We start from the raw sequence: 72,089 nt of genomic DNA on the forward strand, positions 1-72,089 counted from the left end.
TCCAGATAGGGTTGCGAATGATAGCATGCCCACACCTGGACAGATTTCTAGACGCTAGCTTGTGCCGCATCTGGACGGGACTGTGAATGTTGGCTTGCCCACACCCAGATAGAATTCTAAACATTGGCCCGCACCGCATCCAGATAGAGTTGTGGAGGTCAACTGGTGCCACACTGGGACAGAACTGCAAAGGCTAGCATGCCAAAGGTCAGGTAACCCACTAACCAATATAAGCTCAAACTCTGCATACTTATCTCACTCAAACTCACACAACCATCTCTCGCACAACAAGCTGCACGCACTTCACAACACTGCTACAACACATAAGCCGGACCAACAGCACACGCGGACTGACACCGATCCGATACCCGCCCCAAAGCTCAGCACCCGGTGTATACTGAGTTGAAGTGGCCAACAGAACACCACTCCTCTCACTATCCTACTCCCTCCTTCACCTTACTAACCCACCCCACCCCATCATTTACAGATCCGCCAGAGTGCCTGGGGACCAGGTGACGGTGCGCGGTACAAATACCTTTAACATCTAACATTTATTCTGGGGGAGTTTGCTACATCCCAGGGGGTGCACTTTTCATGTGTGCAGTTGGAATTTGCTGTGGTACTGCCCATGGAGCGCCTTTCTTCGGTGCTGCCGTCCATGCCGGACATCCGATGAGGTTTGCACATTTCCTGGGTGTGGTTGTAGATTGCACTGCTGTGACTGTGTTGCACCTTTCCTGAATGTGTGCCAAGTTCGCAGTACTGCTGCCTGCGCTGTGCTTTTCTTGCATGCTGAAATAGATTGCCTTGCTGCTGTCCATGCTGTTTCTGTACAGGGTGCAGGTGAAGTTTGCACTACTCCTGTCCATGCTGTGTGTGTTTGGTGTTTGCACTAGTGTTGTGCTGTGACAGGATGCGCACATTCTGATGCCCTTTGTGGATTTGGATGGACTTATTTTTGGCACAATTGATGCACTGGCGTAACGGGGGCTTCGCAGCCTGTGTGATGCGGAGGGGCCCACCCACTGGACCATGTCTTAGGGGAGGCCTCAGAAGCTGCTGAAAGAAATAATTTCTTTCAGAAGTCACGACTTCAGAAAGAAATGATTTCTTTCAGAACGAAAGAAATGTTTCGTTGCGCAGCAGTATTCATTCAGCAGCGCTCCCCAAACATTTCTTTGTGATGCAGGCGTTCCAGCGCCTACTCCTCTGCACCAGCCGGGAACAAGGAAGGAGGGTCTCAGGGAGCTGGATGCCTGCCTGGAGAGGTGTCTCTCTCCGCCAGGAAACAGCAGGTAAGAAATAAAGAATCTTTTTTTAAGTGTATGTGCGTGCGTGCCTGTGTGCGTGCGAGCGAGGGTGTTTTGTTCATGTGATGGATGTGTGTATGTTTGTATGCATGCATGTCAAGGTGAATTATGCAATGTATCTGACTTAGTGAGTGGATTCTGTTTGGTGGCTGTGTGTGCACGTGTGAATAAATGAGTGTTTGGTGTATGGGTGCCGGTGCAAATGGAGGAAATGGGAGACTGAATGTTGTGTGAATGGGTGTCCATGTGTGGTGTGTGCAGTACTGTACATTGACACAAATTACTGGGGGAACTGCCCTCGCTTCACATAAGGGGTGGAGATCAGGTGGGGGATGCAAATTGTCATTGGTGTGGGTGGGAATGAAGGGCGGGGCTAGGTGTTCAGCAATGTGGTTGCCCTGAATATAGGCTGCTGGCCTCTGTGCATGAAAACAAAGTGCATTTTGGGAACCTAAGAATGACCACCAATTTATCAAGCATGTCTGTGATAGTAATTAAAACGTGCATTACTTTTGAGCATGCAATAAGCACTTACTGTAATGCACATTTTATCAGTCACAATAGTCACCATGACAGTTAAAGTAAAGGACGACTTTCAGATGCAGTTTGTGAAGGCGATATCGCTGCATGCATTGTGACTCCAACTTAGGGGGAGGGGAGTTTGGGCCTCGGGTCTACATGGAACGGCACTAAGGCAAGAGAATCTGTGCCGGGGCACAGCTCAGTCTTGTTTCTGGTCCAATTAATTCCTTGCGTGTGTGAGTGAGTTTTTGCTGCGACGGCCGCTGAGGAGCTGATTTTGGCAGGTGGGGGGGATGGGCGGAATTTGATGGCACGGAGAGGGATTGGTGGGTTGCAGGGGGTTTGTGCATTTTAGGCTTCCATCCATGATAAAGCAAGCATGATACATTATCTGCCGTTGCTGTTTGGACTCTTGTTCAAAGGAGGATTGCCTAGCATTTCAGTGCTGGACTGCTCAAGTGCGCGGGACAAAGACTGATATGCAAATGGTTATTCCTCCTTTCTGAAAGGTACAGTAAGCTAAAATGTGGCTGCAGACTCTCGAGTGGGCACCTTCCCATAGAACAGGTCATAAGGCCATGTTCGTTCTCGCAAAGGGGCACCCGTACCTCTTTTTTATTACCTGACTAGACTGGCATTTGGGTTCAGCTAGTCTAGCCATTTCTTACTGTGGTGTGACATTTGTTACTTGGCATGTATAATAAAGCAAGCATGATAAGTGTTATTACTTGGCTAGCAGGGGATGACTGGCCTTTAGCGAACTCTGGAGATTTCCCGGTAGGCCTCTGCACCCTGGGCCACTTTTGTTTGATAACCTATTTTATTTCCAAATGTTCTCATAGGAAAAAGGTTGTGCTTGCTGAAAATATGTAATATGGGGCCACTTTGTAAATTATTTCAAGGGCCTCTTTTGGTTCTCAGCCATTTGAGTGCAGTCAGTCCAGCAATTTCTTACTGTGGAATTACATTTTTAATGGGCAGCCGTCCATTATATATGTGATAAGCATAATATGTTATTACTTGATAAGTCTTATTACGTGGGTAGACCGGAATTGTATGCAGCTAGTTTGGACATGTTTTTTTATTGTGAGATTTGTGACATGGCATTTTGATTAAATTGATTGATTGATTGATTGATTAAAACCAATTTCAAATTGTCTGGCTTTTTAACCAATTGTTCACACAAGGTGTGCAATATAAATGCACCATTTTAACCTATTATTCAAAAATATTTCTTGGGCAGGGAACCCGCCTCACCCCGTACCACTCTTGGTTGGTTTAGGCCAGTGGTCGAAGTGTATGAAAAGAAGTAGTCCTACTACTAGTCCACAAACCCCATTGCCACCCCCTCTCCCACACACAATACAAACCCCAAAACCTATGCACTTGCTGTTTAAGGCACGTCCAGTGCAGTGCACTCAAAGTGTAAGATTCAACTTCTTCCTACACTTTTATTTTAAAACGAAACCGTTCCAGAACGGTTTCTTTTTAAAATAAAATTATAGCAACAGTAAAACTTATTTAAGGAGCACCGCTCCCGACCGCTCCCGCCCGCTTCGGCCAATGGTTTAGGCTCCTTCTCTATGCTCTCACATTCGGGCATTTTTGTGGGAAACGTTTACACCCCTCCAATTAACTTAATCACCAGCTGCCAATGGTTGAGTGGCTGGTGGGTGAATCGGTATGAATATGTTTGTGCAAAGCTGGGTCCCAGGCAAGGAGCACTGGAGCATGGATGTCTTCTTACATGTTTCACTGGTATTTTTGGGCAAAGCCAACTTGGTGGATGTTATTACATGGAGGCGATTTGGGGGTTTATGATACAAAAAGGCAGGCAGACTGGACACTTTATTTCTTTGGCATGGCATTTTTTACTCACATAAGGGGCAAACCCAAGATGATGTGTGGGGGCACTTTTGCAGTCAGTAATTAAATATTGTATTACTGTGGCATTGCATGTGTTATTGGTGTTAAAGGCAGCGTCAGCATGATGAGTGTTCTTACATGCAATTTCTGCAGAAGCAATAACATGTTTTCTTCTTGTGGCAGGAGCAGGGGCTTCTAAAAGATCTGGGGTAGAGCCCGTGGCAAGCTTAGATGTCACGTAACTATATCATATGAACGCACGTGCCACATTGCGCTTTCGGAGGTTAATATTGCATACTGTACTGTTTATACCCATTTGGAAGTACTGCTAACACGTGGCTGTACTGGCACTCCAAAGTGTGAACATGTATCCAGTAGTGCTAGGTCATACTTTATGAGGCTATGTAAGACAAGGAAAAACCTCTGGACAGGACAGCCAAAACCTTTTTGTGGATTGTGAAATTTTATTTAAGCAGCAGCTGGAGAGCTACTTGTTTGCCACATTAGCCATACAGGTGCTTGTTGCTGGTTGTTGGGCTGACAAACTGCCTGGGAGTAGCTAGTGGGCTTAAAAAGTGGTGGGACATAATTCAATTATACAATTAAGTGAGTGTGCACAGCAAGTGAGCCTGAACTTGACCAGGAAGGCAAGGAGGGGGGAGAATTCTCTCCCCTTCAGAAGGGCTTTGATAAAACCCTGTCTAAATCACACATATTTCAGCATGATTTTTCCAAAATAACCAGAAATGTACAGATGTTTCATAGTGATCTAAGGTGCAACCAAATAGTGTACCACTAATAAGCCTGCGGCCAGTGGCAAGCAGCCCCAAAATTAAGGACATACCCACCAAATCACAAATACAACACAAAAATGCTTAAGGGTTGATGTGACGATGATCATGCATTATGGACCACATATTGAGCACACACAGTACATGGAAGTGAAACACATAATTCTGAATGTTTAAGTCTTTGTGAAAAAAGGATATGGTCATTATCAAAATCTCAGAAATTGGTACAAACATACTGAAATGTGTATGTTACAGACAGATCTGCACAGCAGCCACTCAACCTGCCGAGCTACCCCATTAGTTTCTCTCTCCTGAGCTCCATAACATATATGCAGGCTTGGAAGTGATCATTTGAACTCCTTTGGTCCCAGAGAGGGAGAAAGGAGGAGTTAGAGGGAGTTGCCCGGTGCAGTTTGTTAAAACAAACAAAGAAGGCCTAACTGAAGGCACATGTTAGGTCAATGTCAGTCTTTTGCATGAAGCGTAAGTGATGAGTCGAGTAAAGAAATTCGTTCAGATTCACAAATATGATGAATCCTCTGGGATGTTATTCAACAAATAAAGAAATCCTGTGAGCCTCAGACTGAGGCTTGAAAATACTTGCATACCTCACTTTCACATTATATATAATATCTACATAATTGGTTATTTATAACGCGCTTAATACCCAGAGGTTTCTAAGCGCGGATCCGGGGATAGAGTCTGTGTTGCTGCGTCGTCTTGCTTCCAAGGCGAGCACGTTGCCCCTGAGCTATCCTCCCGAGGCGATAAGCTTCTTTTCACTGCGGTGCCTCAATCTAAAGGTAATTTAAGGTGTCCCTCTTCACTTTCTTTATAACACAGTTCAGTTGAACACAGACAAAAAAAGAAGCGTGAAAGTGCACCCTCCCAAACACAAATCCAACCCTTGCGTGATGACCGCAAGTTTACATGGCCCACATGCGAGGGTCTAGTCGGGCAGCAGTGCCTGTGGCTGCCACCACCTACTCTGTTATACCTCTCCCAAGCCAAGTGCTGCAGAACCATGTACTGCTGCTGCCCGGTGGGGTGGAGGGTGGAGGGTGGGACACAAGCAGCATCGCGGCAGCACAGTGGTTTGGTGGTGAAGGCCACGGCCAGGCTACAATGAGCACCGGCCCCCACGCTAGCAGGCAGGCCCTGGCACACACCCACCCTGTGCAAAAGGAGAAAAGGACACCTTTGCACACCTAAAGGTATCTAGACTTTTGTGTGAGTTATTTTTTATGTTTCTGTAACATTATCTAAAGTCAAGGTGCGGGGGAGAAAAATAGCAACCCTGGCATATGGGTTGAAGGAAATATGAGAACAGAGTAAGTTCCCTATTAGGGAACTCCCGTCCCCTGCACACTATCTGGGGCTTATGGAGCCAAAGTATTCAAAGAGTATCTAATATAGGTATTTGGTATAGATTTTGGTTAGACTTAAACCTAGCGTTGATTGAAGCAAGTGTTTTTTTGGCTAACATAGTTAAAACATAGAGACAGTTGTAGAATAGATATTCACTTAAGTACAAAAGACAACTTGTGACTTGATCTTTAGTTCAGGATTTATTGGTCCAAACAGGATTGCCCAACGCGTTTCGAGAGTTATTCTCTTCTTCAGGGGCTATATGCAATTCAAAACTTTAAATCTATTAAAAAAAGTTAAACAATGTTCTAGATTAGTTGAATAATTGATAATAATAATTTACATTCAATTGCAATATTCATTTTTACAAGAAGATATTCATTAGATAATAGAAAACCTCGTTATTTACAATTCCAGTATAAGCATTGATTATCGTGTAACAGTGATCCCACTGTCGCATATGTTCACAATTTTGGCAATTACACCATACAAAACCAAAAGAGGTATCCATAATTCTTGTGGAAAAAACTTAGTTCATTGAAACCAATTGGTTTTTTAGCTAATATTAAAGTAACAGAAAGAAAAAGCACTAGTTAATCGCCATTTTCAGAAAGAAGGACATAGAGTAATTCCTAATTACATATTTTATTATTTCAGCACGAGATCTCAAGGTGGTAAGAAATAGTGGTTGGCTTACCCTGTTTTTATGTTTTAAACATTAGGATAAGAAGAATGATCCATGATTATGGGTCTTTAAAATATTTCACATCGACAGTTTCAACAGGAGTCAATACGGTGTTTAAGCCTGTGTAAAATAAAGTGATGGACCAGTCTAAGTATATTGGTATATTGATATGATTAAAGACACGAACAATCTAAACTGAGATGTTCACTAATGGGGATACATAATAGACTTACTTAATGGAGTTCAATCTCTAGAGATGTGGGAAAGATGGTCGTGCTCGAAGTCTGTAGGCATACTGCTACGTTACCGTAGCATCCACGGATTCTCCATTAGGAGGAGAGAAATGCCGGTGTGGCTTTTTTCTTTAATCTGGGGAATCGAAGAAACCCAGTTTAGGATCTAAACAGATTCTCTTAAGGTAAAGAAAGTTCTGGCTGAGGGCCGTTGTCAGCGTACTTACAGGTTTCTGACTGTATGACTCGACTGGAAACAAGTACCGTCCGGCTCCGTACGCTGGGGAATACAGAGTGTGAGACTAGGTTACAAGATGGCTGTATTTGTGGATAATGTAAACGTGACGTCATCACGCGGCGTGCGTGCACGACGTCACAAATGTAAACAAGGAGACGGGTGGGTGACGTTGAGAAAGGATTCAATCGAAACAACATACTAGATTAATGTCTTAGTGCCGTGGTGTAATTTGTAGATGCGATCGGATACGACCCTATGGTGTATATCAATATAAGGGGTCTATAGTAGATGAACATTAAAAACAATGGTAAAAAATAAAGGTACACCCACCCTGTGCACCCACGCAGGCAGCACAATGAAGGGGTACTTACTAGTTACGCCTGGCACTTAAAAAAGCTCCTGAAATAAATAAATTAATGAATATCTCTATAGGACTTTCTTTCTCCGACTAAATAAAAATTGTGAGGGTCTGCGGGGTCACGCAAATGTGAGTTCTAAACTGAAATAGTGTCATCATTTTAATTTTCAGAATACAAAACAACACTGAGATGGCACCATGCCAAAACCACGAGAGCACACGCCTGGAACCAGGTTTAATCCCGATACCGCGTACTTCTGATTTGTTGTCATATCCCGTGTCCACAGACCATCCATTCCGGAGGAACAATTTATAATATAGATAAAAGTATTGCCATTACCTATGAAAATCATACTATTTTAGAGGAAGTCTGAATTTCCTCCGATTTATTTCTGGCTAAATGGAAATCACATTGCAAAAGCATAACAATGTAAACGAGTTGTACATACATCTATGTTGGCATGCGTACCTCTTTGGAATAGGCCCAGGCTGGCATGGGAGTGTGCCTCAAGGCAAGCTGCTCTGGTTTCTGGCTTTGTTTCAGTGACGGTGTTGCAGCATTAAAAAGACGGATGGGAAAGGCAGGACATCTTTACCAGCCGTCTTTTCAATGGTGATGCTAGGCACTTCCTGTCCCGCTCCCAAGCCAGCCAATGCACAGGTTTGAGGGGCGGGATATGAAATGAGGCGGCCAACTCTGGCTAAGGCTGGGGGGGAAATAAACTGAACAACTTTTCTTTTGTTGCTAGTTGTCGCTGGCTCAGGTAAAAGTAGCGCAAATGGAGCCCAAATAAAAGCAGAGGCCGCCCAAATAAAAGTTGTAACACATGTTGCAGGTGTTGCACCTGCAGAACCGCTAGTGATTGGCGTAGCCAGGATTGTGTAACAAGTGGGTCTGGAGCCAACATAGAAGGGCCCACACTAAAGGAGCGCACAGAAGGAAGGGGGCTTGTTCTGCCCCCGGCCAAATGCGCAGGAGTGACCGAGTGTAGTGAGGGAGGGCAAACTAATCAAGGGGTAGATTTGGGTGGTTCCTCCCCTGCAAATCCTTTTTAAATAGTAGGTTAAAGTGGTGCATTTTACAGTACACTGTCTGTGATAAATTAGGTAAAAAGCCACACGGTTTTACAATCGGTTTTGTAGGGTAAGATATGAAAAACAAAAAAATCCATAAGATGCCAAGTCACCAGCAATGCACAGCAGCATTTTCCAGCACATGTTCATATTGCCTTCGCCCACTACATGCCAGTACTCTGCAAGTGTACAAAACATGTTCATACTGATTGTGCCCACACATGTCCATTTTGGCGCTTATATATATGAGTGTATTGCCACATAAGGAAATACCCCTGTTTGCTTTGTCCATAGTTCCAGTAATGATACTGTAACAAAATATGTTCATGCTGGCTCTGCCAATATATGCCAGTATCCCCACGTAAGAACACACTCCTGTTGGCTTTGCCTTAATGGCATTATGTAAAGCCATTCAACAGTAAGAAAACAAATCCTTGCTGACTACACAAATGCTCCCCTCCCCATGTAAGAACTCTCATGTTGTATTTGCTCCCTAACTGCAGTAACAAAAGGTCATGCCACAGTAAAAAACATTGCCTTGCAGGCCGCACAAATGCCCCCATACCAATGTAAAAACACTTATGTTGCCTTTAGCCCAACATCAGTCATAAAATGCAATGCCACAGTAGGAAAACATGTCAGTGCTGGCTAGCCGGGAAGGTATTATAGCGAGCTGAGCACTCGCTGTTGCGATCTGAGAGTTATTCGGAGGTTCAAATCCCAGCAAGGCCTACTCAGCCTTTCATCCTTACAAGGTTGATAAATGAGTACCAATTTCGCTTGGGTGATCATTGTATGTAACTATGTTCTCTGTACAGCGCTTCGCAAAAGCGCTATATAAATAACATATGCTTACACAAATCCCCCCATATGAGAACACTCATGTTGAACTCATCATGTTGTATTTATCCTGTAACACCAGTAAACAAATGTCATGCCACAGTAAGAAAACATTGCCTTGCCGGCTTCACAAATGCGCCCCACCCCTTGCCTTTGACCTTAACACCAGTAAAGAAAACTTGCCAGGCCATGATAAGGAAACATGTCCTCTCCCATGTAAGGACACTGATCATGTGGTCTTTGCCCTTAATGCGAGTACAGATTTCCATCCCGCAGTAGGACCCAGCCAGTCAGCCCAACTGCCATATCCTCCCCCACTCCAGCCCCACCATCACATAATAACACTCAAGGTGGCTTTGCTTTGCCCAGAAACGATAGTAAAACATGCCATGATCCTGACAAAAAAATGTTATGCCCCAATGGCCCTCCCCAGGCCGCAGTCCCCCACAGCGCGCACAAACACACACAAAGACACACACACACATATACCCCAGTCAAGCAACCATGCAGCATATATGTCATTCACATGAGCACCCAGAACATTTACACTGCACTCTCATTCACACGCACAGTTGCACTCATGTACAACATTCGCACTGCATTCACTCATATGCGTGCACTTACAGGCACCCTCTTGCATACAGTCACCTACTTACACACTGCTTCACATGCATGCATGTATACATTCATACATGCATGCATACAATCCTCAGATACACACAAACAAAAACATGTCTAGTTCATGCTAAGAATTGGCAGCATGGGCTATGTGAAATATGAGCCCAGCAGTTAAGCCTTTAGCTCCAACATGTGGGGTCTACTGATATCCACAGGGCAGGCTTTTACCCACTGCCTCTGCGTTTGCTGCTGCCAGCAGTCACGTTAATGACTGTTCTCTCACCTCGGAGAGTGGTGTATTTGCTTACTTTTAAAGTTTTAAAGTAAGTTAATGCACCTCTATCCGGGGTTAGAAATGTGACCCGGATGGAGCTAGCCATTTGGTTGAAGTCCCTGAGCTTCTATTCGGGGGTACAATGAAAAGACCTGGCGCTATAGCCACCCACCCCAGGCCCTGCCAAGCGATGCCCCTGGGCATGAGAGTTTTACTGACATTAAGGGCCAAGTCGACAAGAGAATGTTCGTACATGGAGATCCTGGCAGAGCCAGCATGAACATGTTTTCTTATGGTGTCATTACTGTGCATATTACAGCCCACACACAGAGCTGGCTGGTACATTTGGGTGTCAGGACCCAGGAGCCAGACACAGCCCCTTTTTTTCTACGTTAAGTGAAAGATTTAAGGTTTGATTCTACAGCTTTCACTTGGTGCAATGCGCAGCATTTGCTTGCAGCAACACCATCATCATGCACATTGCACATGCACGGTGGTCCAGGCATGCCCAGAGAGTGGCGCGGCCCGTGCTTTGTTTCCAAGCTTGGAGGCGGGGCCCCTCAGCATGGCTCGCAGGGGAGCCCCCCACATTTTGTATTACGCCACTGAAGTGATGATATGCGCCTCTCATGCTTTCGACATGTATGTATGCTGGGCTGCCCTTGAGGATGGGCCAGAACTGATATGCAAATAGTTAGGGGTCAGTGAGCTAAAATGTGGTTGTAGACCCTCCTGAGTGGAAGAAAGTCCATAGAGCAGGTTACTTGAACCATCTCTGTTCTCAGTAGAGGGGCTTCCACACTGTCATTGAACATGCATGTATGTATGTAGACATAATGTATGAAAGGGGGCTGACCAACACATCTATGAGCTGATGTTCAGCCTCCTGTGAAACGTGCAGTCCACCTTTCAGATTAAGGGGACCTGTGCATTCCTGCAATGAGTGCAAATAAAAAAGTGCAGCCTCTGTCTCGGGACGATAGCTCAGGGGCAACATACTCTCCTTGGAAGCAAAACGACACAGAGCAACACAGGTTCGATTGCTTAGAAACCTCTGGGTATTAAGGGCGTTATAAATAACCAATCATATCATATCTGCACATTTTTAATGTGCACTCCTTTCTGTGTATCTGCGCACATGAAATGACAGACAGGCGTGAAAGGGCAGACAGGGACAGCGGGGTCAGGATCAGGCAGCATGGGACGGCGGAAGGGAACTCTGTTCAGCCTGGGTTGAGGGTGACCTATTTATTCAATATCACTTCCTTAATTGTGCCCATGCACGGTGCACTCATGTTTAATTTTCTGTGGCCTTATATAGAAAACAGTAAATGTCTTGGATCCTATTTTTCTCATGAGTAACACTCGTGAAAGGTTAATAGGAAGTGACTGACAGTAATTGGTGTCTTCGTCCCTGTATCTCAAGTATGACTCATTTCAAACTTGTGTAATAACCCCTAGACATCTGAGCAGCAAGCTGTAGACAGAATCGGGAAGCATGTTGTTTTCATAGACGAGACACACTACTTTATATGCAAATTGTACAGACCTGAAACGTGCACAACATGTACCCTTCCTCAACTCTAAATGTAAACATAGCTACTGCACAGCTTCCTGAGTTACTAAACATGGAATCATTAATTTTCTCCTTAAAAATAAAGCCGCCATTTTCGATGATGTTTTTGTCTAATTAATGTAGTTATTGCTCAACGCTTGCTTTGGAATTTGGTGAGGCAGAGAGCTCCCCTTAGTCACTAGGATGTCTGTTCATTAGTCACGGCACAGCTTCCTTCCGTAGGATTGAGCGCTTTTGAAAATGTTAGAAAAAAGCCCCGGAGACGTCCGCCAAAGTCATCCAAATTAAGCCAGCCCTGATATGTGGTCATGCCAGAGCCCAGGAATGTGTTGTGAGGAGCGGCAGCTGCTTACCGGGAAGACACTGATTCGCAGCCAGGAGGCGGCCATCTTGGATTATTCAGTGCAAGAGTTGTGAACTCCCACCACATTCGCATCCTCTGGTTCCTGATCTCCCAATTTACAGTAAAGACCACTTGTCAGTCAGACTCAACAAAGACGCTTTCTCTTTCCTGAGCCAATGAGACGGAATGATGCCAAAACTAATGAGATAGAACTCATAGCGGCTTTGCGATGCAAACCTTACCAACTAGCCCCTGCAAGAATTGAAAATATTGACAAAGCAAAAAGTGCACCATGATAGAAAACCAGTCCATATATTCATTTTCTTAGATTGCAAAGGTGGGAAGTGAAACTGAAGTTACAAAATATTATCCGGGCAGGATATCAAGATTAGGGTACACAAGTGGTAGCAGGGGAGATGGGGGGTTAGGGCTATGTGTAGGGGAACACGTTTTTTAAGGCTCTTTCTAAGAGTATTGATTCAGGATGCAGTGCGTATGTGGAGAGGTAGGGGGTTCCATGCCCTTGGTTCCCAGTGGGTACGTGCTTATTTTTTGTGTGCATTTGAGTTTGCAGAGTGATATATGATATATTATGGCATTTATAATGCGCCTACACACAAGTGTTTGTGTGGACTTTGTGGGAGATGCTGGCTTGCTTCTCTGGTGTTTGTGTGGATTATGAGTGCCCGCAGGCTTTTGGCGCCTTATAAATAAATAAATAAATACGAGTTTGAGTTTGTCGTGAAGGTAAGAAAGGGTTTTGTCGTGGATGGTTTTAAAAACAATCCAGAGTCCTTTGAAGGCAATAGTCTGCCATACGGGGAGCACGTGGAGCTGGTCGAGAGCTGGGGTGATGTGTGAATGTTTGGGTAGGTGGAGGATGAGCCTGGCTGCTGCGTTTGTATGGCTTGCAGGGGGGGGGGTGGTGCTGGGGATTCGAGTAAGGAGAGCATTGCCACAGTCCAGCTTGGAGAGAAGCAGTGCTTGGACTGCAGTGCAAAGTCGCCAAGAAGAAGGATGTGTCCGATGTTTTGTAGGAGGTGGACTTTGTAGGTTGCATCTTTTGGTGACAGCAGCCATGTGGTGTGTGAAGGAAAGGTGGGGGTCGGTGGTGAAGCCAATTTTATAGGTGTTGTGAGGGATATGTATGGTTTGTCCTTGGTGTGTTCTTGATATAGGGGTGAGTTTGGATTTGTGTCTACGAGGGCAGATGAGGAGTTAGTACTTCTTGGAAGGGTTGAGCTTGAGGTAATGGGTGGCCATCCAGGTGGTGATGGTGGAGAGACCGTGTTTGAGGGTGTGAAATTATATGAGGGATGCGATTTGGAAGTATATTTCCGTGTCATCTGCATATTGGTGGAAATTGATGTTTTGTTTGTTAAGGGTCTGTCCAAGAGATCCAACATAGAGTTTGAAGAGGAGTAGACATAGTGAGGAGCCCTGCGGCATGCTATACTTGACCGGGGTGGGGTCAGCTCAACAAAGGGGCATGGAGATAAAGTGTGTTCTATCAGTAAGGAAGGAGTTAAACCTGTTGAGGACAATGCCAGAGAGTTTGATCCAATGGTCTAGGATGTCGAGTAGAATGGTGTGGATGATGGTGTTGAAGGCTGCAGAGAAGTCAAGGAGCGTGCTGTGTGCCCTTTGTCTGTGATGTTGTGGAGGTCATCGAGAATGTGAAGTGTAGCGGTCTTGGTGCTGTGTCGAAGTCGAAAGCCAGATTGGAAAGGGTTGAGTCGGTTGTTTGTGGAGATGTTTGGTAGTGACAAAGCATTCCGTGATTCTGGGAGGTATAGCAGGATAGTGATGGGGCAGTACGTTTCAGGGAACATTAGTGAGATTTGTCCAGTTTTGAGTGCAGAGGGCATAGTGCCAAGTGCGAGACAGGAGTTGTTGATGTTGATCCAGTGGGGAGCAAGGAAGGTTATGCTACTGGACGTGGCTTCAGGTGGGAATGCATCATACAGGAAGTGTGTTGCTTTGGTTTTGGCATTAAGGGTGATGAGGTTGTCTGTGTCCGTGGGGTGGACGGTGTCCCATATGATGGTCTGTTTGGGAGTGGGGTGGAAGTGGGATATCAGAGGGGAGGGCTTGCCTGATGTGTATTTCGGAATTGAAGTAGTCCATGAGGGAGTTACATGCTGCAGTGGATGGGGGTGTGGAAGCTGTGGGTGATGGCTTGGAGAAAGAGTTGACAATGTAGAATAGCTTCTGTGTGTGATTGGTGCTTGAATGGAAGTCTTGGAGGTAATGGGTGGCTTTGACATTGCCTATGGCTGTTTTGTCTTTGTTGCAGCAGTGTTCGAGTGATGTGCTGGTGGCGAAGCCTGGGTTCATTTGCCAGGCTCTCTGTAGACGTCTACCTTTCCGGCTTGATAGGGAGAAGGGAACTATTGAACCTTGGTTGAGGGTGGTGGCTGCGGGTAACGCACACGGGGTCTCTGGAGAGAGAAGAAAATAAATAATATTAGTCCACTATCAGCTAAAATGAGTGCTGTCACTAAAAGGAAGCACACAAGTGTCGCTACAAGGGGGTACTGTCCCCAGGTTAACGGTGTTGTGCCGCGTATCTAATAGAAAAGGAGAGAATGCTATCCCTCCGCTAAACTATCAATAGTATATGCTGTTAAAAAGCACCAAATAGCCCACAGATTGGACCAATATGGTCAGCAGTAGCAATATCAAGACATTTCAGGGGGAGATTTCATAACAATCCTTTATTGACCCACAATGCAGTGTGTTATTATATGATTTGATATGATATGGCTTTTATAACGCGCCGATACACAAGTGTTTCAAGGCGTGACTAGGCAAGGGAGGGGGACAACGGGAAGACAGAGACAACAATCTTACTAGGCCAAGTGACATTGAATTTGCGCAAGTGCAAGGAAGAGGGGTGGGGAAAAGTGCAAGGGGATGGGGGGTATTGCAGAACATGGAATCAAGCAATAACGAGAAGTGCGGCCAACGGGTGGCAAGTGCAAGGGTAAGTGCAGACAGCAGGTGTCCAAAGTGCTGGAAGGGTGACTGTAGGGTTACAGAGAAAGTGTGGGCTAGGTGCATCTACAAAGCCAACGATCAATTGTACACCACCCAATGCACATACCCAAAAAGGGTTAGAACGCTCTTTGAAAATGGTGTCCCGGAGACCACCAGGGGGCGCAGAAGGCAATGGCTGCCTGAAGCACAGCTCTCCACCTCTAGGAGATATCAGGGATGATACAGAGCAGACCCGGGAATAAAAATTACAAAGAAATACCTAGAATGAGAAGGAGACATCAACGCGAAAAAGATACTGGCGAGTAAATATAGAGAAAGAAGCTGTGAGGCGAGAAATCATAAGGCTGCCCCTCCCCCACTGGTGAGGACCCAAAAAATGGCAGGCGCGTGAAGCGGACAGCCCGGCCCGCAACGAGACAGAAAAGCAATGGGACACACAGCTGGGAGAGACCCCACAACAGGAGCAACTCAAGTGAACTAGCCCCTGCCGCAAAGCAACACATTTGAAGCATCCCGGGAATCATGCCAGGGGCCACCACCAGGCATAACAGGCGGCCACGGAGAGCACTGCTGGTGCAACGAAACAAGGCACAAAAGAAGCAGAGCCCCCTGCAGAGGTCCCTGTGTCGGTGGCTGGTGGCCTGAGGTCGAAGCGGCACCTGGAGAGTACTGTGTGGAACAGGAGCGGAGATGGAGTTGGGCTCGATCGAGGAAAAGGAGTGCCCCATCGCGCCCAGCAACAGTAATACGCGGCGAGCCGGAGGAGTTCCCCGCCACGGTGAAGCAGCCGGAGAGAAGACCCAAGTGGGAATCCAGCAGAGGGACGAAGGACGCAGCACAGCAGTGAAACCTCAAGAACCGCGGTGAGTGTGAGCAGCGGCTCCTTGTCACCCACTTCCCTGCAGACCTACCGAGGGGACGTGGGGGTGCACCGGCAAAGGGCCCCCAGAGAAGTTAGAAGTGGCGGGGAGCCCGACAAGGACACTTAGAACAGTGTGGGGATCACACGTGGGCATAATAACGACGGGCTCACACCAGGCCCTTGAAAGGAAAGACCCAAAATAGCCCCAAAAGCAGAAAGCAAGCCAGGGGAAAAGGGGCCAACGAGGGGGCGATGGAAGGGAGGCTGAACCATGCAGCGACCTAAAGGGGAAATTGGAGACAGGAACCCTGCAGGAACCTCCGCCAAGGCTGCACCAATTTGTATGAATGCTAGAGTCCTCCCAGGAGAGAGAGTCCCAAAAAAGGACCAGGAAGAGGCAGCACCCGGTTAACAAGCAAAAATCGCAACTGAAGCCAGAAGCGGCACAGAAACACATCATAAAACTTGCGAGTGGAACAGTACAGGCCCCCAGGGAGACATTCAATTTGGGATTAACTTGCAAACTGCACACGCTCATTGAAGGAGGGATCGAAAGGTTGCAGCAATACAGAAGAGCAGCTAAGAGTGATCTGCAGACCCCAGCAAGAGCACCAGACACAATGGCTACAGTGGCCACCAAAGACGATACCGCAGGAATCGTGGAGGAGATCAAAGCACTGCGATCAGACATCCAGACCTCCATTGCGGAAATACGAGGAAAAGTGGACATTATAGAGGGCATGGTTGAAAACCTCGAGCATAATCAAACCAACGTGGACTTAATAGAGATTAACTTAAATTCCAGGATGACGGACATTGAACTAAAGAAGGAAGAACTGGCACTCAAGGTTGGTGACATGGAAAACAGAGAAAGGAGACTCAACCTGAGGATCCTCGGATTAAAGGAGAACGGTGGAGAAACCCCCCAGCAGGTGGAACAAACAGTCCAAGAAATAATAAATCAATTGTTTTTAAGAGGAAGGGAGGAAATAAGTAACTATTGAAAGAGCTCACAGAGGGGGCAGGATTTGGTAAGGGCCTCCGCTTAGTGGTAGTCAAGTTCCTAAGATACAAAGACAAAATACAGAAATACTCACTAGGGCGAAGCAGAAACAAGACATCGCCTTCCGTGGCTCACAAATAAAAAATGTCCAAGATTTGTCAAGCTTCACGCTCAGGAGAAGAAGAGCATGCAGGCCCCTGACTACGTGGCTCACAGGGCAATCGATTCGATACAGATGGGGATATCCATTTGACCTGACTTTCGAACACAAAGGCGAAGACACAGGATCACCACACCCACCGGAGGAGGCAATGCAGCTATTGGAAAGCCTGGAAAATCTGAATGGTGCAAGGGGGCCCGCAGGTCCCACAGGTGCCCAGTCATCACAGAGGAGTGAAAGGGCAGAAATGCCACAGAGACAGAGGAGGGGCAAGGGGGGAGAAAGTACTTTAAACCGAGCCCGATCTCACCAGCGAAACCCCTGTGAGCAGTTACGTGAAAGTGAGCTCAAGTGCACCATAACACAAAGACCTGCAAAACTCTCTACAGCTTAACACCCGGCGACACACAAGAATAAGGTAAAAATAAAATAGAAATAATATGGAAGGGTCAGAATTGACTTTCACTGAGGTCAGAGTTGAAAACCTTGGTGGCCCTAAATTCTAGGTGGGCGTCTCCGAATCGAGGACCCGATCCATCCGGTATGGCCATGGTTCATTTGACAAGTTTGTCTAGTTTTACGGTTAAGGTGGCAGGGGGGAGGTATGAGGAGGAAACAGATGCAGGGAACCAAGTTACGGACCCGGACCCCTACATGAGGGTGGTGGGTCACACCCAGGGGTTAATAACGGTTAAGGCAGCAGGAGGGGAGGAAGGGGAAAGCAGACGGTCCAGTAAAATCTACATGGAAGCAGGGGAACCTGGAAAACATCAGCAGGAACCAAACAGTGGCAAGCTTTACCACCCAACTGAATGGGATCCAACATAGTGGGAACGGTCTGCGCTAATGCCCGTCCAGGGAGCGCTACCTTAAGGGTGGGTGCACTGAACATGAAGGGGCTTAACTCTCCAACCAAGAGATCCCTACTCGTGAGAGAGTTTGAATGGGCGGCCCTGGATGTCCTATTCATACAGGAGACCAGACTCAAGGTGGGAGAGGAACGAACATTGAGGGGAATAACGGTAGGACAAACATACTAGGTCTTAGGGAAAAGCAAGAAGGGTGGAGTGGGAATCCTCCTCAGTAAGAAACTCAGACTCGAGAACCCTACGATCAAACCCTCACTTGAGGGCAGATGCCTCATAATCTGGGGCAAATAGGGAGCCGCCCAAATAGTCCTGGTAGGGGTATACACACCCAGTCAAGGGCAGGGCCCATTCAATGAAGGTGCGTTAACATCCCTTAAGATGAGCGGGTACAATCTGGTCATGGTGGGGGCGACTTTAATACATAGGCGGACCCCCAGGTGGACAAGCAACAGACCAGGATAAGGAACAAGAGTGCCATGAGAGAGGAGCCTGCTAGGTTTGCATCCACAATAGAGGTGGAGGGGTTGGTCGATGTCTGGAGGTCCTGCAATCCGGGGAAAAGAGGATACACATTTAAATCAGAGGTGCACAACACCTTCACCAGAATCGATTATCTATGGATTGACAAAGAAAACCAGTCCAGGGTCCAAGACAGTACTGTACGACCGGTAGCTTGGTCGGACCACGATATGGTAATAACATCACTAGAATTGGAGGGAGTGGGCTGTAGAGACACAAGATTTAGATTTCTGCACAAGAGCTTAATAAAGCGATAGACGAATACTTCCAAATCAATAGTAATGGAGAGGTAAACACAAACATGGTATGGGAAGCGGCCAAGGCAGTGTGGAGGGGCACCTCATAAGAGAAGGGGCGCAGCGGAAGAGGGAGCGTAAGTTTGTGGAAGACAAGCTGAGAGGTGAGATTGTGGAACTAGAGGGAAGACTACATGCACAGAGATCATATCGGGATGACCACCTGCTAACCCTTAAAAAAAAACGGGAAGAGCTGAAGGCGCTAGGAAAGGATGAGGTAAGGTTCCTGAAACAGACCTTCTATGAAAAGGGTGACAAGGCTGACAGAATGTTAGCTACAAGACTGCGGGCCCAAAGAACAGAGAGGTGGGTTGAAGTGCTCCACTCAAAGGGAGGGGGGGGCCCAGGTGCGAGTTCCGAGGGATATTGCAGGCCAAATCGCTGACTTTCATGAAAATCTCTATACGGCAGAAGAGGGCAAGAGAGAGAGAGAGAGATGAAAGAATACATAGAGGCAGCATGTCTTACCCACCTCCAAGAATCCGAGCGTTTTGGAGTCAAACATAACATCGAAAGAAGTCGTAGCAGCTATCAAAAGACTCCCGCCTGGAGGGGCACCGGGTGAAGATGGATTCACTATGGGATTCTACAAACAGTTCGCAGACACTCTCGCCCCACACATGTCCGCAATGTTTTACCACATAAGAGAATTGGGATATGCCCCGCCTTCCTTTTCAACAGCGCACATAGTAGTCATCCCAAAGTCATACAGACTGATATCACTCCTGAATGCAGGGTACGACGTCCTTTCGCTGCGGGATGTTTTTTTGCTGTAAAAACCCAGAAAACAACCATCCCGTGATGAAATGACATGGAACCGAATGTGGATGCTAAGGTATACACCAGAGTGATAGCAACGCGCATGAAAGATATCATGCCCCGCCTGGTCCACCCTGATCAGGTGGGCTTCATAAAGGGCAGGCAGGGGGCGGACGCAATGTGGAAAACCTTAGACATAAAGGAGCACACAGGATTGGTCGAAAGGAACCAAGCCCTCCTAAGCATCGACTCCGAAAAAGCCTTTGACCGGGTGGAATGAGGGTTCCTGTGGGCTCCGTTATGCAACATGGGATTCGGGAGAACACTAATAAGAGCGATCCAAGCCCTATTTAGGAACCCAAAAGGAAGGGTGGTCGTTAATAACACACTGTCGAGAGAATTTGCCCTCTAGCGAGGGACTAGTCAGAGTTTCCCCCTCTCACCTCTTCTATATGCCCTTTCCATGGAACCGCTGGGTAACAACAATAGACAAGAGAAAACAATTCAGGGGTGACCAGCGGAGATAATGAATACAAAGTAGCGATGTTTGCAGATGATATCCTACTCTATTTGGCAAACCCACAGAGTGATGTCCCTAAAGTCCTCCACACAATCAAAGACTTTGGGAGATGGTCAGGCCTGAAAGTCAACCCAGACAAATCCACTCTCTTCCTCGACAAGAATCTGGATCACCAAGGGAGTGATACCACAACCATGGGAGGCATACCAATCTCCAGCCAAAGTTTACGATACCTGGAAATTAATATCACAAGGACCACTGAAAACCTCTACGACGCCAACCTCCCCCCACCCCCTGTAAATTGACATATCCAAAGACTTAGAGAGATGGGCTAAACTAACAATATCCTGGCTTGGCCGACTAAACGGCGTGAAAATGGCAGTGCTCCCTAAAATACTGTATCAATATCAAATGCTCCCCATCACAATACCGGAATCCCACTTCACCGATCTGAAAAGAACGTTCCTCAGATTCCTGTGACAAGGGAAAAAACAGAGGATCTCATACGCCGCATTAACCCAGCCAATAGAAAAGGGAGGTACAGGGCTCCCTGAGATGTACACATATTACCCAGTAGCCCAATTCAGAGCCATAATCCCCCACTTGCGAGAGGACAAGCAGAAGCAATGGGTTGCCATTGAAAATCACAGAATGAGACCGGTCTCCTTAGGAGAATGGCTATGGTCCCCGAAGAACTCCTTCCCGAAAAGTGTTATCGATCACTTTGCGATGGGCTCTCTCCTGCGGCTATGGTGGCGGAAAGGGGAAATGAAGGGTCGCACAACATGGCCTTCACCCATGAGCTGCATATGGGCCCCACCGATACGCTACGAGATCACAGAAACGCTCACGTTCCAGGAGTGGTAGGAATCAGGGCTTGAAAGGGTGCGACAACTAATAAAACCCAACGGGTGTATATCAATCCAGGACCTGGAGACCGGCCTACAGATGAAACCGTTGGACGTGCTCAAGTTCCTCCAATTAAAGGGGACACTAACTGCGATGAAATGGAAGGATAAGCTTAGAAGAGACCTCACTCCCCTGGAAAAGATTCTGAGTGAATCATCCCACACCAGAGGACTCATTTCGAAACTATACATAGCGCTCAACAAGGCAAAGGAGATCAAAACAGAAAGCCTCTGAAAAAGATGGCAGAAAGACATCGGCCCGATGACAGACAATTCATGGTCAGTGTTGTGCAGGACGGCTCATGGGACCTCGATCTCAGCCCAATATAAGCTCCACGGTATAAAATTATTACAAAGGTGGCAGTTTGACCCGAAGAGACTCTCGAAAATGTTTGCTCAAACAAGTCCCATGTGCTGAAGGGGATGTGGCGGACTATTGGCACATGTGGTGAACCTGCCCTAAATCGCAAGCATATTGGAAGGAGGTCCTGGCATGGATCAGAAAGATCGAGGGGATCCCCATAGGCCTAGACCCCAAGCTAGTTCTGTTTAGGCTGGAACAACATGAAGAGCGATGGAAGAAGGTGCCGCACATGACTCATTTTCTGTTACTCGCAGCGAGGGCGTGCATCACGATCAGTTGGAAACTTCCAGCCCTCCCGAACGAGGCGACCTGGCAAGTAGTAGGGCTGTACACTATGGGCCTCATTACACGGACGGCGGTGGACCAAGGTGCTATGCCGGAAAAATACCGGCACCGCCTTGGTGGAAAGGGGAATTACCGCCCTATTCCAAGGTTGGTGGGGCGGTAATTCCCCCTTCCCCCATTGCCCTTCCCCATTCCCATTTTTGCCCCATAGGGCATAATGGGAATGGGGAAGGTGCTAATTACGGTACCGCAAATTGCGGTACCGTAATTAGCACCCTGGTCCCTTTGCGGGATGGTTTTTAACGCCTGCTAAAAAGCAGGCGTTACAGTACCAATCCGCAAAGGGACCTCTTAGTAAGGCGGTAAGGGTTAACGGTCACCGGTACCATTACCGGTGACCGTTAACCCTTACCGCCTTCCGTGTAATGAGGCCCAATGTCCCCAATGCACAGGTCAAATGTTGCTGGATGCAAAAGACTAATGTTACACCTATAACTGGGCTGACAATGTAATGTGAACCATAAAACATTATATAATACACCCTACTCCAACCCGTACTTTATATTCTGTACTGAAGACAATACACCCTGCACAACATACTCTACACTGTGCTCTAACCCATATAGCTCACTACACAATATACTGCATCTCATAACATGTAGTGTGTTTTCAAACCAGTACTTATTATGCACCATGTAAAGTCTCTCAATTGTGTAGAAATCTAGATTTATTCACAACCTTTACACCCTCTGTCACAGCATTTTGTAACTTCATACAACACTCAGTTGCTTTCCAGCTAGCTTCTCGCTCCATAAACCCAAAAGCACTCCAGACACGTTATTCTAAAGCATACATTATGTTTCAAGCCATGCCAAGGATTCCCAAAGTGTCCTCCCATTGGACGGATTGTTCGGCTCATCGGAACACTGGCGTCATTCCTGTCTGCAAAGAGGGAGCGCTACACCATAGTGCTCGCGCAAGACATGAAGGCATTTCGCTGACACTTGTTTCGCGCTTTCTCCAGCTCTTCATCAAGGTTCATCAAGGTTTTGGCAACTGGAAGGTAGATAGGTGACAGCAGCGGCGATGCTGTGCTCGGCTGTGCTTGGCTGTGCTCGGCTGTGCTTGTGTTTTTGTTGGGGGCATACTAAAATTCTGTATGATCTGAAAGTGCCTAGAGTGCCACTCAGAAAACTATGATCTTAATTATTGACAACATATAACAAGGATGTTCCAACTCTCATTGGCCATCCCACCCCAGACAGTTTCCTAGTGCCACATCGAAGGAAGCTCGGCTTTCTATTTAACTCTTAAATTTCTCTCATCTCATGATATAGGAGTTGCAAATAATTCTGGGTGCTAAAAGAGAGGCTGTTCTCACATTTTAGAATTGGAGGTATCAATTTTGTCACTTTCTTGGCCATTTCTGGTTCGTAAATCATACCAAAAAGGGTTTTACTTCAGCATTGAGAGGACATACTTAATGATCAAAACAACAGCGGCTGGTGAATGTGACCGAACATAGTGAGGGAGCCCCAAATCAACTAAGGGGGTTTCAGGTGGGCTTTCTCCCCCCAATAAAACCATTTGAATAGTGGGCTAAAACAGTCTATGCACTTCATTTCGCCCGCGACACCAACATCAACGTCGGAAGTGGAAAAGAAGTGCATACACGGTACGAAATATTGAACACTGAGTCCCGCCGCGCTTCCCATTGACTAAGAACGAAGAAAACCTGTGTCCTGTGAGCAGGTCACTTGGCCAAGAATTCAAATCAAACTTGAACGGAGAAGAAGGATCGCCATTGGAGACGAGCAGGACCAGACAGGAAATGCTTGTCACATCTAGTGGAGTACTAACAACTCTACCATTTGATGCCTAACCAAATCAAGGCGGGAAAGACCTGTAGGTGAAGTTGGATATATCCAAAACGTCTGGATTGCCCTCACAGATTAAACAATGGAGGTGGTGTGGCTCACCCTACCATACGAAACAGGATATAGAGAGATTCCTGTTTCTTCTGTCCTGAAGAAGGCTTGCTTAATTGTGGGACTTGATTGGAATAGTCCTTTGACAACTGAAACAGATGAATGTTGTCATCAGTTCATCTGACGGATCAACACGTAACAAGATAACGTAGAGGAGAGTCTAGAGGGAAATTAATTCAGTTAAAAAGCAAAGATTTAAATTTCTTCCTAAAATGTTCTGTCGATTGAGGCCCCTCAATACTGAAGGGAGTCCATTCCAGGCCCTAGGAGCTGCATTCAAAAATGCTCCTCTACTGACTGTAGTGGTGTTACATTTGGGTAATGTCAACTGATCGGTATTATTGGATCTAAGAGATCTTACATTAACTTTCTCTTTAATCAGCACCTGTAAATATGCAGGCATCTTGCCCAATTGACATTCGTTGACAATTAGTAACAGACCATAAAGTAGTCTGGACTCAACAGGTAACCAATGTAAGTCACGTCGAGCCTCCGAGATATGGTCTCTCCATGCTGTACCCGTAACTACTCTAACTGTGCTGTTTTGTATAACCTGAAAACGCTTACACTCACCTTTATTGATGCCAAACAGTAGGCTGCAACAATAATCTCCTTTCGCGCCCACTATCCCACTCGCAATAGTCTCTTCATTAGGTTGAGTGATAAAGGAACGGAGATGAGTCAGGAACTTAATGTAATAGGCAAAAGATGACACAAGGCTACTGACATGAGCCTTCATGCTGAGTTGTTGATCAAGAACAACACCCTTCTGCGATCTTAGTCTTGACCTTCTGCGATCTTAGTGTCCTCTAAGCTAAAGTTCTCATAGACCGGTCCCAGTTTCTAATCATGTTCTGGGTGCCCACCACCAGAAGCTCAGTTTTCTCCCTGTTTAAAGTGAGATTATTCAGAGCCATTCAATTTTCAATGATGTGATATACTTTATTGAGATAGAGTTCATCGTTAACATGATTACCTGTGAGAGGGATGACACACTGAGTATCATCAGTGTAGTTTGTGAAGGCTATACCATTCTGCTTAAGGAGTGTAAAAAAAGGAACTGTAAACATATTATAACTACACAGTGATATACACGCTCCTTGTGGTACACCATATTCTAGGATTGCAGGGGGACCCTCCCCCTCCCCACAGTAGACCTTACACTCCTGATTACTCAGGAAGGAGGAGAGCCACGGTGCTGCCTCGTTCGAGAAGTTGGCAACCTCCCTCAACCTGCGGATCAGAATGGAATATATTAGAAATAAATAAAATAAATAAAAGCATGACTTTTATCCAGGCATGAAATAACCTCAGCCTCGATGGCCAAGTCAAAATCAGAAGTGGAAACGACGGCCTTAATCCAGTTAAGAAGCAGAAGACAGGATATACTTATTTTGAAACCTCTGTCTGTGTCTGGAAGAGCCTTGCAAAACCGGACGGGCAAGCAAAAAGTGTGCTGCACGGGTAATTCTTGACGATCGTGTATTACTCTTTGCAATTAACCCTTCAGCATCACTTCTTCACAGGTGTCCCATATTAGGAGGTAGACACTTATTTAGATGTGGGAACGTCCAAAGTTTTGGGCAAACTGAGACTTCTGAGAAAATTCCTCGACATTCGCTATAGTGTAATTCCCCAAAACAGGCGAGGAATGATTATCCTTGAATAAAACACGTTGAAAATGCTCCTGAGTAGAGCCGTCTGCCTGCAGCGCCACCATGGAAGACCTGGAGGTGTTGGACTATATTCTTGCGTCTTGGTTGGGCTTGGCACCTGTTCTCTGGCAATGGTGGCCACCAGAGGGTGACCAATGGCAAATGGTGTGAGTACCTGCGCATGGCAGTGGCTGGCATATTCCCAACCAATTCCTAAACACAAGCCACCACTATTGGCTTTGTCAATGCTTGTCTTTCACTGTATTTCAGGGCATGGAACAGATGCAAGGACATACATACTGTTTATGAAATAAGTGGCTGAAGAGACACCTTGTTTAAGACATTTTTATTTACAGAGGATCTTATTTAGAGTTATTAAGCCATTAGTTCACAGAAGACTGCTAAGAAATAACATTGGCAGGCCTTATACGGCACAATGTTTGAAGTTGCTGTGTGATAGAGCTATCAAAGAGATACCAAGAGGGTGTGTTTTGGGTGGGGAATGGCAGGTAGTTGATGGGAATGGTCATTAGGGAATAACATGGACGTGGTCGGTCATTTGGAGGGTAAAAAGACAAACAACGGCCACAAGTTGTGTTTCTCTCCTCACATTTCATATTTCTACTAACTGTACTTCAATGAAATAGTTTCTGTGCATAACACAGCACCTAAGAGCCAAACCTAACACTAGGGTACACCCAAAAAGTGAGGAAATGGATCAAAATGTGTTTGTACCAAAAAGGAAAAATCCCCAGCTGAAACTCATATGTAAATTATCTTTCAAGTTATTGTAAAATAGCACAGCAGTCAGTAATCAGTTAGTTTCCATGGATTTAGAGAAAAACAATATGATACATTTTTCATGTAAATCACAAATACATATTGTGTATTTGTATATGATGTGCATTCTTGAATCAAATCGATTTATTCTGCTAGCACAGGTTTTGCATGGACCATGCACATTCAATTCTTATCAACATAAACCCACTTATGTCAGTTTCAGCCTAGTCGACACATGTTTCGACATCTTGTGAGCTGGACAGACCCACCTGTCCCTTCACTTGTCTTCTTCAGGACTGGGTAGTTCAACTGATCTTCACCAAAACATGTGTATAATTATTCCATATACAGAGAAAATAGAGAATCCAATCTTTAAATAATACACACAACAGCGCGTCATAACTCATTCCTAGCCTGCAATGTAGTCAAAAGCCTTATGCATAATATATGATTCGCCTGTGTACAATTTCGCAGTAAAATGTCTTTAAGATAGATATGGATAATATAACTCATCAAAATCAACACTGACTAAATATATTTTGAATTTTTTATTCTAACAGTGATTGTCACAGAAAAAAAAGTCCAATTAAAAGGCCATAATTTAATGGATTTCAAATCTCAAACTTGTTAAAGGTATTACATGATTGATCTAAATTCTTTTTGCATGTCTCGAATTTATCTCATATTTGTCACAAATGTAGTAACGTTTGCATCAATTCATTTTGCACAGCGAGGCAAGATCCTCATGTTGTAAGGAGGCACCACAGTGTAGAATACGGTGCATCGTAAGTGGAAATAATACGTTCCTAATTCCACTCTGTGGGATAATAATGTCTTGTGTTATTTCAGCGCTCTGAGTCCTACAGGTGTGTAGCGCTATGTACAAAATACATTAATATTCTTGTGGGACTTGAGATCCTGGCGTTATAATTGGGAATTCCAGGACTACAAGTCCCAGAATGCAAAGCTAAAACCAGCACTGGACAAGTGTATCTCAAATGAAATGGGTAATATTGGCATGGAGGTGAGAGCCCTCTTTCATGGTCCCCACAATTTACTGTCCACGTGTTTGTTTTTGGAGTGGATCAGTTTAATGCTTAGCCTGTTAGTCGAAAGCAGTGAAAACATTTAACTGGGGTCCTAGTGGAAAAACTGACTTACTTCTATATTTTGAGTTATTATCCCCTCTAGTATGATTACATGAAGTAACTTGGTCTTGTTAAATTATTTGTTTAATGATTAGGAGAACATTACAACAAATTGATAAATATACAAATTGTTGATGAATACTTTGTAACATGTAAGTGAAGTAACTGGAACTAAGTAGTAGTTGGATTAGATAAAGGGAGTTCTTGAGAGGAGAGGTGTGTGTGTGACATGTAGTGAAGTATACCGATAATGATAATATTAAAGAAGGTTGTAATCAATGCTCTAAACTATCTCATGACTCCAGAATACTAACGACACTAGGTCATTTGGTCAAATTGGAAGAAGTATTTCCGACGGCCGACAGCCCTTTTCTAAATCGATCTTGCTTACTTGCACTATGGAAGAACATCCCATGGCTTTCCGCGATCAAGAGCAGCCACCGGTTGTGCGTGGAATAACCTAAGTGGGATAGCCCTACAAATTGGGCGCTTATTGATTTGGCCTCACCAGCTATTGTATCTTTGCTGTAGACTTGCACAGTTGCATTGTTAAATTGGGGTTTAAATTGACGGTATGTTATAATTGGGATGGGAGGCGGAGTAGGACTCGGTTTGTAGATGGTGGTCTGAAGCGATTATTGGCGATTCGGAAACAGGTGGATTGACTGAACGATCAAGGGAACGTAGAAATGGTTTAGGCTCACCCAAATCTCTTTCCTGGAATATAGCAAGCCTCAGTAGAGGAATATCTGACCCGGATTGGTGTTGCTTTGCTAGAGAGCATCAGGTGTTACTTTTTCAGGAAACAGGGGCAATAAACCCTGTTGAATTTCAAAGTTATGTAAACTACACAATCCCAGCCATAAAGGGCCTACGGGGCAGACTCTTAGGTGGGGATGCAGGTTTGGGTTGATGTAAACCTTGAATGGAATGTGGTTAATGTTGAAACTGATTCTTCAGATCTTCAGTTGCTGTCAGAGGCAACAAGTGGAGGAGAATGGTGGTTGCTAATTAATGTCTATAACAGACCTAATTGAGCAATATGCCCTGAGCGGCGGGGCCCGGGGCATTACCAGAGTCGGTAATGCCCCCGCCGCCAGGGGCATATAGCTATTAGTACCCCGGGCCTGCGTGACCAGGGCACTAAAAGCTTTTTCTTTCTCCCAAAACGCTGTGGAGTCCGTTTTCCCTTTCCATGGTGGACATCGGGAGCGGACGCGCTAGGAACACAAGTGTTCCCAACGCGTCCGCTCCCGAAAAAGGATCAAAAAGAAGGTAAGTGAGGTTGGGAGGGTGGGAGTGGGATGGGGGAAGAAAAAAAAAAACGTCCCCGCGTCCCCGGCGAGGGACGAGGGAAGCCTCCAGCCGTGTGGAGTCTCCACAAGGCTGGAGGCTTCACTCATCCCCCGCCGGGGACGCAGGAACAAGAAGGTAAGTTGGGGGGGCAGTGGGAGGGAGGGAGGAAAGGGAATTAAAAACAAAAAAAATACTTACCCGAGTGCCCGGCGGGGGACGAGGCAGCCTCTCAGCCGCGGGGAGGCTCGGAGCAGGTATAGCCCCGCTTCGAGCCTCCTCATTGGCTGAGGGGCTGCCACGCACCCCGCCGGGGACAAAGGCCGTGGAATCCCGACGGAGGGATTCCCGGCCTGCTAATGACTCGGCGAGGGCCAATCAGAATGGCTCTCTCATTCTGAATGCGCACTCGCCGGGTACTAATGTGACACTGTGCATGGCAGAGCTCTTGAAATTTCAGGGAAGGATCAATTCAAATAATTGGGTGATTTTGCGAAGTGAATTTAGTTTAGTGGCAGGAGATATGACCCTCCTTTGCCTTTCCATGGTGGTCATCGGGAGCAGAATCTAAGGCCCTACAAGCCAGGAAATGAAATGAGTATGTCAAATCACGGTGGGATGCTTTGCTCACGGCTTTAGCCCGGGGAGATAGTGCTGGCTTCTGGAGGTTGGTAACATTGAGCGAGCAGGATGGCGACCACGTTTTACAATGTTGTATCCCCACGGATGTGTGGTGGGGGCATTTCTCCAGACTGTATGCAAGCGTGGAAATACCAGCAGGGAGTTTTCCTGAAGAAAACATGGTTTGATTGACCCCCCCACTTGGAAATGGCAAATTTCAGCAGATGAGGTAGAAATTGCTTTAGGTTCACAAAAGTCTGGTAAAGCGGCAGGTCCCGATTTGTTTCCTGCAGACTTTTATAAACACGAAATATCGATATGGGCCCCGGTTCTATCTAAGCTTTTTAATGCTGTAATTCGTTCTGGAGAAATCCCAAAGACCAGGAGAGGTGCGACTATAGTCCCCATATATAAGAAACGGGGGAGAAATGAACGAGAGAAGTATCGCCCGATTTCACTGTGTCAGGAAAGCATTTGGAAAGGTTATCCTGACCAAATTACAAAGCTGGGCAGATGAAGCGGAGGTAATTACTGAAGCACAAGCTGGCTTCCATGCTGGTAGAGGCACCGTGGATCACTGCTTCCTTCTGTTCTTATAAATTAAAAAATACGTAATCCTGGTAAATACTAAACTGTATGCCATTTTCCTAGATTTTAAAACAGCTTTCGACACAGTTTCAAGAAATATTCTCTGGTGGGTGTTAAGTGAACGGAGTGCACCTGTGCCATTAGTTGAATCTATCAACATTCTGTATTCAGAGCCCAGGCATCTGTGCGCTATGGGTTAGTGGGGGAACAATCAATTGCGGCCAGGAGATGGCCAACCCTTTTTACGCAGATGATGCAGGAATCCTGGCAACATCCCCAAAGGGGCTAGAGACATCACTGGCTATTTTTAGGAGCAAGAGCAGTGAGCTCGGACTGGAATTGACTGTGTTATGGTCTTTAAACCTCCTTTTAGCAAAGAGCACCCCCCTGAGAGTAGTAATAGATGTTGCAAAGTTGGAACAAGTCAAAGGTTTTGACTACTTGGGGATTCGGTTCCACGAATCAGGGGGATGGTCCGAACAACTTGTCAAGGGTAAGATTAGTCTGGGGAAATGTAGTGGGGGAATATATTGTTTTTTCTCTAGCCACGGCAGTGGGGCAATTTCGCCGGCTATGAATTTATACGATAAACAAGCTTTGCCAGCAGCCCCTTATCTATCAGCCTCACTGTCCAGTATTGAGAATAAGTTTATGAGATAATTACTTCTGCTGCCTAAAAATGCCCCCACTTCGCTGGTTCTGATGGACCTTAGTGTTTTTGCTACAGCCGACCGGATTGCACTTAAACCCGTGCTATACTGGGTTAGACTTTGGACCTCGCCAGGGCTGTCAATGTATCGACAGGCTTTGAATAGTTGTTTGCTCTTGGAGGGGGTAAAAAGCAGTCGATGGTTGGCCCATGTAAAATATTTGTTGTATATGTTGAACGCAGGATCTCTCTGGGACAATCCCTAGGACTGTAAGAAGGCCTCAAAAGCAGATCTTAAAGTAAAGGCTAAGAGGAAATCTATGGAAAAGCTGGAAAGGAAAAGGGCTTCTTTGAAGAATGGCCTAGAGTTCTTGCGCAGCCATATGATGGGAAATTCAAAGAGCCTTCTGGATGAAATTCACCCACCCTATGAGCGTTCTTTGTATGTACGAACGAGTCTAGGGATATTGCAAACTACATGATATACACGTTCGGGTCAATCTCCAGATCCGTTGTATCCTCTCGGGAGGATAGCTCAGTGGCAACGTGCTCGCCTTAGAAGCAAGACGACACATAGCAACAGAGGTTTGATCCCCGGGTCCGCGCTTAGAGACCTCTGAGCATTATATATAACCTATCATATCGTGCCCCTTGTGTGGATCTACCAATGAAACATTAACGCACTATGTTAATTTGCCCCGTTACTTTGGAATTAAGGTGCTTGTACTTGAAACCGTTACCCATTGATCAAAGACTACGGAGTATTAATAAAGGAATGCAATTTTGAATACCTTCAATTGACAGGAAAGTTGTTTTTGCATCTGCAAGGTATGCGCATCGGGTACGGCTATTGAGGCGAAGATGCATGGGGATTGACTCACTGGAATAGCCAAAAATGAAAACGAGGCTGCGAGCGTGCTCTCCTCAAAAGATGTGATAGTAGATAACAATGATATATATATATATTTGTAATAGTATTTTTTTATCGGCTTTTATTGGAGTGTATTAGTATGTTTTTATTGTATATATTTAATGCATTGTGTTTGTGTATACTATTGACAAACATTTTTTGTGCTAAAGGTTTTTATACCAAATAAAGCTTTGAAGAAGACAGATAAAGGTAGTTCTTGGGAGGAGGGGTGTGCGTGTGACATGTGGTGACTAGAAGGTGGTCATGGAGTGAGCCAGGAAACGAACTGTGATATGCAATATACGCGTGGTCACTATTATTTTATATGAAGCAAAGCTCTATCAAGCCTCTGAACCCATTAGTGAGGATTTCCTGAACTGCGCAACCTGAGGACTAAATTACTCTCATGGGCTGACAATTATAAAATACTAGGGTTTGGACAGTTAGGGACTGAGAGAGTAAATGGGGTGCCCGGGATCGCATACTTGGGTTAAGTGGTGAATCTGGGATTTGAACCCAGCCTGACATTTTGGTGCTTTATCATATGGATGTCGTCATACAGCAAGGTGGAATTGATTGTGAATTATTGACTTTCAAACACTCAATACCCTGTATTTTGCACCTGACTTGGAAAGTGCATAAATCACAAGACAAATCAACATGTTTTTTTTAATGCATAGAAAAATGCTATGCAAAAAGAGAATGATTGTAGTTTTATTTTCACCATCATAAATATAACTATACACATGTCAGAATACTAATTGACGTGAGCCTAAAGGAACTAATCTGTGTTTTTCTACCGTATTTTAAAGATTTAAAAACTGTGGGATAGGTTCACCTGCTTATAATCACTGTTAGACAAAGACTTGCTGTCGGTTATTAATCAAGTGAAGAAGAACGTTTGAAATTGTATGTAAAAAGCAAACTTGTATAGGCCTGTGGCATTTGGTCAACTCTCTAGGGCCCCTTCCACTCAAGATCTGTACGTACAATATTGAACCTAGAAAATATTAAGGGGCAATGAGACTCTACAGTGCACTGCACAATACCATGACGTGCCATTGCTGGTTTGAAAAAATATGCACCGACTTACTGGCAGACCGAGAGAGGGTGCGGGCCCGGGCTTCAGTGGAAGATTCTCTGGCGCAACAGATCAAGTGGAACCCAGGCTTCTGCTGGTTGGTCAAGGACTGATGGAGTCTTGGCAGAGCCCCGGCTCAGGAGCAGATTATGGAGAGGGCCATTGCTCTCCCCCAGCTAGCCACTGCTCTCTTAAAGGGTGTACAGTCATAATATCGAGAAAATAAATGTGGAAAGACAAAAATGTCGAAAACAAAATGTCGAAGAAAAAAAAGTCGAATGTTTTATTTTTTTTTTATATATATTTTTTGGGTTTAGTAAGTAAAAAAAGGGGTAAAATAAAAAAAAATAGAAAAAAGGGGACTTGGGGGGAACCCCCCCATTTCCAAACAAAAACGTAATGAAAAAGATATTCGACTTTTTTTTTTCGACATTTTGTTTCCGATATTTTGACTTTCAACATTATTGTTTTCGATGTAATGACTATAAACCCTCTTAAAGCACTACAGAGCTCCATCAAGATGGCGTCAGACACACCATGTGGTGGTCGCTCTTCGATCCCTTCATTTTTGTGTTGTTCAGAGAGGTGGTAAAAAGGTCTCTGCCCAGGTCTTGAAATCTCTCAAAATGCCCTAGTACAGTGGTCTTCAAACTTTTTATGCCATGGCCCCCCTGAGCAGAAAATAAATTGTTCGGGACCCCCCTGCCCCGCCCCTCTGTGTTGGTGTTATTTTTTTTTATAGAGAGGGCTGCAGAATGCGTGGTGCCATAATTATGAAGGGATATGCTGTTGGGGAGACATTCCAAGACACTAGGACAATCACATCCAATCCAAACATAGAAACCGTGCAAGTAAACACAAAATTCTCCAGTAGGGCTTTTATTTTCTCAAAATACATTCCTATTAGTATATTCAGCAGAAGGCAATTTGATTTTACAGAGCAAGCACTAATGGGAAGGGTGGGCCTGTCTCTCTGCAGAAAGTGAGTCAATGTGTGGCTTTATTTTTGAGACCGCCACTCTGAGGTTGTCCTCCACTTCCAGCCTTGTGCGGTATTTAGTTTTCAGTACAGCCAATGCTGAAAAGCCTATTTCGCACAAGTAGGAAGACCCAAAGGGTAAGAGAGACTGTATAGCAGACCTTGCCAATGTAGGATACTCCAGGATTACCTTCAGCCAAAAGTCACCCACTGCAATGTTCCTAAATTCAGATTGCAGAATAGTGTCCGACTGAACCTCAATCAGCTCCTCCAGGGCATCAAATGGAAGATGCACCACCTCCTCTGCCAGAAAAGGCTGCATCACCCAGTCATTAATGCCAGCATTTTCTTCAGGGAAGTATTTATCAAAGCTGGACCTTAATGTTGTTAGGTGACTTGTGATTGGTTCTAGGACATGCAGCAGGTTGTACTCTGTTTCCTCAATTGCTTCTGCAAGCAATGGGAACTGAACTGCTACCCCAGCTCCAATTGTTCGTTTCCAGAGGTCTAGCTTCCTCTTGAAGGCAAATACTTTTTTATTCATTGTAAATGAGTTGGCATTGGCTCCTTGCAAAGACATATTGAGGGTATTTAGCTTATCGAAAATATCAGCAAGGTATGCCAAGAGCACAAGCCAGCGGGGATCACACAGATGGTTTGCTTTGCCAGTGTCCACATCCAAAAGGAATTGCCGCACTTCATTTCGGAGTTCAAACACACGTTGCAGCACTCTTCCCCTGGACAGCCATCTGACTTCTGTGTGAAAGAGCAAACCATCATGTTCTGACCCCATTTCTGCACACAGAATTGCAAAGAGACGTGCTCTTGTTGGCTGTGCTTTGATGGCATTAACTATTTTTACAGCTGAACTGAGTACATCAGAAAGTTCATTGTCCATATTCCGAGCAGCAAGCGCTTCACGGTGAATTATGCAGTGTGTCCATACAACATGTGGAGCGACTGCCAACACTTTGGCCTTCAATCCCGATCTATCTCCACACATTGAAGGGGCACCATCTGTGCAGATTCCTACGCAGGCTTCCCATCTCAAACAGTGGCTGCTCATAAAATCATTTAAAATGTCAAACAGTTCTGATGCTGTTGCCCTGGTTTTAATGGCCTTACAAAACAAAAAGTCTTCCAATATTGTAGTTGCCCCACAGTACCTTACATAGGCTATTAAATGAGCCTCTCTGGATATATCTGTTGCCTCATCCAACTGTAATGCAAAGAGACTCGTTTGCAGCTGTGTGATTAACTGAGCAGTGATATTGTCTGCCATCTCAGACACACGTCGGCTGATGGTGGTGTCTGACAGAGGAATCATTTTTAGCTTGTCCGCTACACTTTCAGCACCCATTCTCCTGCACATTGCGATGGCTGCTGGTAGAACGACTTTCTCGGCATCGGTGAACGGTTTTTTATTTTTGGCAAGGAGGTAGGCAACATCATAAGATGCCTTCAGTGCACTGGCTGGAGTAGAAGCAATATTTTGCACTGTACTTTTCTGCTGACTGATGACTTGTAACTTGCGAGCAAAGAAGTCTCTGCTCTTGCCAATGAGCTCCCCATGTTTCGTTTCCAAGTGGCGTCTTAATTTGGCTGGTTTCATGCTCTCATTGGCTAAAATTGCTCCACACACCACACACTGAGGCCTCGTTTCACCTCTGATCACAACGGAAGTAAATCCAAGGTCTAAATATGTGCCATCAAACTTTCTGGCTTTTGCAGGTTTTTTTCCTGTGTCAATGTCTGCGTCTGCCTTCCTTTTCACACTACCGTTTTTGGGCAAAAAGAAGTGCTCCATTTCAAAATGGGTTCCTCACCTATGAAAAAATGTAAACTCCCATATTAATGCCTTTTCATATGCTTTGTTGATAACCTCATTTACGTACCGAATGAGGTACAGTAGGATTTAAAAACGATAATTCAAAAACAAAAATGCAAAACATGTAGCTGTGACAAAATCACACATGCACTAGAAGGCTTTTGAGCAAAAATGAGGGGCTGAAAAAAACATGGTCCTCCAATAGTGCACCACATGTTTTGTGGTGTTCTACATGTACTATGGGTCCCGACTTGAAGATCTGGTTAGTTTGTAGAATCCAAAGAAAGGCAAGGGACATTGCTAACTGCTTGTGCTGGCCACAATCCATTGGGGCATTATGTGGTGGTCCTCCAAGAAAGAAATTGTACCTTTGCCTCCAATAAGCCTTGAGACAACCATAGCCGCTTCACCCACCCCTTCACAATTCACTATTCACTTGTACAGAGACCTCATTTCTCACCCGCTTAGAGTGGAACCAGTCTGCGGCATACAGCTTGTAATGCAAAGCGCACATATTAAGCAGCATCACAAAAAAACAGGACTGAATACATCACTGAGCTAAATGAATTCTGACTGGCAACATGGGGGCAGTTGCTCCCCCTCCCCGAAGACTTAGTGAAGGCCCCTCTCATGTGAAAAGTTTGAAATGCCCTGGCGACTGTAATTTGAAACGGATGAAATGCCCTGGCGCCTGTAATTTGAAACGGATGAAATGCCCTGGCGCCTTCCCTGGCCACTGGTGCTGCAAGAGACATGAGGACCATGGGGTCTTTTTTCTATTCACTTGTACGGAGTCCCCACAGACCTCTTTTCTCCCCTGCTTAGAGTGGAACCAGTCAGCGGTATACAGCTTGTAATGCAAAGCGCACATTTTAAGCACCAGCACACAAAAAAAACAGAGCACTGAATATATCACTGAGCTAAATGAATTCTGACTGGAAACATGGGGGCAGTTGCTCCTCCTGCCCCCAAGACTCAGTGAAGGCCCCTCTCATGTGAAAAGTTTGAAATGCCCTGGCGCCTCCAATTCGAAAGGGATATAATGCCCTGGCGCTGTCCCTGGACACTGCTGCTGCAGGAGAAATAAGGACCGTGGGGACCTCTGTTCTATCAACTAGAACAGAGGCCCCCACGCCTCGATTTTCCTTGTGTTTCTGGTCACTTTATTTATTGGTCATGTATGTAAATGCCACTTACCTTTTTGAAAGTAAAAAGAATAGAAAAGCAGGAACCTCGTGACAGCATGTAACTCCGGAGTTGATGGACGCAATCTGAAGCAGGATCACTGAAGCTGCAGGTGAGTACTATTTATTGTTGGAAGACGTGGCGCCTTCCATCCTCATTGGCTGTCAGTCAGCCAGATTGAGCTAGCAGCACAGCTTGAAGCCCTTGCCAAATGCAAGTTTAGAGAAGCTGGCTGTCATGGATTGGCTCACTCTCCCTACCACCCCTCCCATCTGAAAGTAGGGCAGTTTGTCACTAATGTGCCATCATTAGTGGTTTCCTGCTCTGCATTCATATGGGAGGGGCTGGTCATCCCTGCAAAACAAGGTGTGCGCTTTACCTTGTTTCATGAATAGGCTCCTAATGGAGCCTGCAGGGCCTCACAAAAGCCAGGCCCCTGACCTCAGTGTGACAGGGGTCGGGCCTTTGTGGGGCCTCAGGCTCCATTAGGAGCCTATTCATGAAGACAAAAGAAAAAGCGCACACCTTCTTTTGCCGCGATGACTTGTCATCACGGCAAACAAAGTATGTGTGTTTTTTTTTTTGTCTTCCTAAATAGGCTTCTAATGCGAGCCTGAGACCTGACAAAGCCCGGCCCCTGTCGCACTAAGCATGTGTGGCAGGGGCCGTGGATCGGGCTGTTGCTCTTTGATGAAGCAACAGCCTGATCCTTTGGTAATGGATGCCAATGTTTACTTTCAAGCTGTGGATGCGCGGACCCCTGGGCATGAGGCTGCGACCCACCAGAGGGCCGCGACCCACAGTTTGAATAACGCTGCCCTAGTATGATGTACAACCCCCGGCTTTTGATGCCCCTGCTGTTGGGAGGAATACTTGCACTGCTGCTTGCATGGATGTCCAGGTTGCGAATGCGATTGAAGGTAGACCCGATGACACAACCACTCAAAATCCATAGAGTCTTCAGTGAAAGATCTTCCAAGCCGCCAGCGTCTGAAGACTCCACATGCTCCAGGACGGTTATGTGCCTGCATGATGGAGTCTGGCTGTTAGACAAAGGGCCTCATTACACGGACGGCGGTGGACCAAGGTGCTATTAGCATAACTACTAGATAACTATTACCCCAGTCCATGTCATCGCATGCGCATGTGTATAACTACTAGATAACTATTACCCCAGTCCATGTCATCGCATGCGCATGTGCATAACTACTAGATAACTATTACCCCAGTCCATGTCATCGCATGCGCATGTGTATAACTACTAGATAACTATTCCCCCAGTCCATGTCATCGCATGCTTATGTGCTTAACTACTAGATAACTATTACCCCAGTCCATGTCATCGCATGCACATCTGTGTAACTACTAGATAACTATTACCCCAGTCCATGTCATCGCATGCGCGTGTGCGTAACTACTAGATAACTATTACCCCAGTCCATGTCATCGCATGCGCATGTGCGTAACTACTAGATAACTATTCCCCCAGTCCATGTCATCGCATGCGCATGTGCATAACTACTAGATAACTATTACCCCAGTCCATGTCATCGCATGTGCATAACTACTAGATAACTATTACCCCAGTCCATGTCATCGCATGCGCATGTGTATAACTACTAGATAACTATTACCCCAGTCCATGTCATCGCATGCGCATGTGCATAACTACTAGATAACTATTACCCCAGTCCATGTCATCGCATGCGCATGTGCATAACTACTAGATAACTATTACCCCAGTCCATGTCATCGCATGCGCATGTGCATAACTACTAGATAACTATTACCCCAGTCCATGTCATCGCATGCGCATGTGCATAACTACTAGATAACTATTACCCCAGTCCATGTCATCGCATGCGCATGTGCATAACTACTAGATAACTATTACCCCAGTCCATGTCATCGCATGCGCATGTGCATAACTACTAGATAACTATTACCCCAGTCCATGTCATCGCATGCGCATGTGCATAACTACTAGATAACTATTACCCCAGTCCATGTCATCGCATGCGCATGTGTATAACTACTAGATAACTATTACCCCAGTCCATGTCATCGCATGCGCATGTGTATAACTACTAGATAACTATTACCCCAGTCCATGTCATCGCATGCGCATGTGCATAACTACTAGATAACTATTACCCCAGCCCATGCCATCGCATGCGCATGTGCATAACTACTAGATAACTATTACTCCAGTCCATGTCATCGCATGCTTATGTGCATAGCTACTAGATAACTATTACCCCAGTCCATGTCATCGCATGCGCATGTGCATAACTACTAGATAACTATTACCCCAGTCCATGTCATCGCATGCGCGTGTGTATAACTACTAGATAACTATTACCCCAGTCCATGTCATCGCATGCGCGTGTGCATAACTACTAGATAACTATTACCCCAGTCCATGTCATCGCATGCGCGTGTGCATAACTACTAGATAACTACTACCCCAGTCCATGTCATCGCATGCGCGTGTGTATAACTACTAGATAACTATTACCCCAGTCCATGTCATCGCATGCTCGTGTGTATAACTACTAGATAACTATTACCCCAGTCCATGTCATCGCATGCGCATGTGCATAACTACTAGATAAGCATTTCCCCAGTCCATGTCATCGCATGCGCATGTGCATAACTACTAGATAACTATTACCCCAGTCCATGTCATCGCATGCGCATGTGCATAACTACTAGATAACTATTACCCCAGTCCATGTCATCGCATGCGCGTGTGCATAACTACTAGATAACTATTACCCCAGTCCATGTCATCGCATGCGCGTGTGCATAACTACTAGATAACTATTACCCCAGTCCATGTCATCGCATGCGCGTGTGCATAACTACTAGATAACTATTACCCCAGTCCATGTCATCGCATGCGCGTGTGTATAACTACTAGATAACTATTACCCCAGTCCATGTCATCGCATGCTCGTGTGCATAACTACTAGATAACTATTACCCCAGTCCATGTCATCGCATGCGCGTGTGCATAACTACTAGATAACTATTACCCCAGTCCATGTCATCGCATGCGCGTGTGCATAACTACTAGATAACTATTCCCCCAGTCCATGTCATCGCATGCGCGTGTGCATAACTACTAGATAACTATTCCCCCAGTCCATGTCATCGCATGCGCGTGTGCATAACTACTAGATAACTATTACCCCAGGCCATGTCATCGCATGCGCATGTGCATAACTACTAGATAACTATTACCCCAGTCCATGTCATCGCATGCGCATGTGCATAACTACTAGATAACTATTACCCCAGTCCATGTCATCGCATGCGCATGTGCATAACTACTAGATAACTATTACCCCAGTCCATGTCATCGCATGCGCATGTGCATAACTACTAGATAACTATTACCCCAGTCCATGTCATCGCATGCGCATGTGCATAACTACTAGATAACTATTACCCCAGTCCATGTCATCGCATGCGCATGTGCATAACTACTAGATAACTATTACCCCAGTCCATGTCATCGCATGCGCATGTGCATAAGTACTAGATAACTATTACCCCAGTCCATGTCATCGCATGCGCATGTGCATAACTACTAGATAACTATTACCCCAGTCCATGTCATCGCATGCGCATGTGCATAACTACTAGATAACTATTACCCCAGTCCATGTCATCGCATGCGCATGTGTATAACTACTAGATAACTATTACCCCAGTCCATGTCATCGCATGCGCATGTGCATAACTACTAGATAACTATTACCCCAGTCCATGTCATCGCATGCGCATGTGCATAACTACTAGATAACTATTACCCCAGTCCATGTCATCGCATGCGCATGTGCATAACTACTAGATAACTATTACCCCAGCCCATGCCATCGCATGCGCATGTGCATAACTACTAGATAACTATTACCCCAGTCCATGTCATCGCATGCTTATGTGCATAGCTACTAGATAACTATTACCCCAGTCCATGTCATCGCATGCTTATGTGCATAACTACTAGATAACTATTACCCCAGTCCATGTCATCGCATGCGCGTGTGCATAACTACTAGATAACTATTACCCCAGACCATGTCATCGCATGCGCGTGTGCATAACTACTAGATAACTATTACCCCAGTCCATGTCATCGCATGCGCGTGTGCATAACTACTAGATAACTATTACCCCAGTCCATGTCATCGCATGCGCGTGTGCATAACTACTAGATAACTATTACCCCAGTCCATGTCATCGCATGCGCGTGTGCATAACTACTAGATAACTACTACCCCAGTCCATGTCATCGCATGCGCGTGTGCATAACTACTAGATAACTACTACCCCAGTCCATGTCATCGCATGCGCGTGTGTATAACTACTAGATAACTATTACCCCAGTCTATGTCATCGCATGCTCGTGTGTAGAACTACTAGATAACTATTACCCCAGTCCATGTCATCGCATGCGCGTGTGCATAACTACTAGATAACTATTACCCCAGTCCATGTCATCGCATGCGCGTGTGCATAACTACTAGATAACTATTACCCCAGTCCATGTCATCGCATGCGCGTGTGCATAACTACTAGATAACTATTACCCCAGTCCATGTCATCGCATGCTCGTGTGCATAACTACTAGATAACTATTACCCCAGTCCATGTCATCGCATGCGCATGTGTATAACTTCTAGATAACTATTACCCCAGTCCATGTCATCGCATGCTCATGTGTATAACTACTAGATAACTATTACCCCAGTCCATGTCATCGCATGCGCATGTGCATAACTACTAGATAACTATTACCCCAGACCATGTCATCGCATGCGTATGTGCATAACTACTAGATAACTATTACCCCAGTCCATGTCATCGCATGCGCATGTGCATAACTACTAGATAACTATTACCCCAGTCCATGTCATCGCATGCTCATGTGTATAACTACTAGATAACTATTACCCCAGTCCATGTCATCGCATGCGCATGTGCATAACTACTAGATAACTATTACCCCAGTCCATGTCATCGCATGCGCATGTGCATAACTACTAGATAACTATTACCCCAGACCATGTCATCGCATGCGCATGTGCATAACTACTAGATAACTATTACCCCAGTCCATGTCATCGCATGCGCATGTGCATAACTACTAGATAACTATTACCCCAGTCCATGTCATCGCATGCGCATCTGTATAACTACTAGATAACTATTACCCCAGTCCATGTCATCGCATGCGCATGTGCATAACTACTAGATAACTATTACCCCAGTCCATGTCATCGCATGCGCATGTGCATAACTACTAGATAACTATTACCCCAGTCCATGTCATCGCATGCGCATGTGCATAACTACTAGATAACTATTACCCCAGTCCATGTCATCGCATGCGCATGTGCATAACTACTAGATAACTATTACCCCAGTCCATGTCATCGCATGCTTATGTGCATAACTACTAGATAACTATTACCCCAGTCCATGTCATCGCATGCTCATGTGTATAACTGCTAGATAACTATTACCCCAGTCCATGTCATCGCATGCGCATGTGCATAACTGCTAGATAACTATTACCCCAGTCCATGTCATCGCATGCGCATGTGCATAACTGCTAGATAACTATTACCCCAGTCCATGTCATCGCATGCGCATGTGCATAACTGCTAGATAACTATTACCCCAGTCCATGTCATCGCATGCGCATGTGCATAACTGCTAGATAACTTTTACCCCAGTCCATGTCATCGCATGCTTATGTGCATAACTGCTAGATAACTATTACCCCAGTCCATGTCATCGCATGCTTATGTGCATAACTGCTAGATAACTATGATCCCAGTCCATGTCATCGCATGCGCATGTGCATAACTGCTAGATAACTATTACCCCAGTCCATGTCATCGCATGCGCATGTGCATAACTACTGGATAACTATTACCCCAGTCCATGTCATCGCATGCGCATGTGCATAACTACTAGATAACTATTACCCCAGTCCATGTCATCGCATGCGCATGTGCATAACTACTAGATAACTATTACCCCAGTCCATGTCATCGCATGCGCATGTGCATAACTACTAGATAACTATTACCCCAGTCCATGTCATCGCATGCGCATGTGCATAACTACTAGATAACTATTACCCCAGTCCATGTCATCGCATGCGCATGTGCATAACTACTAGATAACTATTACCCCAGTCCATGTCATCGCATGCTTATGTGTATAACTACTAGATAACTATTACCCCAGTCCATGTCATCGCATGCGCATGTGCATAACTACTAGATAACTATTACCCCAGTCCATGTCATCGCATGCTTATGTGCATAACTACTAGATAACTATTACCCCAGTCCATGTCATCGCATGCGCATGTGCATAACTACTAGATAACTATTACCCCAGTCCATGTCATCGCATGCGCATGTGCATAACTACTAGATAACTATTACCCCAGTCCATGTCATCGCATGCGCATCTGTATAACTACTAGATAACTATTACCCCAGTCCATGTCATCGCATGCTTATGTGTATAACTACTAGATAACTATTACCCCAGTCCATGTCATCGCATGCTTATGTGCATAACTACTAGATAACTATTATCCCAGTCCATGTCATCGCATGCGCATGTGCATAACTACTAGATAACTATTACCCCAGTCCATGTCATCGCATGCGCATCTGTATAACTACTAGATAACTATTACCCCAGTCCATGTCATCGCATGCTTATGTGTATAACTACTAGATAACTATTACCCCAGTCCATGTCATCGCATGCTTATGTGCATAACTACTAGATAACTATTATCCCAGTCCATGTCATCGCATGCGCATGTGCATAACTACTAGATAACTATTACCACAGTCCATGTCATCGCATGCGCATGTGTATAACTACTAGATAACTATTACCCCAGTCCATGTCATCGCATGCTTATGTGTGTAACTACTAGATAACTATTACCCCAGTCCATGTCATCGCATGCTTATGTGCGTAACTACTAGATAACTATTATCCCAGTCCATGTCATCGCATGCGCATGTGCGTAACTACTAGATAACCATTACCCAGTCCATGTCATCGCATGCGCATGTGCGTAACTACTAGATAACTATTACCCCAGTCCATGTCATCGCATGCGCATGTGCGTAACTACTAGATAACTATTACCCCAGTCCATGTCATCGCATGCGCATGTGCGTAACTACTAGATAACTATTACCCCAGTCCATGTAATCGCATGCGCATGTGCGTAACTACTAGATAACTATTACCCCAGTCCATGTCATCGCATGCGCATGTGCATAACTGCTAGATAACTATTACCCCAGTCCATGTCATCGCATGCTTATGTGCATAACTGCTAGATAACTATTACCCCAGTCCATGTCATCGCATGCGCATGTGCATAACTACTAGATAACTATTACCCCAGTCCATGTCATCGCATGCGCATGTGCATAACTACTAGATAACTATTACCCCAGTCCATGTCATCGCATGCTTATGTGCATAACTACTAGATAACTATTACCCCAGTCCATGTCATCGCATGCTTATGTGCATAACTACTAGATAACTATTACCCCAGTCCATGTCATCGCATGCTTATGTGCATAACTACTAGATAACTATTACCCCAGTCCATGTCATCGCATGCGCATGTGCATAACTACTAGATAACTATTACCCCAGTCCATGTCATCGCATGCGCATGTGCATAACTACTAGATAACTATTACCCCAGTCCATGTCATCGCATGCTTATGTGCATAACTACTAGATAACTATTACCCCAGTCCATGCCGGTAAAATACCGGCACCGCCTTGGTGGAAAGGGGAATTACCGCCCTATTCCAAGGTTGGTGGGGCGGTAATTCCCCCTTCCCCCATTGCCCTTCCCCATTCCCATTTTTGCCCCATAGGGCATAATGGGAATGGGGAAGGTGCTAATTACGGTAAAGTACCGTAATTAGCTCCCTGGTCCCTTTGCGGGTTGGTTTTTAACACCTGCAAAAAGCAGGCGTTAAATTCTCCAACCCACAAAGGGACCTCGTAGTAAGGCGGTAAGGGTTTACCGGTAAACCCTTACCGCCTACCGTGTAATGAGGCCCATAGTATTTAATTAGTGTGGGTGTTTGCCAGGGCTCAGCCCTGGTACTTATTTCTTAGCCCAGGCACTTATTGTCTCTGACTCAGTAATGATAGTCAGAGCATCCATCAACCCCAATGAACAGATGCGAGCTGTAGTTTAACTAGAAATGTGTCCACACTGTCGGGGGTGGCAGCAATGGTGGGGAAGCGCCCGCCCGCAGTATCACAGGCGTGCTAGAAAATATTTGGGCTCTGCCACTTAGTTTCATACAAATTAAGCACTGTGTATGGGGGAGGGTTGTGCAGATGAGAAGCCCACTGTAAGAGGGAGATTGCATACATGGAGGAATTGAGGTGCTTGCAGGAACCAGAGCAATAGAGGTGAAGGATGATGCAAGGAGAATGGGCTGGAGAGCTCTGGGGACCCCGTCACAGAATCAGTGAGGCCATCAAGGGGAGACAACGTATAGGACCCATTGAGGAACGACATGATATGAAAGGAGTACCATGGAGTTAGACAAAGGTTTGGTAGCAGTGAGGACGTTAGAGGGCGCACCAACTACCAGGACAGGCCTCTAGGAACTTTATGCATTCTCTGAAAGCAGCCCAAAGGCAAAGCACATCAAACAGAGTGGGCACAGCAAGGTTCTCACCAGCCAATAATTGCGCTGGCAGGGCGAGGAGGCCAGGCCTATTGGCACTGCCACCACCGAGGCCCTGCAGGCTTGATGTTGGACTCGCTTTATAGATGTGACTTGAAATGTACACAAATCATAATGTGAAAAGTGCCTAAGTCACCTGTCCCCTAAGAGCACAAGAAGCCCCCTTCAGGCGCTGCAGGGAACATCTTAGGGTACGCCCCCTTGTTAGAACACCACTCGATTTTTCATCCCACTTAAAGCAGCTGAGCTATATATAAATACTTGGGGTCTAAGCCACGTAGAAACTGCCTCGCTGACCTTATTCCTAGGGGAATTAAGTGAGTTTGTCTTAAATGTAAAGAAATGATGACGTTGGCATATTTATCTAGATAACATTGTGCTACTCTCTTTTCTGTGTGTCGTAAAACTGTCTGCGTTGAATGGATATTTGACCGAGGGGTGGAGCTCATATTTAGTAAATAATACTGATTATGGTTCCGCATAAAGGGCTGAAAGTACATTTTCATAATGAAATTGATCAATATCATTACAGTGCGTCACTGTAACTCTCGCGAAGGCAATATATTGGCATACTCCGGTAGCCTGCTCCCAAGTAAGGGACAACACTGTCTCACAGTGAACTAAAATAAAGTCTAGCGTGGCACGACACTAACCCTTCATAATACCCTTTTTGACATCAATGTGCCAGCCAGGCTTCTGCAAGTGTACCACACTAGCCTGATCACTCTAGCCCGAACCTTCTGTTACTAGTCAGTCAGGCATTAATGCTTTATTCGGTATAAAAAATATATAAAGTACACAAAAAACCAATGCAAGGCATATAAGATAAAACATTCAAACATCTTTTAAATTTCTAGCATTTCCATTAAAACATGTTTTTTAAAGAATTTAAGAAAAATGAATATATATTTCTCTTCCCTTCTCGTTTCTCTTCTTTACAAAGCAGGAGAGTATACTCGCAGCCTCAATAAAATCCCAACATGTAATCAATCACTTCATCCTAAAGTGTAAACACTATATTAAATATATATATTTTTTAAACACTCTTTTTATTAGAATTGTGCATATAATGTTAATGACAACTTACATGGCCAATCGGCCAAACTCAGAGGCGGGGTTGCCATATAGAAACATTTCGACTCTTATCAATCATACCCTTATTCAATGACACAAATCTGAGCAGCCATGCACTATGAATGTGGCGGCTACTACAAATACAATAGAGCTCACTAGTCTACAAGATGCCATTGCTTCAATAGTAGATCGAAAACTGGTTGTTTTAAGAAGTGGCCTCAAAAAACAAATTCTCAGATCTTTCAATTGGGCACAAAAAAATAAGAAGTGAATAACAGTTTCCGTGCCCTGACCACATAATGGGCATATGCCCGATCCGCCTGGTTCCCAAGATTTAGTAAAGGATGCTAATTGAAGCGTCCCCCCGCCCCCAAACCGCATATACAGCGATTTCTCATATGGCGGTTCTATACGGTCAAGATAATATTCGAAACCAAGGTCTAATTTGCCCTCAGTGTAGAGAGGTCCCAGCTTGATACTGCCTGCCATTTCCAGCACCATCCCTTTGTCTCTCAAAGTTATTGTTCTCTTGATCCTGGGCAAAGCAAATGTATCTATGCTGTCAGGGATTCCCAATCACACAGCTTCATTCAGCCCTATGAATTGCTTCTTCACATGTACTACCCATGGGATACACCCCTCCCCCCCGACCCCAGCCTGAGCCAGGAGATGTTTTAATGCTCCTCAGTAGTTCCATAGATTATCCGAACTCCATAACCTCAGCCAATAACATACTGGTTTTACAACACGCAAGTCTCCGAACAGGCTGATATCCATTTCCAGATGTAATAGGGCAGACGGTGAGCTCTGTGGCAATAACAAAAGGTGTTTTAAAAACTTATTTTGCATTATCTCACGTGCTCGCATAGTACCGAAACCCAACATTTCCGCACCAGAAGATGAGGCTGGTATCGCCTGCTTTCGATATAACTCCAAATCAGGTGAAATGTCCCCCCCTCCCGTGTTTAACAAAAAAGTAGTGGGTGGCCCCACGGTACTTTCCTAGATTGGAACAATATTTAGCAAGTTGTGGGGACCACCCACAGTTCTCATGGAATCTAATTCCCAAGTAGGCATCGAAAATTGTCTGTTCTAATTTACATTCTCTTACATAGATATCCAATGTATTGTACTTTGAGAACTGTGGCCTAAAAACAATGATCTTTGTCTTATCGGTATTCAATTGTAATCCAAGAGTGTCACATTTATCTGGGAATATATTCAATGTCTTCCTTAATCCTCGTGGTGAGGTAGACAGTATCACTGCATCATCAACATAAAATACAGCCGGATAACAATCCTGGCCCATTTTAGAGCAGTCCATACAACCCTGGGTAATTACTTTGTCGATTTATATATTAAAAAGTAGGGGGGCAAGGACACAGCCTTGTCTCACCCCTTGCACCACATCATATGGGGGAGGTTAGTTCTCCAGCTAGTCCGAAACATACAGCTGCCTTATTGTCAGTATACAGCATCTGAATAGCAGAGATTAATTTAAAAGGGGCCTCCCTTTCCCTCATGACCCACCACAAGGTTTCCCTTGGGATGCTGTTGAACGCTGTCCTGAGATCCACAAATACAGCATATAGTCTCCTTTTCGACAGCACAGTGTACTTCTGGATCAACAGGAACAGCCAGAAACTTTGATCAACAGTACTCTTATGTCTCTGGAATCCTGCCTGTAGGTCGCTTACAATATCATTTTTTTGGACCCAAAATTGAAGATGAGACAAAACGGCCTTGGCATATATTTTCCCCATGCTATCCATAAGGGAAATTGGCCAGTAGTTTGCTGGTGAGTCTCTCCCACCCCTTTTCATATATTGGCACAGCTACCGCAGTTCTCCAAGAGATCGGCACTCTACCCCAATCTAGTTCACAGTATTGGACACCATACCATTGGCCCTTCTTTATAAAGGCCAAGGGATATCCCATCTGGCCTGAAAGCATTCCCACTCTTTTGACTTGCAATAGCCCTATGAATGTCTCCTATATTAACTGAAAGAATCTCATCTCTAGTGTTAGGATTCGTAATTGAGATCGATGTGTCTTTCTGAGCTTCTATCACTCAGGAATCACCATATAAATTAGCAAAGTGTTCCTGCCATGCTTCAGCCGTGATACAGCATTGCAGACTCGATTACCCATTCTCCTCTTTCCCCACAATCAATGTCCAGTAGGAAATACAGCCCCCTTCCAGATGAGCCTGTAACAATGTCGCCCACCCTTGAGTAACACAGCTACTATCACTTTGTAGTCAGATCTATACAGGCGTAGTTGTGGCTTGTCCACAACCCACGGGGCCTTTAGACATTCTATTATCTTACTCTTTGCGTCTCGACATGCTCTATCATACCAGCCTGATTTTGTTCTTGTTTGTTTTTTAACTCTAGGGGCTGCACAGGTCACAAAAGGAATCAAGTTCTCTACTGTACTATTGAATTTATTTAATATTTCCTGGTCGGAGATACTATCTAAAGAAATGTTTGCAAGATTTTCCACAATTACATGATATAAGGGGGACTTCCGCTCCAGTCAATTTCACTGATTTACGTGCATGACCAGTGAGGGCCATGGTTTCTACCTCCCTAGATTTTCCTCCTAGTAGATTGGTAACCTTATCAAATTGGATTAAAGCGCTCAAAGGTTTGTGGTCACTTTCGTCTCTTCCATGTTTTCTAAAATGTCTAACCCTTGCCCAATCCTTAGCGGAAATCAGCATATAATCTATCGTCGAAGCACCATTGTATCCAACAAAAGTTGGTTTTGCAGGTTGATCTCCTGGACACCGACCATTACAGGTCCTACGCTCTATATCATTAAAGGAACGGGCTGTGCCCACAGCAAGTTTACGCACCCGCTTTGGGCGATCAGCTATCAGTGTGGGGATATCCCAGGCAATATCCAATTCTTGCCACAGCGTCTCCATTTCCCTTATGGGTTCTATTTGCATATTTAAATCTCCTGCAGCAATTATGCAGGTTTGCCGATGTTTCGACCCCTTCCAAGAGCTAATCGATTCTGGAATCCTTTCTGCCCCCACCAGTCCACTGTCGTCGTATGGTCTATTGTATAAAATTAAATAAAAGGATCCACACATCGTCCCGGGTGCAAATAGTCAAATATTGGAGTTCATTATACCTGTGGTGCAAACCGTCACTTCCCAATTTAATATATCCTTAATTCAAATAAGGAGCCCCCCACTTGGTCCACCTTTAGGTCCTTTTCTGGTGGGGACTCCTCCCTTTTGCAGAACGATGGTCCACCTAACAGGACCGACATGCACCCATGCAACCACAAAACAACCTTCCCCCGCTGTATCTATCCCTCCTGGTGTTTGTAGCATCTATATCCCACTTTGCCATCCTCTTATTTTCCCCATCTTCTTTCCTCCAGCATTGCGAGGTCGGGATACCTGGCGCTCCACTGCACGGACAAGCGTAGGAGCTCCGAAACTATTATGGTGCTGGTTTGGTACAGTATAAAAGCATATCAACATAACATACAACATAGCATGCGCGCATAGGTCCAATATCATTCTACAATGCACCCAATACTCTCTCTATTCACTTTGTGATTGCGGGGGCCATTATGAGTTTGACGGTAAAGGTGATTCTTGCAGTAGTTGCAAAATGTCACTGGAATTGGCATCTGATGAATTCAGGGTTTGGAGATATAACCTGCCTCACTCTTCCAAAGGAAACACACATGAGTTGAAGTCCTCCCATGAATTTCATTCTAAAGTCTGAATAATTTGACCCCAAAAATATACAATGAGGAACGTAAAGCTTATCGAAGAGCTAGTCGCTAGTACTTCCTTGTACACGGTGTCGCAGACACGTATCAGCGAGTGAAAACGCTGACTGTGAGGGACCGGCGGCTTCGCATTGCAGGGGCAGCTGATATGATCGGAGCGGTATCAGGTGCTTCGTGGAGGCAAATCTGAGTCTAGGTTAATACGCATGCGGAATCAGTAGAGATTGCGCAAGATATTCAACAGGCATGAGATTACTTTGTATCCGGAACTGAAACATCATTTGCGATAACGGATCTCAACGGTTCAGTAGTTAAGAGCCCTGAGGAAGAGCCTAAGGCCTGAAACATTCATAACTAATGAATGGATTTTTATTTTTGGTGACACTGTGATCGATGAGAAGTTGGTTGCCAGATGGAATCCTAGTCACCCAAGTTGTCTGGCTCTTTTTACCTCCACCCCAGATTTCGAGGAAAAGATTTGAAAATGGCCCCAGAAGAATGTACAAGTTTTAAAACTGCAAGTAAGAGAAGTGCCGGCTCTTCTCTTCAAAACAATGAAATAAGTATGTACATGGGATTGTTGGAAGGGAGTTAAAAGGTAGGCCTTTCTGATGTCCCCCTGACAACATTTCCCATGTAATGCTAAAGTGGTCAGTATGGGCCAGGGCCAATCCTGACCTCTTTCTGTATTTAAAGAAAAGAGTACAGTAGTGTTGTGAGTCACTGCTGTACATTATCTATTCCTACATCACACTAAAGTGGAAACGCACATGGAAAAAATACATCGGAGGTTACCACTGGCGACAGTGGTATTGGTGGACTACTGCTGGTGGTATTGCAGAAATACCCCTTCTGCCAGTGGTAAACTCTGAATAGGGCAGGTGTGTAAAAATACCAATACTGGCAGAGGTGGTATTTACCATCGGTGGAATTTCAGAAAAAAGCGCTAAACTCCTAATGACCCATTAAATGTTTGGTTTCCTCTTTGTCATTTAGTCCACCACATATGGAATTAGTAACGATAATCCAATACCACACACTTATCCTGAGATTATGTGTTATCTCTCCCTTAATTTTAGACATTCGCAGTTCTGCACTCGATGTCCAACATAAGCCTGCTTCTTTATGTTTGTGGGGAACCAAGTGTTGTACAAGAGTTAGTCGGTGTGATACCTGTCCTGGTTCTTGATCTCTGTTCCTTTAATCAGATCAATAGTTATCTAGTAGTTATGCACATGCGCATGCGGTGACATGGACTGGGGGAATAGTTATCTAGTAGTTATGCACATGCGCATGCGGTGACATGGACTGGGGTAATAGTTATCTAGTAGTTATGCACATGCGCATGCGATGACATGGACTGGGGGAATAGTTATCTAGCAGTTAATCACATGCGCATGCGATGACATGGACTGGGGGAATAGTTATCTAGCAGTTATGCACATGCGCATGCGATGACATGGACTGGGGTAATAGTTATCTAGTAGTTATGCACATGCGCATGCGATGACATGGACTGGGGTAATAGTTATCTAGTAGTTATGCACATGCGCATGCGATGACATGGACTGGGGGAATAGTTATCTAGCAGTTAATCACATGCGCATGCGATGACATGGACTGTGGTAATAGTTATCTAGCAGTTATGCACATGCGCATGCGATGACATGTCTGGGGTAATAGTTATCTAGTAGTTATACACATGCGCATGCGATGACATGTCTGGGGTAATAGTTATCTAGTAGTTATGCACATGCGCATGCGATGACATGGACTGGGGTAATAGTTATCTAGTAGTTATGCACATGCGCATGCGATGACATGGACTGGGGTAATAGTTATCTAGTAGTTATGCACATGCGCATGCGATGACATGGACTGGGGTAATAGTTATCTAGTAGTTATGCACATGCGCATGCGATGACATGGACTGGGGTAATAGTTATCTAGTAGTTATGCACATGCGCATGCGATGACATGGACTGGGGTAATAGTTATCTAGTACTTATGCACATGCGCATGCGATGACATGTCTGGGGTAATAGTTATCTAGTAGTTAAGCACATGCGCATGCGATGACATGGACTGGGGTAATAGTTATCTAGTAGTTATACAGATGCGCATGCGATGACATGGACTGGGGTAATAGTTATCTAGTAGTTATGCACATGCGCATGCGATGACATGGACTGGGGTAATAGTTATCTAGTAGTTATGCACATGCGCATGCGATGACATGGACTGGGGTAATAGTTATCTAGTAGTTATGCACATGCGCATGCGATGACATGGTCTGGGGTAATAGTTATCTAGTAGTTATGCACATACGCATGCGGTGACATGGACTGGGGTAATAGTTATCTAGTAGTTATGCACATGCGCATGCGATGACATGGACTGGGGGAATAGTTATCTAGCAGTTAATCACATGCGCATGCGATGACATGGACTGGGGAAATGCTTATCTAGTAGTTATGCACATGCGCATGCGATGACATGGACTGGGGTAATAGTTATCTAGTAGTTATGCACATGCGCATGCGATGACATGTCTGGGGTAATAGTTATCTAGTAGTTATGCACATGCGCATGCGATGACATGGACTGGGGTAATAGTTATCTAGTAGTTATGCACATGCGCATGCGATGACATGGACTGGGGTAATAGTTATCTAGTAGTTATGCACATGCGCATGCGATGACATGGACTGGGGTAATAGTTATCTAGTAGTTATGCACATGCGCATGCGATGACATGGACTGGGGTAATAGTTATCTAGTAGTTATGCACATGCGCATGCGATGACATGGACTGGGGTAATAGTTATCTAGTACTTATGCACATGCGCATGCGATGACATGTCTGGGGTAATAGTTATCTAGTAGTTAAGCACATGCGCATGCGATGACATGGACTGGGGTAATAGTTATCTAGTAGTTATACAGATGCGCATGCGATGACATGGACTGGGGTAATAGTTATCTAGTAGTTATGCACATGCGCATGCGATGACATGGACTGGGGTAATAGTTATCTAGTAGTTATGCACATGCGCATGCGATGACATGGACTGGGGTAATAGTTATCTAGTAGTTATGCACATGCGCATGCAATGACATGGACTGGGGTAATAGTTATCTAGTAGTTATGCACATGCGCATGCGATGACATGGTCTGGGGTAATAGTTATCTAGTAGTTACGCACATGCGCATGCGATGACATGGACTGGGGTAATAGTTATCTAGTAGTTATGCACACGCGCATGCAATGACATGGACTGGGGTAATAGTTATCTAGTAGTTATGCACACGCGCATGCGATGACATGGACTGGGGTGATAGTTATCTAGTAGTTATACACATAAGCATGCAATGACATGGACTGGGGTAATAGTTATCTAGTAGTTATGCACATGCGCATGCGATGACATGGACTGGGGTAATAGTTATTTAGCAGTTATACACATGCGCATGCGATGACATGGACTGGGGTAATAGTTATCTAGCAGTTATGCACATGCGCATGCGATGACATGGACTGGGGTAATAGTTATCTAGTAGTTATGCACATGCGCATGCGATGACATGGACTGCGGTAATAGTTATCTAGTAGTTATGCACATGCGCATGCGATGACATGGACTGGGGTAATAGTTATCTAGTACTTATGCACATGCGCATGCTATGACATGGACTGGGGTAATAGTTATCTAGTAGTTATACACATAAGCATGCGATGACATGGACTGGGGTAATAGTTATCTAGAAGTTATACACACGAGCATGCTATGACATGGACTGGGGTAATAGTTATCTAGTAGTTATGCACACGCTCATGCGATGACATGGACTGGGGGAATAGTTATCTAGTAGTTATGCACATGCGCATGCGATGACATGGACTGGGGTAATAGTTATCTAGTAGTTATACACATAAGCATGCGATGACATGGACTGGGGTAATAGTTATCTAGCAGTTAATCACATGCGCATGCGATGACATGTCTGGGGTAATAGTTATCTAGTAGTTATGCACATGCGCATGCGATGACATGGACTGGGGTAATAGTTATCTAGTAGTTATACACATAAGCATGCGATGACATGGACTGGGGTAATAGTTATCTAGTAGTTATACACATAAGCATGCGATGACATGGACTGGGGTAATAGTTATCTAGTAGTTATGCACATGCGCATGCGATGACATGGACTGGGGTAATAGTTATCTAGTAGTTATACACATGCGCATGCGATGACATGGACTGGGGTAATAGTTATCTAGTACTTATGCACATGCGCATGCTATGACATGGACTGGGGTAATAGTTATCTAGTAGTTATACACATAAGCATGCGATGACATGGACTGGGGTAATAGTTATCTAGAAGTTATACACACGAGCATGCTATGACATGGACTGGGGTAATAGTTATCTAGTAGTTATGCACACGCTCATGCGATGACATGGACTGGGGGAATAGTTATCTAGTAGTTATGCACATGCGCATGCGATGACATGGACTGGGGTAATAGTTATCTAGTAGTTATACACATAAGCATGCGATGACATGGACTGGGGTAATAGTTATCTAGCAGTTAATCACATGCGCATGCGATGACATGTCTGGGGTAATAGTTATCTAGTAGTTATGCACATGCGCATGCGATGACATGGACTGGGGTAATAGTTATCTAGTAGTTATACACATAAGCATGCGATGACATGGACTGGGGTAATAGTTATCTAGTAGTTATACACATAAGCATGCGATGACATGGACTGGGGTAATAGTTATCTAGTAGTTATGCACATGCGCATGCGATGACATGGACTGGGGTAATAGTTATCTAGTAGTTATACACATGCGCATGCGATGACATGGACTGGGGGAATAGTTATCTAGTAGTTATGCACATGCGCATGCGATGACATGGACTGGGGTAATAGTTATCTAGTACTTATGCACATGCGCATGCGATGACATGGGCTGGGGTAATAGTTATCTAGTAGTTATGCACATGCACATGCGATGACATGGACTGGGGTAATAGTTATCTAGTAGTTAAGCACATGCGATGACATGGACTGGGGTAATAGTTATCTAGTAGTTATACAGATGCGCATGCGATGACATGGACTGGGGTAATAGTTATCTAGTAGTTATGCACATGCGCATGCGATGACATGGACTGGGGTAATAGTTATCTAGTAGTTATGCACATGCGCATGCGATGACATGGACTGGGGTAATAGTTATCTAGTAGTTATGCGCATGCGATGACATGGACTGGGGTAATAGTTATCTAGTAGTTATGCACATAAGCATGCGATGACATGGACTGGGGTAATAGTTATCTAGTAGTTATACACATAAGCATGCGATGACATGGACTGGGGTAATAGTTATCTAGTAGTTATACACATAAGCATGCGATGACATGGACTGGGGTAATAGTTATCTAGTAGTTATGCACATGCGCATGCGATGACATGGACTGGGGTAATAGTTATCTAGTAGTTATACACATAAGCATGCGATGACATGGACTGGGGTAATAGTTATCTAGTAGTTATACACATAAGCATGCGATGACATGGACTGGGGGAATAGTTATCTAGTAGTTATGCACATGCGCATGCGATGACATGGACTGGGGTAATAGTTATCTAGTAGTCATGCACATGCGCATGCGATGACATGGACTGGGGTAATAGTTATCTAGTAGTTATGCACATGCGCATGCGATGACATGGACTGGGGTAATAGTTATCTAGTACTTATGCACATGCGCATGCGATGACATGTCTGGGGTAATAGTTATCTAGTAGTTATGCACATGCGCATGCTATGACATGGACTGGGGTAATAGTTATCTAGTAGTTATACACATAAGCATGCGATGACATGGACTGGGGTAATAGTTATCTAGTACTTATGCACATGCGCATGCGATGACATGTCTGGGGTAATAGTTATCTAGTAGTTATGCACATGCGCATGCTATGACATGGACTGGGGTAATAGTTATCTAGTAGTTATACACATGCGCATGCGATGACATGGACTGGGGTAATAGTTATCGAGCAGTTATACACACGCGCATGCGATGGCATGGACTGGGGTAATAGTTATCTAGTAGTTATGCACACGCGCATGCGATGACATGGACTGGGGTAATAGTTATCTAGTAGTTATGCACACGCGCATGCGATGACATGGACTGGGGTAATAGTTATCTAGTAGTTATACACACGCGCATTCGATGACATGGACTGGGGGAATAGTTATCTAGTAGTTATACACACGCGCATGCTATGACATGGACTGGGGTAATAGTTATCTAGTAGTTATGCACACGCGCATGCGATGACATGGACTGGGGTAATAGTTATCTAGTAGTTATGCACACGCGCATGCGATGACATGGACTGGGGTATTAGTTATCTACTAGTTATTCACACGCGCATGCGATGACATGGTCTGGGGTAATAGTTATCTAGTAGTTATGCATACGCGCATGCGATGACATGGACTGGGGTAATAGTTATCTAGTAGTTATGCACACGCGCATGCGATGTCATGGACTGGGGTAATAGTTATCTAGTAGTTATGCACATGCGCATGCGATGACATGGACTGGGGTAATAGTTATCTAGTAGTTATGCACACGAGCATGCGATGACATGGACTGGGGTAATAGTTATCTAGTAGTTATGCACATGAGCATGCGATGACATGGACTGGGGTAATAGTTATCTAGTAGTTATGCACATGAGCATGCGATGACATGGACTGGGGTAATAGTTATCTAGTAGTTATGCACATGCGCATGCGATGACATGGACTGGGGTAATAGTTATCTAGTAGTTATGCACATGCGCATGCGATGACATGGACTGGGGTAATAGTTATCTAGTAGTTATGCACATGCGCATGCGATGACATGGACTGGGGTAATAGTTATCTAGTAGTTATGCACATGCGCATGCAATGACATGGACTGGGGTAATAGTTATCTAGTAGTTATGCGCATGCAATGACATGGACTGGGGTAATAGTTATCTAGTAGTTATGCACATGCGCATGCGATGACATGGACTGCGGTAATAGTTATCTAGTAGTTATGCACATGCGCATGTGATGACATGGACTGGGGTAATAGTTATCTAGTAGTTATTCACATACGCATGCGATGACATGGTCTGGGGTAATAGTTATCTATTAGTTATACACATGCGCATGCGATGACATGGACTGGGGTAATAGTTATCTAGTAGTTATACACACGAGCATGCTATGACATGGACTGGGGTAATAGTTATCTAGTAGTTATGCACACGCGCATGCGATGACATGGACTGGGGTAATAGTTATCTAGTAGTTATGCACACGCGCATGCGATGACATGGACTGGGGTAATAGTTATCTAGTAGTTATACACATGCGCATTCGATGACATGGACTGGGGGAATAGTTATCTAGTAGTTATACACTTGCGCATGCGATGACATGGACTGGGGTAATAGTTATCGAGCAGTTATACACACGCGCATGCGATGGCATGGACTGGGGTAATAGTTATCTAGTCATAGCATGCTCATGTGTATAACTACTAGATAACTATTCCCCCAGTCCATGTCATCGCATGCTTATGTGTATAACTACTAGATAACTATTACCCCAGACCATGTCATCGCATGCTTATGTGTATAACTACTAGATAACTATTACCCCAGACCATGTCATCGCATGCGCATGTGCATAACTACTAGATAACTATTACCCCAGTCCATGTCATCGCATGCGCATGTGCATAACTACTAGATAACTATTACCCCAGTCCATGTCATCGCATGCGCATGTGCATAACTACTAGATAACTATTACCCCAGTCCATGTCATCGCATGCGCATCTGTATAACTACTAGATAACTATTACCCCAGTCCATGTCATCGCATGCGCATGTGCATAACTACTAGATAACTATTACCCCAGACATGTCATCGCATGCGCATGTGCATAAGTACTAGATAACTATTACCCCAGTCCATGTCATCGCATGCGCATGTGTATAACTGATGGATAACTATTACCCCAGTCCATGCCATCGCATGCGCATGTGTATAACTACTAGATAACTATTACCCCAGTCCATGTCATCGCATGCTCATGTGTATAACTACCAGATAAATATTACCCCAGTCCATGTCATCGCATGCGCATGTGCATAACTACTAGATAACTATTACCCCAGTCCATGTCATCGCATGCGCATGTGCATAACTACTAGATAACTATTACCGCAGTCCATGTCATCGCATGCGCATGTGCATAACTACTAGATAACTATTACCCCAGTCCATGTCATCGCATGCTTATGTGTATAACTACTAGATAACTATTACCCCAGTCCATGTCATAGCATGCGCATGTGCATAAGTACTAGATAACTATTACCCCAGTCCATGTCATCGCATGCGCATGTGCATAACTACTAGATAACTATTACCGCAGTCCATGTCACCGCATGCGCATGTGCATAACTACTAGATAACTATTCCCCCAGTCCATGTCATCGCATGCGCATGTGCATAACTACTAGATAACTATTACCCCAGTCCATGTCATCGCATGCTTATGTGCATAACTACTAGATAACTATTACCCCAGTCCATGTCATCGCATGCGCATGTGCATAACTACTAGATAACTATTACCCCAGTCCATGTCATCGCGTGCGCATGTGCATAACTACTAGATAACTATTACCCCAGTCCATGTCATAGCATGCGCATGTGCATAACTACTAGATAAGCATTTCCCCAGTCCATGTCATCGCATGCGCATGTGCATAACTACTAGATAACTATTACCCCAGTCCATGTCATCGCATGCGCATGTGCATAACTACTAGATAAGCATTTCCCCAGTCCATGTCATCGCATGCGCATGTGCATAACTACTAGATAACTATTACCCCAGTCCATGTCATCGCATGCGCATGTGCATAACTACTAGATAACTATTACCCCAGTCCATGTCATCGCATGCGCATGTGCATAACTACTAGATAACTATTACCCCAGTCCATGTCACCGCATGCGCATGTGCATAACTACTAGATAACTATTGATCTGATTAAAGGAACAGAGATCAAGAACCAGGACAGGTATCACACCGACTAACACTTGTACAACACTTGGTTCCCCACAAACATAAAGAAGCAGGCTTATGTTGGACATCGAGTGCAGAACTGCGAATGTCTAAAATTAAGGGAGAGATAACACATAATCTCAGGATAAGTGTGTGGTATTGGATTATCGTTACTAATTCCATATGGGGTGGACTAAAGACAAAGAGGAAACCAAACATTTAGTGGGTCATTAGGAGTTTAGCGCTTTTTTCTGAAATTCCACCGATGGTAAATACCACCTCTGCCAGTATTGGTATTTGTACACACCTGCCCTATTCAGAGTTTACCACTGGCAGAAGGGGTATTTCTGCAATACCACCAGCAGTAGTCCACCAATACCACTGTCGCCAGTGGTAACCTCCGATGTATTTTTTCCATGTGCGTTTCCACTTTAGTGTGATGTAGGAATAGATAATGTACAGCAGTGACTCACAACACTACTGTACTCTTTTCTTTAAATACAGAAAGAGGTCAGGATTGGCCCTGGGTTATAGTTATCTAGTAGTTATACACATGCGCATGCGATGACATGGACTGGGGTGATAGTTATCTAGTAGTTATGCACATGCGCATGCGATGACATGGACTGGGGTAATAGTTATCTAGTAGTTATGCACATGCGCATGCGATGACATGGACTGGGGTAATAGTTATCTAGTAGTTATGCACATGCGCATGCGATGACATGGACTGGGGTAATAGTTATCTAGTACTTATGCACATGCGCATGCGATGACATGTCTGGGGTAATAGTTATCTAGTAGTTATGCGCATGCGATGACATGGACTGGGGTAATAGTTATCTAGTAGTTATGCACATGCGCATGCGATGACATGGACTGGGGTAATAGTTATCTAGTAGTTATGCACATGCGCATGCGATGACATGGACTGGGGTAATAGTTATCTAGTAGTTACGCACATGCGCATGCGATGACATGGACTGGGGTAATAGTTATCTAGTAGTTACGCACATGCGCATGCGATGACATGGACTGGGGTAATAGTTATCTAGTAGTTACGCACATGCGCATGCGATGACATGGACTGGGGTAATAGTTATCTAGTAGTTACGCACATAAGCATGCGATGACATGGACTGGGGTAATGGTTATCTAGTAGTTACGCACATAAGCATGCGATGACATGGACTGGGGTAATGGTTATCTAGTAGTTACGCACATAAGCATGCGATGACATGGACTGGGGTAATAGTTATCTAGTAGTTACGCACATGCGCATGCGATGACATGGACTGGGGTAATAGTTATCTAGTAGTTACGCACATGCGCATGCGATGACATGGACTGGGGTAATAGTTATCTAGTAGTTACGCACATGCGCATGCGATGACATGGACTGGGGTAATAGTTATCTAGTAGTTACGCACATGCGCATGCGATGACATGGACTGGGGTAATAGTTATCTAGTAGTTACGCACATGCGCATGCGATGACATGGACTGGGGTAATAGTTATCTAGCAGTTACGCACATGCGCATGCGATGACATGGACTGGGGTAATAGTTATCTAGCAGTTACGCACATGCGCATGCGATGACATGGACTGGGGTAATAGTTATCTAGCAGTTACGCACATGCGCATGCGATGACATGGACTGGGGTAATAGTTATCTAGCAGTTACGCACATGCGCATGCGATGACATGGACTGGGGTAATAGTTATCTAGCAGTTACACACATGCGCATGCGATGACATGGACTGGGGTAATAGTTATCTAGCAGTTACACACATGCGCATGCGATGACATGGACTGGGGTAATAGTTATTTAGCAGTTATACACATGCGCATGCGATGACATGGACTGGGGTAATAGTTATCTAGCAGTTATACACATGCGCATGCGATGACATGGACTGGGGTAATAGTTATTTAGCAGTTATACACATGCGCATGAGATGACGTGGGCTGGGGTCTAGGCTTGGAATGGTCTACAGGGCAGTAGGGAAATATCAGAAGCGCAGACCAACCATGCTGGTGTGGGTCTGATTTTTGGGTCAGTGTTTTGGTTCTATGATCTTAGATCGGCAGATTTTTTTTTATTTGTTTTTTGCTGAATATTTGTGGCCGAAATATATATATTTGGGGAGTGATTCCCCCAACCCCTTCCCTATTATTTAGTCCCTATTCCCCACACATCCTTACCCATTATATCACCGTACCCACCCCCCAACCGTATTTCTTTATTACTTTTTTTCAGCTGAACATTTTTGGAAAAAGTCAGCGAAAAAAAGCCTGACGATGTAACATCGTACCAGTGTTTTTGCCAAAGTGGGGCAGTTTGACGAGTTACTTCACTCTGCAGCTACCAGTTCCGACCAGTGTTACTAAACCAATATTCTCTAAAATGCACAATTGGCAGCACATTTCACCAAACACCTCCACCCTTGGGTACTGCCCCAATGGTCTTTCACAAAAGGGTTGAGTTGCCATTGGTGCCCGAGACAATTGTACAGGGATGTAATTTCACCAAAATGCCAGGGGTAGCGACATCACACGACCCTTCACCCCCTGATGACATCACAGGAAGTGATGTCATTTGACCCCATCCCGAAGTGATATCGCGGAAAGCAATAGAACACGACCTTTCGCCCGTTGACAAAACAGGAAGGGGCATCACATAGCATTATACACTACGAAAAATATGGTTACGATACCGCTATAATGTGATGTACATTTCATACAAGAATCGATCGCCATATGTATCGTTCAGATCAGTGTGATTAGGCCCATATTACCAAGGTACTGTGAATGCAAGCAGACGTCCATGCCCAAATGGTAATGATGCGTTATTATATAGCACTTACGCTTAAGCGCTTTATATAGAAAAAAATATATACCCAATATCACCCAACCTTTGTTGCTACTCATTTATTGACCTCAGAAGGATGAAAGGCTGATTTGAGTCATTTAAGAACAGACTAAATCAGTGACTCACCCTCTGAAGTGTGCCTGAAATAAACCTTTAATGAGTCTAGCAATTATTGTATAGAATTCCAGAATGAAACATTATTTGGTATTCCTATTCTGTTTTATATAGGGTCAGTGCTGAAAGTGTTAGACTTGTGGCACTCCTGTTCTTATTTTTCTTCTTTTTTAAGGGGCCTGAACAAGAAAGCCAGCCACTCCAGAAGTAAAGAGCCAGCCACTCCAGAATTAAAGAGCCACATGGTGCTGGCAACAGTACCTAATCCCCTGCACTATTGTGAGTGGGGGTTTAGATTCTATTAAAGACAAGGAGGCGAGTATTATGCCAACAGTCTTTACTACTGACATAAATAGCAGCAAGAAATGTTTTTTGTTTTTGTTTAACAGTAAGTTTTTCATTTATAAAGAGAAAAACACATAGTTCATATGAACACAATGAAATAGCCCAATCCAAGATGGGGGCTAGCCAACAGTCCATCATCCAATCAGGATGAACCCCCACCCATAAATGTCCTTTACTCTATCAGCAACTCCTCTTCTGAAGCTGCAATGACGCTTTAACAGTGAAACATAACACGATCAAGTCCAACCGAGGAAACAATCCAGACATCATCCAGGTGTAGATTCCGAAGACCCTCCGCCGATGGAATCTCCCAAGGTGATCAACCCGAAGCTGAAAAAAGGAGACAGATGTTAAAATTGGGCGGGTGGGCATGATAATACTCGCCTCCTTGTCTTTAATAGAATCTAAACTCCCACTCACGATAGTGCGGGGGATTAGGTATTCTATGGCACGACAAGGAGGCTCATATTATGCAAGTATAAAGCCCTTGCATCACATTGAAAACCACATGAGCAATCCGTTTATGATAAAACGTCTTAAAAGTGGATTCCCTGGACCAGTCAGCTGCTTTAAGGATTTGTTCCAAACCTCCCCCAAGGAAAGCGGCCTTAGAGGCCATGGCACCCCTAACTGAATGAGCTCCGAATGAAGAGATGTCAATACCAGACTCTTTCATCACCCATCAAACCCACCTAGCCAGGGTAGCTGAGGACACTGCCTTATAAGGCCTACGATAGGAGATAAGCAGCTGAGAGGTACCTGGGGGACGAAATTCCACAGTTCTATCTTCAAAACATTTCAAACAATGGACTACACATCATTTATTATTTTCAGGAAATGCCGGATATGAAACCGAAGAAATCATACATTTAGTTCTTCTAGTAATAAAAAAGGTTACTCCCTGTGGCAAGAAGATCTTATTGTCCACATCCAGCGCTCGAATGTCAGAAACTCTCTTAATGGAGACAAGGCATAAGAGCATTGTTAACTTTGAAAAAAGTTGTTGAAGGGATAAATCCTGATTATGAGGCCACGATACGAACAAATTCAGAACCTTACTAACATCCCACAAAACTGAAAATCTAGGCTTAGAGGAGACCTTAACCCTGATCGACTTAAGAGCCTTCCTGACCAGGAAATGTTTACCCACTGGTTCTCCCTTAACCAGAACATGGCCAGCCGATATTGCTGACCTAAACCCATTAATTGTTCGATAGGCTTTACCCTCCTTAAACAATTCCACCAGAAAGTTTACTATGTCTACTGGAGGAGCAAAAACGGGATTGAGGTGCCTAACCAAACACCAGCTAACCGAGCGACCCCATGCTGATGAATATCCTGCCTTGGTGGAGGCTGCCCTGGAATCCCTGATGACCCCAATAGAGTCCTGCGCAAAGACCTCTGAAGCACCAGGAAGTGCTGAAATCTTCCAAACCATAAGGGAAAGATGTCCCTGAAGGACCAGGCTGTGAGGGTGACCCAACAGGTCCGTCAGGAGCTGGGGATGAGACGGCAAGAGGCGAGGAAAGTCCACTGCCAGTTCTAGGAGAGCGGGAAACCAAACCTGAGAAGGCCAGAACGGGGTCACCATTACCAGGGAAGCTCGCTGCCTGCGTATTTGCACCAGAGCCCTGGCTATCATGGCGAAAGGAGGGAAAGCATAGGGAAGTTGACCTGACCCATCTTGGAGAAACGCATCGGTCGCCAGAGCCCGAGGATCCGGTCTCCAACTGTAAAACCTGGGAACTTGACAATTGAGCCGGGAGGCAAAAAGGTCCATGTGAATGGGACCCCACAGAGATTGAATCAATGTAAATACCCTCCTGTCCAGCATCCAGTCGCTGCTGTCCTGAAGGTAACGGGAATTCCAATCTGCCACGGAATTGCTTATCCCCGGAAGGTACTCTGCCTTAAGCAGAATGTTTCTGTCTAGGCAATAGTGCCAGAACTCCCTTGCCAGATCCGCTAGAGCCTTCGAGCGGGTTCCCCCCAGATGGTTGATGTAACAAACCGCTGACACATTGTCCATCCGAAGGAGGACACAGCAATTTCCCTGATCCTTGAGCAGGCTCTTGACAGCAAAGGAACCCGTGAGCAATTCTAGGCAATTTATATGAAGTAGAGTCTCCTGTTTAGACCATTTTCCCCCGGTGGAAATCTGACCTACTCTGGACTCCCAACCGGATCTGCTGGCGTCTGACTCGAGAACCACATCCGGAGAAGGCCCAAAAATCGCCCTGCCATTCCAGGCATTCATATGTTTGAGCCACCAAATTAGTTCCAATCTGGCCTCCGGATCCAGTTTCACCTTCTGAGCATAAGACCGGCTCCTGCGCAGGTGCCTTCCCTTGAGACGTTGAAGCGCCCGCTAATGCAAGGGAGCTGGGAAAATAGCCTGAATTGATGCTGACAACATCCCTACTACCCTTGCTAACTGTCCAAGGGAAACCACTCCCAGCCTGAGGATGAGGTGAATTTCTTTCTGAATCTTCAAAAGTCTGGAGTCTGGGAGAAGAAGGATGCACTCTTTGGAATCGATATCGAAGCCCAGAAATTGGATACATTGAGTAGTACAAAATGTGGACTTTTTTGTATTTAGAACAAACCCTAGATCCTGCAACAGGGAGATTGTGAGATCCAACTGGTCTTGTAGAACTCGGAGATTCTGGGCTAAGAGAAGAATGTCGTCCAGATAAATTATGCTCCTGACCCCCTTCGACCTGAGGAAAGCCATCACTGGTTTCATTAGTTTAGTGAAACACCACAGGGCTGATGACAGGCCGAATGGGAGAGAGGCGAATTGCCAAATGCGACCCCCCAATGAAACTGAAGGAACTCCTGGTGAGGGGGAAACACCGGGACCACCAGATACGCATCTTTGAGATCCAACTTGACCATCCAATCCCCAGGAAGCAGTGTATCCCTCAGAAGATGAATACCCTCCATTTTGAAATGATGGTAAACCACAAAGGCATTGAGGGCCTTGAGATTTATCCCCGGGAGGAATCCCACCTCGGGTTTTGGGACCAGAAAAATCGTACTGAGAAACTGGGAAGCTCTGAACGTGGCCCACACCCTTGAAAATCAGATATTGGATCTCCGCATCCACCAGCTTCTGCTTCTCTTGATTGAACACAAGAGGTGGAGGGGGAAAGAGTTGACAAGGAGGGGAGTAGAATTCTATCTGAAACCCCTGCACTGTCTGTAAGACCCAAGGATCTGCTGTGAGATTTTCCCAATGCTGAAGAAATCACACCAACCTGCCCCCCAAACCTCTGTGGGAAGAAACCCTTATGAGATGAGCCAATACCTGGAGCGGATCTCGCTCTACTCGAACCTCTGCCACTCCGACCTCTCCATTGATTTCCTCTCTGGGGATAGAAGGTCTGCGCTTCTCTAGCAGAGGAGGAATGATGGGGCCCTCTAGAGGCGTATTGCTGAGGTCTGGCAGAGCGCCTGAAGGAGGAACGGCCAGAGGAGTGGGCTCTTCCTCTTCCGGCCCTATCAAAAATTCGGGGTGCAAAAACCTTTCGAATATTCGTCTGGGCCTTGTCTAAGGCCGTGAAAGTATGGACGTAAGCTGAAAGGTCCTTATTAAACTTATCTCCAAAAAGGTTCCCTTGAACTTTGGGACCATCCTCCCCCTCTGCCATATCCTGAAGTTTGGGATCAATGCGCCTTAATAGTGCCTTGCGCCACTCCTTGGAAATACAGGAGTTAGCATTGCCGAGCAGGCAAATGGAGCGCTGTACCCAACCTCTGAGTGCTTCAACATCAATTTGCGACTCATGCATAGCCGCTTCTGCCAATTCGAAGATTTGGGTCAAGGGCCCCAATACGTCCAAAAGTTTATCCTGACAGATCTTAAGAGCCCCATCCACACCCTTCTTAGGATCTTTATCCCTTTGGGACAGAAAGGCCACCATGTACTGGTCAATGCTGGGGGTTACCGCCACCTTATCCGGGATAACGGGACGGGGCATTCTGAGCGCAGCTTACTCCTATCCTCATTGAGGAGAGCCTTCCTAACCCAATGGTGAAGGAAAGAGGATACTGCCTCTGATGGATGCCACTCCGCCGACCGCGGATGTTGGATGAGGGAAGGGTCAAAAAACGGGATTCCACTGCCATCTAACAACTGTTCCCCAACAGAATATGACATTTCTGGTGTGGCTACTTTTCTTTTTCTCCTCTTAGGAGGGGAATCAGAATCCTCAGAGGACTCAGGGGATGATAACGGGGTAGAAGTCACTCTAATAGGGGCAGAAGACTGGGCCACCCCCTCACCAAACTTACGTTTGAGGGACCTAACCGGGGAACCCGGGGAAGATGAACTTAAAACTGGGTTTATTTGCCCTTGCAAATGCTTAATTTTTGAAGTGCACTTTCTGGGGGCTATCGAAGGTCCCTGCACAGGACCCGGATGAAAATTCAACATTTTATTAATTAGCCTGTCAAAGGCTGAGGCGAGGGTAGAGTTTAAATTCCCCAGAGCCAAATCCAGGGACTCCTTTATCGCCCTTGAGACTGAAGGAGGAGGAACTACCGAAGGATTCCCAAACCCCCTCATTACACCCTCTTCGCTGGGCTTATCTGTTTTCTTCGAAGCTACCCTAACCTGGGTGCTTGCATCCACATAAGGAACCCCCTCAGACCCCTTATTAGACTGCATTATGACAAAAGTATAGGGAAAAACACACACACCCCCAAGTGCACTGTGACTAAAGGGAAGGACCAAGCAGGCCTGACAAAGATTTCCACCTAAATTATGTGGAAGGTTAGGATGTGTGCAAACACATATACAAACAACCACCCGTGTTGGAACAACCTGTGTATAAACAGGCACAATTCAGAGGGAAGGCAATGCCCTCACAAACTCGCGTGAGCAACGCGGTACTGGGAGAAGTCAAACGTTTGAGGCAGACTGACACAAGCGACGCCGAGCAGGCGAACGCTGCACTCCTAGAATAGCTTCTCTTACATGCAGCGTGACCGCACCACCCCTTTTAGAATGCTCGGAATCGAGCTGAGGGAAGCTTATGAAAATAAATACATGCGTGCTGAGCAGGCGCGAACAGTACACCAATGGGGAGGAGGTGCGAGCAGCGCTAAACGGCACACCCCTCGCCGAGCAGGCGAGGCTAGATAATAATGCCGGGGGAGGAGGGGAAGGAGGCGGGCAGGCCGTAGAAAGGGGCCGTCTCGAGGCGTGACTGAGGCGGATGAACGCCTCAGGCCGAGCGGCTCCACAAACAATAGAAACAATGAACGTTCGAACGAGCGAACGCTAGAGGCTAAAGTAGCTTAACAACAAAGAACCAAGCAACAAAGTAACCCTAAACCCCCCTTCACATTGAGGAAAGGGCGAGCGTGTAACAAAGGCCTTATCTTGTGCGTCAGCAGCAAAGAAAGAGGAGTTGCTGATAGGGTAAAGGACATTTATGGGTGGGGGTTCATCCTGATTGGATGATGGACTGTTGGCTAGCCCCCATCTTGGATTGGGCTATTTCATTGTGTTCATATGAACTATGTGTTTTTCTCTTTATAAATGAAAAAGTTACTGTTAAACAAAAAAACATTCTTGCTGCTATTTATGTCAGTAGTAAAGATTGTTGGCATAATATGAGCCTCCTTGTCGTGCCATAGAATCCACGAGCTTGCATTACAAAAAAGAAAACTTTTTTTTTCTTTTTAGAGGTCACAACGGCGTCCTCATAGGTCGCAAGTGAGACCTCAGAGGTCGCAGTTGTGACCTCTGGCGACCCCTAAATGACGTCCCCGCAATTGTATGCGCAGGTCCAACCCTGCAGCGTTCAATACGGTTGCCATGTTATTTAGCCTGTTCATGGAGTTCGGGGTGGGGGGGAGGGGTCTGCTGATTGAAATGGGCGTCTCCTTTAAGACAGGTGTTGGCCTTCATTATCTTCAGGTGTTTCGAAGGGCGTAATCGTGGCTGGCAGAGCAGGTTTTAAAACTGGAAGCTGTCAAAACAAGATGTCTGTTGATATCAAACTGATGTTGGAAGCTCTCCATTCACTTGTGGATCCCGGATTTGGCAAAGGACCGGATTGTACTCACTGCTGTCAAATCCCAGGGTTTTTCTGAATCCCCCATCAATCCGAAAAACTCGACATAGAGCAGATGCTGAAGTCAGCAAACCTTTCTTTCTCTGACTTCCATCAAACCTTTGCAGCTGCCTGGGCATTTCCGTTCAGCTGTTCATTCTTTTGTGATGTCATTTATTGATTCTCACAATAGTCTTGTGGCAGGACTTCCCCCCCTAGCTGAGCAAAAAAGCTGTGCTTCATGTGGCAGCCTTGCTGAGAGCGGGGGTGGGGGGTGGGGTGTGGAGTGGTGGGCAAAGGCATATGTTAAGGTTTAGAGTGTAGATAGTTCGGTAGTATGCGCTTTTCCTTAATTTTGAATGAATCGCTGATACCTATGTCTTGCATATTTGCACTGGTGCCCAGATGCCTCTTGCTTAGGTGCCCTATACAAATGATAAATAAAAAAATAAACATTATCCAATTGGGGCATGTGCTTATGTTTCTCCCAATCATGGGCTTTCTCAAGGCAAAGCAACTTTTTTTTACACTCTCATTCGAAATGTGTTATTTGAAAACGTAAATATCGTTCAATTCTCATGCACAATCATTCACTGAAGGACTTTGACAAATATATCAGCCATTGATTTCATAGCAATGCACTCATTTTCATCTTGTCAAATGTGTACATATTTTGTGTGAATCATATCATTGTTCTGTCACAATGACTCATTGTCCAAAGTTCGACATATAACCTTAATCTATCCCTTATGTTACATTAAAAGGAAACGGCTTCTATATTTGCTGCATGGTGTACCCATGTCTCTACGAAAATCATGTACAGTTGCATGTTACAACATGTGTTGGTCAAAATATTGTGTGCTAGTTTTCCTATTATTTCACAATTTGCTCATTCTTTAATTGTGGTACTGTTTTTAGGAGTCTTTCTTTTAGCCTTTTTATCAGAAATGTGTTGGTGGTTCCTTAGTTTGCATCTTCAGATTAGTATCTCATTCTTCATTCTTTCAGGATGGTGGCGCGCTGCGCGTATTATTCTATGTGTTAGTTATATGTTATGTTATGTTATTGGTATTTGGTAACCGTGCACCGCTGCCATTTTCATGGTATCCTGGTGCTCACATGGAACTGAAATGGGAACGAGGGGAGGGTGGCTAGGGGAGTAGCGGGAAAAGACATCATTCCGACCCTGGCGGTAGGGGGTTAACGGCACCGGTAAGGATGCCGATGCCGTTTACCCCCTACCGCCACATTCCAAGGTCCCTTTGCGGGTCCCCCCAGGAACAGCTGGTCTGACTAGCCGTCCTTAGCGGGACCTCGTAATGAGGCCCCAAACGCTAATAACGGGCCTGCAATTTGCGGGCCCGTTATTAGTGCCTTCCCCATTCCCATTGGACCCTATGGGGGCTCAAATGGGAACGGGGAATGGTTTTCTGAATGGGGACTTACCGGGTCCTCCAAGGGTCAGAATGTACCAAAGTATTAACTGAAAAGGATACAATACTCAAAAGGATACAGGAGGTAGGGTCTTCCGGATCCCTGTTCACACGATTTGATAGTTGTGAAGTCAATTGAAGACCTTCCAAATGATACAACCCTCTGGCTGATAAAACAGGCAGAGCGATGGATCACTGGAAAGGGCGTGGGTAAGGTATAGAAAGCCAGCCTAGAACAAATTAAAGTATCATGAATAACTGCTCCAACCTGAGTATGATGAATTAGATAATGACAGGAATGTTCACACTGACCTTTAGTTTAGGGTAGAAGAATCCAGAAGTCTCTTGATGAAAACGAAAGTAGAACAAACGGCAAGGAAGGGAAAATTAGTAAGGGAGACTTATCCCGAACGGAACGAGGCTCACGCTAGATACGGGTTGAATTCACCACAGGATAGCGTCCAAAAGTTCAGTTCAATGTCACCTTCCAATAATCCTTGAAAAGCTTCCTTCCCACGTAAAGTAATGTCTAAATGTAGGGATCAATCCTTCTGTTAATCTCACAGATGCAGGAGTTAGAAATAGCGCTCTTTTTGAGGAAAAAACAAAGTACACGCGGTTATAAACAGCCGCGAAGAAAATAACGTGTGCGTGTGGATTACACGCGGGCAGGATTCACGCAGTCTTGGCAGCTGTGCTTGAAGACAGAGTGCGCGTGTGGATTTACACGCGGGCAGGATTCACGCAGTCTTGGCAGTCGCGTGTGAAGACAACGTGCGCGTGTGGATTTACACGCGGGCAGGATTCACGCAGTCTTGGCAGTCGCGTGTGAAGACAACGTGCGCGTGTGGATTTACACGCGGGCAGGATTTACGCAGTCTTGGCCAGCCGCACTTGAAGACAGAGTGCGCGTGTGGAATTACACGCGGGCGGTGTTCCCACAGTCCGGAACAGCCGCGTTTAATGACAACGTGCGCGTGTGGGATTACACGCGGGCAGGATTCACGCAGTCTGGGCCAGCCACGCTTGAAGACAGAGAGTGCGTGTGGATTTACACGCGGGCAGGATTTACGCAGTCCGGGCCAGCCGCGTATGAAGACAGAGTGTACGTGTGGATGTACACGCGGGCGGGATTCCCGCAATCAGGACCAGCCACGCTTGAAGACAGAGAACGTGTGTGAATTATCACGGCCTGTAGGAATAGCTCCAGGAATCAGCGTGCGGCGGAACACACGCTATAGAAGGTCCATAAGTAGCTGTAGAAATATGCCAGGATGCAGATCAGAGGTTCAGCTACACAACGCCAATTGATTCGATCAGAAGCAGCGAGTGAAATTTCTACGCTGCTTAAATACGTAATACCGTAGTTCACGTGACGAAGCAAAAGTCACGTGAAGTTAGCGACGTGCAAAGTGCAAACGTCGTTTTCCCGGTAACGTATCGAATAACCTCCATTTGGAATAGAACGGTCTAGCTGTTCTACGAGCGTAGCGTCCAGCATGCATGACACCAAGCTTGGAATGACCCGGTAAGTCCCAATTCAGAGACACCGGACCCGGTCCCGGGTTTGGAGGCAGCCATGGTGCTAATAGCACCATGGCTGCCTCAAAACTCGGAATGACCACCAAGGTGTCGTTCTTAACTGTGGGTGCGCGTAGAACCAAGAGCAACTGGCATCTGTTTGGGCATGTTTTCTAGGTGGATTACGATACACCAAGGTGTGTTTTGAAACCAAATGTTACACCATTGGGTCTATGAGGGGTATGTGTATTTTGGCCAGTGGATGCATTTAAACATTGATTGGAGGAGTGTACAGTTGCAATTATATTGGGGTAGCCTGAGGTTTTTGTTTAGCCAATTGTGTTGGCGATTTGGTGCGCACGCGATGAAGGAAGGTTGTTGAAACATTTAGCTGTGCTGCATTTGACGTGGCTCATATGGCTTTATCTACTAGCCTCCCGCCCCCCACAGCCCCACTACTGGACTGCCCTCTGTCTAGCCATCAAAACCATCCCAACAGTGGAACTCTTCAAAACCCAACTCAAACACCACTAGCTAGCCAGCAAGAGAGCCTCCCAAACCATTCTTCCCTCAGGTATCCAAATGCCACCCCTGACTCCCCTGACACTATGTC

This window comes from Ambystoma mexicanum, chromosome 12 (assembly GCF_040938575.1).
Source record: "Ambystoma mexicanum isolate Mex_15411 chromosome 12, UKY_AmexF1_1, whole genome shotgun sequence".
Taxonomy (NCBI): Eukaryota; Metazoa; Chordata; class Amphibia; order Caudata; family Ambystomatidae; genus Ambystoma; species Ambystoma mexicanum.